Source organism: Choloepus didactylus, chromosome 11, assembly GCF_015220235.1.
Source record: "Choloepus didactylus isolate mChoDid1 chromosome 11, mChoDid1.pri, whole genome shotgun sequence".
NCBI lineage: Eukaryota > Metazoa > Chordata > Mammalia > Pilosa > Megalonychidae > Choloepus > Choloepus didactylus.
In genome coordinates, this window is record NC_051317.1 from 37,952,996 (window position 1) to 38,025,084 (window position 72,089).

Consider the following 72,089-nt stretch of genomic DNA (forward strand, 5'->3'; position numbering starts at 1 on the left):
ATATATAGACAATCCTTCTGTCTTCACTAGATTTATCTTCATCTAGGGATTTCACTGAGTCTGCAAGAATCTCGATTAGCAGAGAAAAAATAGTCACCAATCAAGGGAGGTGTGTCATTATGCTCATCTAAATCCTGGATAACCCCTACCATCATACCCTCAAAGAAAATATATCCACATCCATATTTGATTCAACCTCAGCACAATCTTACTTTTGAATTTATAGAACTACAGACAAAATTTTATTGTCAATCCTCTAAATAATTTTGAGTGTTCTCTTTGGTTAAACTGATGGAAACTTGTTAGAACTATAATGCTACGGATATGCTTTCATATATTCATATAGGTTATGTTATTTTCAGTATTATAAATAAACTAATTTTATTTTATTATACTCTTCACAAAGAGAAAAAGTATCCGTTTTGATTTGAAAAACCACTCCACTATAACATAAGCTAAAATAGGAGTTTTAGATGAGTACTTCAATAGAATTTGTGGATTATGTCTGTATTCATTTAGATTTTCAATTCACAAGGATTCCTCCAGCTTTATTCTAAACAGGAGGGTTGCAGGAAGAAAACTTCTATCAAAGGGTTCTTAAGGCACATGCACCTAAGAACAATTAATGCAGTTTATGCCTAATCAATATCTCAGAGATTTGTGCTTGTAAGAGAAGATAATAAAAATAAAATAATAATAATAACAGAGATGATTTCCACACACTATAAATATATCAATTAAAAATGTTCTTGGAGGCGGGGCAAGATGGCGGACTGGTGAGCTGTATGTTTTAGTTACTCCTCCAGGAAAGCAGGCAGAAAGCCAGGAACTGCGTGGACTGGACACCACAGAGCAATCTGACTTTGGGCATACTTCATACAACACTTATGAAAACGTGGAACTGCTGAGATCAGTGAAATCTGTAAGTTTTTGTGGCCAGGGGACCCACACCCCTCCCTGCCAGGCTCAGCCCTGTGGGAGGAGAGGCTGTCAGCTCCGGGAAGGAGAAGGGAGAACTGCAGTGGCAGCCCTTATCAGAAACTCATTCTACTGATCCAAACTCCAACCATAGATAGACTGAGACCAGACACCAGAGAATCTGTGAGCAGCCAGCCCAGCAGAGAGGAGACAGGCATAGAAAAAAAACAACATGAAAAACTCCAAAATAAAAGCGGAGGATTTTTGGAGTTCTGGTGAACATAGAAAGGGGAAGGGCAGAGCTCAGGCCCCGAGGCGCATATGCAAATCCCGAAGAAAAGCTGATCTCTCTGCCCTGTGGACCTTTCCTTAATGGCCCTGGTTGCTTTGTCTCTTAGCAATTCAATAACCAATTAGATCTCTGAGGAGGGCCCTTTTTTTTTTTTTTTTTTTAATCTTTTTTTCTTTTTCTAAAACAATTCCTCTAAGAAGCCCAATACAGAAAGCTTCAAAGACTTGCAATTTGGACAGGTCAACTCAAGTGCAGAACTAAGAGAGCTCTGAGACAAAAGGCAATAATCCAGTGGCTGAGAAAATTCACTAAACACCACAACTTCCCAAGAAAAGGGGGGTGTCCGCTCACAGCCATAATCCTGGTGGACAGGGAACACTCCTGCCTATCGCCAGCCCCATAGCCCAGAGCTGCCCCACACAACCCAGTGTGACGGAAGTGCTTCAAATAACAGGCACACACCACAAAACGGGGTGTGGACATTAGCCTTCCCTGCAACCTCAGCTGATTGTCCCAGAGTTGGGAAGGTGGAGCAGTGTGAATTAACAAAGCCCCATTCAGCCATCATTTCAGCAGACTGGGAGCCTCCCTACACAGACCAGCAGCCCAGAACTGCCCTGGGGGGACGGCACTCACCTGTGACATAGCACAGTCATCCCTCAACAGAGGACCCGGGGTGCACAGCCTGGAAGAGGGGCCAACTTGCAAGTCTCAGGAGCCATATGCCAATACCAAGGACTTGTGGGTCATTGACAGAGACAAACTGTGGCAGGACTGAACTGAAGGATTAGACTATTGGAGCAGCTTTAAAACTCTAGGATCACCAGGGAGATTTGATTGCTAGGGCCAACCCCCCTCCCTGACTGCCCAGAAACACGCCCCATATACAGGGCAGGCAACACCAACTACACACGCAAGCTTGGTACACCAATTGGACGCCACAAGACTCACTCCCCCACTCACCAAAAAGGCTAAGCAGGGGAGAACTGGCTTGTGGAGAACAGATGGCTCGTGGACGCCACCTGCTGGTTAGTTAGAGAAAGTGTACTCCACGAAGCTGTAGATCTGATAAATTAGAGATAAGGACTTCAATTGGTCTACAAATCCTAAAAGAACCCTATCAAGTTCAGCAAATGCCAAGAGGCCAAAAACAACAGAAAATTATAAAGCATATGAAAAAAACAGATGATATGGATAACCCAAGCCCAAGCACCCAAATCAAAAGATCCGAAGAGACACAGCACCTAGAGCAGCTACCCAAAGAACTAAAGATGAACAATGAGACCATAGTATGGGAGACTAAGGAAATCAAGAAGACCCTAGAAGAGCATAAAGAAGACATTGCAAGACTAAATAAAAAAATGGATGATTTTATGGAAATTAAAGATACTGTTGACCAAATTAAAAAGATTCTGGACACTCATAGTACAAGACTAGAGGAAGTTGAACAACGAATCAGTGACCTGGAAGATGACAGAATGGAAAATGAAAGCATAAAAGAAAGAATGGGGAAAAAAATTGAAAAAATCAAAATGGACCTCAGGGATATGATAGATAATATGAAACGTCCAAATATAAGACTCATTGGTGTCCCAGAAGGGGAAGAAAGGGGTAAAGGTCTAGGAAGAGTATTCAAAGAAATTGTTGGGGAAAACTTCCCAAATCTTCTAAACAACATAAATACACAAATCATAAATGCTCAGCGAACTCCAAATAGAATAAATCCAAATAAACCCACTCCAAGACATATACTGATCACACTGTCAAACACAGAAGAGAAGGAGCAAATTCTGAAAGCAGCAAGAGAAAAGCAATTCACCACATACAAAGGAAACAGCATAAGACTAAGTAGTGACTACTCAGCAGCCACCATGGAGGCAAGAAGGCAGTGGCACGATATATTAAAAATTCTGAGTGAGAAAAATTTCCAGCCAAGAATACTTTATCCAGCAAAGCTCTCCTTCAAATTTGAGGGAGAGCTTAAATTTTTCACAGACAAACAAATGCTGAGAGAATTTGCTAACAAGAGACCTGCCCTACTGGAGATACTAAAGGGAGCCCTACAGACAGAGAAACAAAGAAAGGACAGAGAGACTTGGAGAAAGGTTCAGTACTAAAGAGATTCGGTATCGGTACAATAAAGGATATTAATAGAGAGAGGGAAAAATATGACAAACATAAACCAAAGGATAAGATGGCTGATTCAAGAAATGCCTTCGCGGTTATAACGTTGAATGTAAATGGATTAAACTCCCCAATTAAAAGATATAGATTCGCAGAATGGATCAAAAAAAATGAACCATCAATATGTTGCATACAAGAGACTCATCTTAGACACAGGGACACAAAGAAACTGAAAGTGAAAGGATGGAAAAAAATATTTCATGCCAGCTACAGCCAAAAGAAAGCAGGTGTAGCAATATCAATCTCAGATAAAATAGACTTCAAATGCAGGGATGTTTTGAGAGACAAAGAAGGCCACTACATACTAATAAAAGGGGCAATTCAGCAAGAAGAAATAACAATCGTAAATGTCTATGCACCCAATCAAGGTGCCACAAAATACATGAGAGAAACACTGGCAAAAGTAAAGGAAGCAATTGATGTTTCCACAATAATTGTGGGAGACTTCAACACATCACTGTCTCCTATAGATAGATCAACCAGACAGAAGATCAATAAGGAAATTGAAAACCTAAACAATCTGATAAATGAATTAGATTTAACAGACATATACAGGACATTACATCCCAAATCACCAGGATACACATACTTTTCTAGTGCTCATGGAACTTTCTCCAGAATAGATCATATGCTGGGACATAAAACAAGCCTCAATAAATTTAAAAAGATGAAATTATTCAAAGCACATTCTCTGACCACAATGGAATACAATTAGAAGTCAATAACCATCAGAGACTTAGAAAATTCACAAATACCTGGAGGTTAAACAACACACTCCTAAACAATCAGTGGGTTAAAGAAGAAATAGCAAGAGAAATTGCTAAATATATAGAGACGAATGAAAATGAGAACACAACATACCAAAACCTATGGGATGCAGCAAAAGCAGTGCTAAGGGGGAAATTTATAGCACTAAACGCATATATTAAAAAGGAAGAAAGAGCCAAAATCAAAGAACTAATGGATCAACTGAAGAAGCTAGAAAATGAACAGCAAACCAATCCTAAACCAAGTAGAAGAAAAGAGATAACAAGGATTAAAGCAGAAATAAATGACATAGAGAACAAAAAAACAATAGAGAGGATAAATATCACCAAAAGTTGGTTCTTTGAGAAGATCAACAAGATTGACAAGCCCCTAGCTAGACTGACAAAATCAAAAAGAGAGAAGACCCATATCAACAAAATAATGAATGAAAAAGGTGACATAACTGCAGATCCTGAAGAAATTAAAAAAATTATAAGAGGATATTATGAACAACTGTATGGCAACAAACCGGATAATGTAGAAGAAATGGACAATTTCCTGGAAACATATGAACAACCTAGACTGACCAGAGAAGAAATAGAAGACCTCAACCAACCCATCACAAGCAAAGAGATCCAATCAGTCATCAAAAATCTTCCCACAAATAAATGCCCAGGGCCAGATAGCTTCACAGGGGAATTCTACCAAACTTTCCAGAAAGAACTGACACCAATCTTACTCAAACTCTTTCAAAACATTGAAGAAATTGGAACACTACCTAACTCATTTTATGAAGCTAACATCAATCTAATACCAAAACCAGGCAAAGATGCTACAAAAAAGGAAAACTACCGGCCAATCTCCCTAATGAATATAGATGCAAAAATCCTCAACAAATTACTTGCAAATTGAATCCAAAGACACATTAAAAAAATCATACACCATGACCAAGTGGGGTTCATTCCAGGCATGCAAGGATGGTTCAACATAAGAAAATCAATCAATGTATTACAACAGATTAACAAGTAAAAAGGGAAAAATCAATTGATCATCTCAATAGATGCTGAAAAAGCATTTGACAAATCCAACATCCGTTTTTGATAAAAACACTTCAAAAGGTAGGAATTGAAGGAAACTTCCTCAACATGATAAAGAGCATATATGAAAAACCCACAGCCAGCATAGTACTCAATGGTGAGAGACTGAAAGCCTTCCTTGTAAGATCAGGAACAAGACATGGATGCCCGCTGTCACCACTGTTGTTCAACATTGTGCTGGAAGTGCTAGCCAGGGCAATCTGGCAAGACAAAGAAATAAAAGACATCCAAATTGGAAAAGAAGAAGTAAAACTGTCATTGTTTGCAGATGATATGATTTTATATCTAGAAAACCCTGAGGAATCGACGATACAGCTACTAGAGCTAATAAACAAATTTAGCAAAGTAGCAGGATACAAGATTAATGCACATAAGTCAGTAATGTTTCTATATGCTAGAAGTGAACAAACTGAAGAGACACTCAAGAAAAAGATACCATTTTCAATAGCAACTAAAAAAATCAAGTACCTAGGAATAAACTTAACCAAAGATGTAAAAGACCTATACAAAGAAAACTACATAACTCTACTAAAAGAAATAGAAGGGGACCTTAAAAGATGGAAAAATATTCCATGTTCATGGATAGGAAGGCTAAATGTCATTAAGATGTCAATTCTACCCAAACTCATCTACAAATTTAATGCAATCCCAATCAAAATTCCAACAACCTACTTTGCAGACTTGGAAAAGCTAGTTATCAAATTTATTTGGAAAGGGAAGATGCCTCGAATTGCTAAAGACACTCTAAAAAAGAAAAACGAAGTGGGAGGACTTACACTCCCTGACTTTGAAGCTTATTATAAAGCCACAGTTGCCAAAACAGCATGGTACTGGCACAAAGATAGACATATAGATCAATGGAATCGAATTGAGAATTCAGAGATAGACCCTCAGATCTATGGCCGACTGATCTTTGATAAGGCCCCCAAAGTCACTGAACTGAGTCATAATGGTCTTTTCAACAAATGGGGCTGGGAGAGTTGGATATCCATATCCAAAAGAATGAAAGAGGACCCCTACCTCACCCCCTACACAAAAATTGACTCAAAATGGACCAAAGATCTCAATATAAAAGAAAGTACCATAAAACTCCTAGAAGATAATGTAGAAAACATCTTCAAGACCTTGTATTAGGCGGCCACTTCCTAGACTTTACACCCAAAGCACAAGCAACAAAAGAAAAAACAGATAAATGGTAACTCCTCAAGCTTAGAAGTTTCTGCACCTCAAAGGAATTTCTCAAAAAGGTAAAGAGGCAGCCAACTCAATGGGAAAAAATTTTGAGAAACCATGTATCTGACAAAAGACTGATATCTTGCATATATAAAGAAATCCTACAACTCAATGACAATAGTACAGACCGCCCAATTATAAAATGGGCAAAAGATATGAAAAGACAGTTCTCTGAAGAGGACATACAAATGGCCAAGAAACACATGAAAAAATGCTCAGCTTCACTAGCTATTAGAGAGATGCAAATTAAGACCACAATGAGATACCATCTAACACCGGTTAGAATGGCTGCCATTAAACAAACAGGAAACTACAAATGCTGGAGGGGATGTGGAGAAATTGGAACTCTTATTCATTGTTGGTGGGACTGTATAATGGTTCAGCCACTCTGGAAGTCAGTCTGGCAGTTCCTTAGAAAACTAGATATAGAGCTACCATTCGATCCAGCGATTGCACTTCTCGGTATATACCCGGAAGATCGGAAAGCAGTGACACGAACAGATATCTGCACGCCAATGTTCATAGCAGCATTATTCACAATTGCCAAGAGATGGAAACAACCCAAATGTCCTTCAACAGATGAGTGGATAAATAAAATGTGGTATATACACACAATGGAATACTACACGGCAGTAAGAAGGAACGACCTCGTGAAACATATGACAACATGGATGAACCTTGAAGACATAATGCTGAGCGAAATAAGCCAGGCACAAAAAGAGAAATATTATATGCTACCACTGATGTGAACTTTGAAAAATGTAAAACAAATGGTTTATAATGTAGAATGTAGGGGAACTAGCAGTAGAGAGCAATTAAGGAAGGGGGAACAATAATCCAAGAAGAACAGATAAGCTATTTAACGTTCTGGGGATGCCCAGGAATGACTATGGTCTGTTAATTTCTGTTGGATATAGTAGGAACAAGTTCACAGAAATGTTGCTATATTATGTAACTTTCTTGGGGTAAAGTAGGAACATGTTGGAAGTAAAGCAGTTATCTTAGGTTAGTTGTCTTTTTCTTACTCCCTTGTTATGGTCTCTTTGAAATGTTCTTTTATTGTATGTTTGTTTTCTTTTTAACTTTTTTTTCATACAGTTGATTTAAAAAAGAAGGGAAAGTTAAAAAAAAAAAAGAAAAACAAGGGAAAAAAAAAGATGTAGTGCTCCCTTGAGGAGCCTGTGGAGAATGCAAGGGTATTCGCCTACCCCACCTCCATGGTTGCTAACATGACCACAGACATAGGGGACTGGTGGTTTGATGGGTTGAGCCCTCTACCATAAGTTTTACCCTTGGGAAGATGGTTGCTGCAAAGGAGAGGCTAGGCCTCCCTATGGTTGTGCCTAAGAGCCTCCTCCCAAATGCCTCTTTTTTGCTCAGATGTGGCCCTCTCTCTCTGGCTAAGCCAACTTGAAAGGTGAAATCACTGCCCTCCCCTCTACGTGGGATCAGACACCCAGGGGAGTGAATCTCCCTGGCAACGTGGAATATGACTCCCGGGGAGGAATGTAGACCCGGCATCGTGGGACGGAGAACATCTTCTTGACCAAAAGGGGGATGTGAAAGGAAATGAAATAAGCTTCAGTGGCAGAGAGATTCCAAAAGGAGCCGAGAGGTCACTCTGGTGGGCACTCTTATGCACACTTTAGACAACCTTTTTCAGGTTCTAAAGAATTGGGGTAGCTGGTGGTGGATACCTGAAACTATCAAACTACAACCCAGAACCCATGAATCTCGAAGACAGTTGTATAAAAATGTAGCTTATGAGGGGTGACAATGGGATTGGGAAAATCATAAGGACCACACTCCACTTTGTCTAGTTTATGGATGGATGAGTAGAAAAACAGGGGAAGGAAACAAACAGACAAAGGTACCCAGTGTTCTTTTTTACTTCAATTGCTCTTTTTCACTCTAATTATTATTCTTGTTATTTTTGTGTGTGTGCTAATGAAGGCATCAGTGATTGATTTAGGTGATAAATGTACAACTATGTAATGGTACTGTAAACAATCGAAAGTACGATTTGTTTTGTATGACTGCGTGGTATGTGAATATATCTCAATAAAATGAAGATTAAAAAAAATGTTCTTACCATCAACTAGCAACATTCACATATTAAAAATCTTCACATTGTTTGCTGCAATCATTGACTCCAATTTTATGTTGTCATTAACTAAAATTTTATAATACAGGTGTTTAGAATGAATATGAATTTTAGATTCAACTTTTCTCCCTCCTTGCCTTACCCAAATAAAATAATTTTCTGTTGCATGCTGAGTTCAGAATATACATATTTTTCAAAAATAAATAAATAAAACAGCTAAACAGACTGCTGAAAGAGATAAGCAAATTCAAACAGGAAATAATAGGGATACAGAAATTGACAAACTATGTCTTTTTCACCATTTTTCATTCCAATTGAACCTCCAAAGAGAGTTATTTTTATCTTCTTAGATTTGACATTTGCAGTGTGCGTGCATGTGTGTTTGTGTTTGTGGTGCAAACTTACTCTTTCAGATTAAAATAAAAATGTGACATAGCTCGTTTGTTTACTCATAGAATAACTGAATTACCATATTTACCCTGTACTTTGATATCACTCAGATTTTTCCCTTTTTAAAAAAGACTGCTAAATTTTAAAATCTACACAAAATAATATACTTCTTGTTAATTTTTTCCCATGTAGATTTTATTAGTCAGTGTTCTCCAGAGAAACAGAAGTGACAGAAGATAGATAGATAGATAGATAGATAGATGGATAGATAGATAGATAGATAGATTTATATATATATATCTCATTATATTATGAAATTATTTTTATTATAGGAATTGGCTCACACAACCAGGGATGGCAAATCTGAATTCCATAGGGCAGGTTGTGAGTTGGTAACTCAAGGAAGGTGAAGTTAAATTCCCCGGAGAAGCTGGCTGACTGAAGTAGGGTAGAAATTCTTCTTTATGAGCGTTGAAATCATCAGTTTTCCTTTCAAGGCCTTCAACTAATTGGTTGAGCCTTTTCTCATTGCTGAAGGTAATGCCCTTTGTTTACTTTAGATGCAATGAGTCACAGATATAATCAACTGACCAGTGATTGAAATCCACAAAATATCCTCACAGTAACAATCATGCCAATGTTTACTTGACCAATGTACACCATGACCTAGCAAAATTGACGTGTAATTACTGCATAGGTAAAGTTACATGTAGATTTAGACTTTATTACATTAAGAGTTCAAAGAATTCTTTTAATATAAATTGTGGTTCTAACTTGAGTAGTTACTATGTGTTTCCATTTACTAAAAAAAAAAAAAATACTGTTATAAGGGTAAGGTTATGTAAGAAAAATCATAGTGTTGTGAAAGATCCCTGAAAGAGTGTATAGTGAGAGAAGTTTGGACTCAATGGAAGAAAAACGAGTTGAAAATGGCATTGCAGAGAAGTCAAATAATACCTTTAGAACACATTTGAGACATGGCCAGGGATATAAAAATAACCCTAATTTAGAATAGTGTAATGGAATACCAGGTAAGAGAGATATTTTGTTGTTGAAGTTTGTCATAATGAATACAAGACTTTTTCAGATATATGCATTTTTTCATTTCATCTGTGTTTTAATATCTGTTCACATGCAGTTTTTCTAATTATATCCAATTCATATCTTTTTAATACCTATAGGATGTGTAACTATTCAACTGCTAACTATTCAACTATTAAGAATTTTATAGTCATATATGTACTATTCTTTTATACCATTTCTTCCCCAATGCAATGCATGTTCCAAAGCAAGAAAGAATGTATTCTGAAGAGACAAAGCTAACCATCAGAACCGAACTCAAGTATGACATACATGTTGGAATTATCAGATAGGGAATTTAAATTAGCTAAGATTAATATGTTATGGGCTCTAGTGAAAAATACAAACAGCATGAAAAACAGATTGGTAATGTAAAAGAGGTATGCCGACTCTAATATGAAAATAAAATAAATAAAGTTAGAAATGAAAAGCTAATAACATTGAACAATGTCTTTGATGGGCTTATCAGTAGACGAGACATGGCCAAGAAAAGATACACTGAGCTTGAAGATAGGTCAGCAGAGACTTATCCAAGTGAAATATGAAGAGAATAGTTATCATCATCATCACCACCATCATCATCTTCATCACTACAGAATATCCAAGGAGTATGGGACAATTTCAAAAGTTGTAACATACATGCAGTTGGAATGCCAGGCAGACAAGAATGACAGAATTGAGCAGAGGCAATATTTGAACTAATCATGACTGAAAGTTTTCCAAAATTAATCATAAAGACCTAACCCTCAATTAAAGGAAGCCTAGAGAATGACAAGCAGGACAAATTCCAGAAAACAGAACAAAACCAACAACCTCTAGGTATATCATATTCATACTGTAGAAAAACAAATACAAAGAATATTTTGAAAGAAACCAAGGGACAAAAACTTTACTATAGTGGAGCAAAAATAAGAATTACAGCCGATTTCTCATCAGAGACTTGCAATCAAGAAGAGGAGGGAGAGAAATACATAAAATTTTGAAAGAAAAGAAACAATAAACTAGAATTTTACAGCCAGTGAATGATCCCTAAAAAGTGAAGGAGAAATATACACTCTTTCAGACAAACAAAAACTGTGGGAATTCATAGCCAGAAGAAATGTCCCAAAGAAATGTTTTGTTTTGTTTTTTTTAAATAAATTCTTCAAGCAGAAGGAAAATGATATAGGTCAGGAACTCACATAGGAATTGAGAATCCCAGACATATACAAATACATGCAACAAATATAATGTAGCCTCTAGAAATGTACTAAACAACAGCCTTTGTTTGGTGTCAATTTCTAAAATAATTTTGAGAAAAGTCATAGAATCATAGGTAGATTATGATCAAAATATAAAAAAATATAAATTACCAATTAATCTATACCTACCACAGGAAAACTGTCTAAATAAACATACTTAACAGTTAATAGAAAATTTAGTTGATGTGTTGTAATGGAAGAGCTCGCTGATTAATTTTAACAGCTCTATTGAATCATAATGGATATACAGTATCTATACATATTTAAAGTATGTGTATTAGATTTCTAGGGTGGCATAACAAAATACCTCCACAAACTGAGTGGCTTAAAACAACAGAAAATTATTCTCTCACAGTTCTGGAGGACAGATGACCACAATCAAGGTGTCAGTCGGGCCATGCTTCCTTGGAAAGCTTTCGGGAAGAGTCTGTCCTGGCCTCTTCTAAGCTTCTGGTAACTCCCAGAAACTCTTGGTGTTCCTTGGCTTTTTTGCTGCATCAGTCCAATCTTTATTTCTGTCTTCACATGACAGGTACTGCTGGGTGTGTATCTCTGTGTTCACTCCTCTTCTTATCAGGATGCTTGTCATTGGATTTAGAGCCCACAGTAATTCAGTACAGCCTCATTGAACTTCACTAATCACATTTTCAAAGGGCTTATTTCCAAATAAGCTCGCGTTCTGAGGTTTCAAAAAGGCATGAACCGGGGGTGGGTGTGGGGGTGAGGGGCTGAGGGGGTGGGGGAGTGGGGAGGGCATTATTCAACCCACCACAGTGTATAATATGCCACATTTTGACTTATGCATAGATCTGTGAACACTTCACCACAACCAGGACGATCAACATATCCATCTATACTGAATAAATTTTATTGTGAGCTGTAATCCCAAATTTCCATTTCTCCTTATATTTTGTCACTACTCCCAAGCCCAAGGCAACATCTGCTGTGCTTTTTCTCATTACAGATTAGTTTGCATATTCTATAATTATATAAAAATGCATAAATGCGATCATACCTATGTACTCTTTTTAATCTGATTTTTTCTCAGAGTAGTTTTGAGATCTATTCATATTGTCCCATGTCAATGGTTCATTCATTTTTATTGATGCTATGAATTCACCACAATTTGCTTATCCATTCACCTCCTAATCGACCTTTAAATGTTTAAATTTCAGGCTTTTACAAATGAAGTTTCTATGATGCTTCATGCACAAATCTTTATATGGGTAAATACTTTAATTTGTCTTGGGTAAATATGTAGGAGTCATAAGGAAGGTATGTGTTTAAGTTTCTAAAAAATTTCCAGATGGTTTCCCAAAGTGGTTAATCATTCATTTTATATTCCCCCCAGAAGTATATGTGAGTTTCGTTTCCTCCACATTCTCACTAATTTCTTGTTTGATACATCTAATTAGTGTGTCTTGGTTTTAATTTGAATTTCTATAATAATTAATGATGTTGAGTATGTTGAGTAGTTTTTTTTTTTTTTTTTTTTTTGTCATCTAAATAACTTCTCTGGTGATGTATTTGTTCAGTAATTTTTACAGCTTGGAAGAATTGTGTTTTTTTTCTTATTGAATTTTTGAGTGATTTATATATTCTGGAGAAAATTCATTATCAGATATAGGTTTTGCAAATATGTTTGTACAATATGTCCTTGTCTTTTCATTCTCTTAATCGTGTTTTCTGAAAATAAGAAATAATTAGTTCTGTCAACATCAAATGCATGTTTTTTTTTTTTTTTCTTTGTGGACCATGATTTTGGTGTAATAACTAAGAAATCTTGACCTTACAGAGGATCACAAAAATTTCCTTTATGTTTTTTCTAGAAATTTTAAAGTTTTAAAATTTACTTTGTTATGATGCATTTTGAGCTACTACATGTATATTGTATAAAGTCTGATTTGAGATTTGTATCTCTTCATATGGATTTCTGATTCTACCTGTATTTTTAAGATATTTTGATCGGGCATGTCATTCTTTACTTTTGAAAAATTGTGATCCAATGTCTTTTGGCTTGCAATTTTTTTTTTTTTAATAACAAGAAGCCCATGTTATTGTTTACTTTGTTCCTCTTTATATAATGTGCTTTTTTTTTGCTAGCCATTTTTAACATTATCTTTGTATCATTTTCTCTTTTGTCTAAAATAGTAATTATGATATGACTTGGAACATATTTTTTTACTGATTTTTTTTGCTCATAGTTTGTTGAGTATCTCACATCTGTGGGTTCCTAAATTCAATCAAATTTAGTAAAAAAATTGGTCTACATTCACCGTTCTTCGGAGACTGCTTGATGTCCCCTAGACAATTATCTCCAAACTTGTTACCCATGTTTTTCAATTTGAATAGTTTCTATTGCTGTATCTTTACATTTATAAATCTTTTCTTCTGAAATGTCAAACTACTTTCGATCCTGAAGAGTGAATTTTCCATTTCTATAAGTTCACTTTGGTTCTGTTTCTCCAGTTTACCTGCTCACTTATTCCTCTATTTTATTGATAATAATGGCATAATATACTTGCATTCTAATTCTATCATTTATGCCATTTTGAGTCAATTTTAAATAATAGATTTTTCTCTAATGATGGATTATATTTTCTCTGTCTCTGAATGCAGACATTATGGATTTTATCTTTTTTGATAATGCATAGATTTTATAAATATTCTTGAACTTTATTCTGGCTAATGGCTAAATTAATTGGAAATCTCTAGATCATTTTAAATCTTGTTATAAGGTAGGAAGAGATTACTATTTAGTTTTGGGTGAATTTTTCCCTATTATTCAGTCAAAAACATTCTTTATGGTTCATGATTTTGTTTTTCCTTTGAAAAAATATGTCAGGTCAATAATTAAAAGAAGTAAAATAATGCTAAATATTAACTTAGTCTTTCTATTTCATTCTTTTAAAAATAATTTCTGTTTTTTATCTTTTGTGATTTTATTTTAGAAGACAGTATTAGAATCTGTTCTGCAATTACACTGAGTTTTCTTAATAAAAACAGAAAAGAGTCTCTTATTATGAGGTATGTGATCTAGCTATAATCTTTTCTTAAACATTACATTTTATTAAATACCAAAACACTCTTTAAAAGAGTATTGCTAGTGTATATCTAGCTCTTCTACATGTATATTTTCATCAATTAACATGTAATCAAGTTTCACAATTTTTAAGTGTGTCTGAAAGACTAATATTACTATTAATTGTGAATTCTTTTCCTTTACAATATTCAAATCATCACAATTTGGTCTGAAGCATTGTAAAAGTTCTCATAATTCTACATTGGTTCACATAAATGGGTTACATTGTCCCTCAATATATTCTAAAGGGAAAAGTTTCCCAATGCTTTTTATAAAGCTGGTAGAAACACTTTATTACATCTTTTAAAGAAAAAACATGCAATCAGTAATGATGGTTACATTCAATTATTAATATAATGCGAAATTATAAAATAAATCATTATTAATGCAAATATTTGAGTAGCTTGATAGATCAAGAACTAGTTACATTTCTTCTATGCATGCAAATGAGATTCAATATTATAAGATCAATTCATCTAATTTGTAGTATTTGTTAAATTTAAGAGAAGTATTCAATTATATGAATGTAGTTTGAAAAGAAATTTGTAACAATCAATACACAATCAAATACCAATTAAAACAAAAAAAATTCTGATTAAGCCAGAAAATAAATGACATTTGCTATGCAATTACTACATCTGAAAGTCTGGCCTATTTAGTGATAAAATAGAAGAAATATTTTTGTTGGCAATCATCAGAAATGACCAAGTATCTGTTATCATAGAATTGCCTTTTTTTCTTGTAGGATTAACCAATTGATTTAGAAAAGCAGACATAATTAACAGTATGAAAATTTGTAAGGGAGAAACATTATAAATTGTAATTATTTGCTAGTAATTATTTATTTATAGAAAAACCATGATAATCAACTAATGATGCTAAAAATATTAAGAAAGTTCAGTAAACTCTGTATTTCAATCAAATTCTCTTCCCTTAATTAAAAATAGTTTAAGATGTAAGTGGAATTCCAAAAACAATGCTAAAGAGCAGCATACATATATATATATTTATATATATATATATGGCATATTACTCATATAATAACATTCTATAAAATTTATTGAACAAAAGAAGACTGGTTAAAATTGAGAGTCATAACAGATTTTGTCTAATCTAATACTTAAAATTGAGAATTAGCTGTAAAGCTGTAAATTAATTTATAAATTAATGCAATGCCAATTATATCCAACAGAATTTATATTTGAAGACATTTAAGATATTTTCTGAATTAGTCAAAAATGCATAAAAGTATGGTAATGAAAATTTAAAAATAAAATAACTAAAGACAGGGAAGCATATCCAACCATGTAATTAATGTAGTATGGTACAACAGATGAATTATTTAAAAACTGAGATAAACTTAAAATATTGGATAGAAATAGACTCAAATACATGTAGGAAATTAATACATGATGGATATTATATTCTACACATATATGTCTTGTTTATACACTCTTGTTTGGACATTATACTATTTCACCCCTCAAATCAGAGAGCCCATTTAGCTATTAAGCTTTACTAATAATCACAAAGGCAAAAGTAATTAAGCAGGACAGAGAAATCAGGAAAATATCAGAGACAGTTTCCTGGCAACCTAGCCTCTTGCATCCATGTGGACATGCATTCCACAGCCCAGGAACATGGATGAAATCACTGAGTAAGGACAAAATACTCTCATAGTAGGGAGCATACCAACATATGAAATATCTTCGTTTTTAAATCCAGATAGTTACACAGCTCACGTGACACTTTGGAGGAACTGATTCATTTGTAAGTTCATTTTTAAATCTGTTTCCAATAAAAAAATCATAAAATATGGACATGTACCCAAAAGCATTTGACAAAGACTGCTTTCCAGGCAAATACCATTAATATATTTACCAGGACATCTGTAATTAACTTGTTTACAAGAAGCTTAGATGAGTCAACTTTGTTGTCTTTCCCAGAAGCATCCGAAGCATCCACCAGTAACGAGAGAAAACAGTTGCAGGCAACCTGATCATGCATCCTTCTTCCCATCTTTCTGCTAGCTTTTTAGTATCACTTCCAATATATTTCTCAGATAGCTTTCCATTATTTTTCTTCCAGCATGTTATGCAATACTTTATACAATGTAATAATCATACCAATACTTGGACAATCATAAGGATTTTAAAACCCAATGGGAATAGGACTTTCCTCTACAGAACGTATTAATCAGAGCAAGTCTTTTGATATTCTTTTATCAACTCAAATTTTCCTTTCCTCCATCATACACTGCTATCCAAAACTTTCAAAATATATTGGTGGGTGAATTAAAAAGTATATTAATACTTTAAGTACAAATTCACTTCCATTTCTGCAAATAGTTTTTGTCAGTATTACATGAAGTGAGGTCTTCAACTGAACTTCCCAAAGTATTCTCTCAAACCAGGCATCAATTTTTGCATTTTAATTTAATTCAATCAATCAACTATCAAACCCTTTGTTACGTTAAAACACTGTTAGAGGAGGGTATATTATACATTGATCAAAATTATTACCATGTCCTTCTCCATTCCTTCAAAAGTGACCTTTTCCTATTTGCCACTTATTTTCAGGGCCTGCAGTAGTGATTACAACATATTCTTTAATAAATGTTGAATTTCATCTGATTTGGAGGCATAGCCATATCCCAGATATCATGGTATAGGTTTGTATAGACACAACTTTCACGTACTATCACAAAATATTTACCCTTTACCAAAATATGGATGGCACAGTGATGTTTCTTTATCCAACCATAATCTGTCACACAAGCAAGGATTTTTTTTTTTTTAAATTCATGGTAAATGGGGCATTAGAGAAGAATGATGCTGTTCCAGTTTGCTAAAGCTGCTATTATGTAAAATACCAGAAATGGATTGGCTTTTATAAAGGGGGTTTATTATTAGGTTACAAATTTACAGTTCTAAGGCCATAAAAGCATTCAAACTAAGGCATCAATAAGAGGATACCTTCACTGAAGAAAGGATGACATCCAGAAAACCTCTGTCAGCTGGGAAGGCATGTGGTTGGCATCTGCTGGTCCTTTTCTCCCAGGTTCTGGTTTCAAAATGGCTTTCTCCAAAATATTTCTGCGCTTCTGACTCTCTTGGCTTCTGTCTCTCAGTTCCCATGCACCCTTGCTTGTTCTCCCAGGGTGTTTCTTTCTAAGTGTGTGAGGGCCCTCTCAGCTTCTCTGGGGAAAACTTTGGGCTTCCTCTCTTAGCTTAGCATTGATATGTCCTCTATAAGCATCAGGGTCCATGTTGGCCCTGAGCTCCCTTAAGTACTCCAGTAAACTAATCAAGACCCACCTTGAATGAGTGGAGTCACACTCCATGGAAATAATCTAATCAGAGGTCCTACCCACAGTGGATGGGTCACATCTCCATAGAAACCTAATCAAAAGATCCCACCTATAATAATTCTACACCCACAAACTGGATTAAAAGAGCATGATTTTTTTCTGGGGTACATATTAGATTTAAGCCAGAACAGATGTTCTGTGACATCTTTGCATAATGTAAGTTTAACAAAGTTTTCCCATGAAACTTTTCCTTTACTTTTGTCTTCTAAAAGATTTCTATCCACTGATTCTTAAAGACATCATATTCTATGGTGGTTAAAATATCAAAAGGCTTTGCCTAGTTGAGGGCACATGCCAGTTCCAAAGTTGTTAATGGCAGTGATGTTTCATTACTGTTATTATTTTATTTTCCATTCAACTGGGGTTGTATTATTCTTAATGCCATTTTCTAACCAGTCAGTCTTCTGTAGGAGAGCTTCCTCCAGCATCTCTATTTAGATTAGCAATGAATTCATCATGATGACCAAGCATCACAAATGTTAGTTCAGCCTGACTTGATATCCTTCGTACCACCTGTGCTGCTTTGAATGTATTATGTTCCCCAGAAAAAGCCATATTCTTTGATGCAATCTTGTGGGACAGACATTTTAGTGCTGATCAGATTGGAATTCTTTCAGTGTTTCCATGGAGATGTGCCCCACCCAACTGTAGGTGATAACTCTGATTGGATAGTTTCCATGGAAGTGTGGCCCCACCCATTCAGCATGGACCTTGATCAGTTCACTGGAGCACTATATAAGATCAGACAGAAGGAGCCAGCTGCTACAGCCAAGAGGGACACTTTGAAGAAAGCACAGGAGCTGCAGATGAGAGACAGTTTGAAGATGGCCATTGAAAGCAGACTCTTGCTCCAGAAAAGCTCAGAGAGGACAAATACCCCAAGTGCAACTAAGAGTGACATTTTTGAGGAACTGTAGCCTAGAGAGGAACATCCTGGGAGAAAGCCATTTTGAAATCAGAACTTTGGAGCAGATGTCAGCCACGTGCCTTTTCAGCTAACAGAGGTTTTCTGGACACCATTGGCCATCCTCCAGTGAAGGTACCCAATTGCTGATGTGTTACCTTGGACAATTTATGGCCTTAAGACTGTAACTGTGCAACCAAATAAACCCCCTTTTATAAAAGCCAATCAATCTCTGGTGTTTTGCATTCTGGCAGCATCAGCAAACTAGAACACCACTCATAAATCACTGCAGAATATTTGTGGCAGCAAGGCCAATGTGAATGAAGCCATCATATATGTGGTTGTTGTATGGCTTGTGCACCCAATCCTCTGTACCCCAAAATGTGATGTGCTCCATGACACTGTCAACTAGATTTATTCTTTCAAATAAGCTCTCTCTGGGTGAGCCATTTGGCCTCCCATAAAGTTTCCATGCTTGTCTATGGATTGGAATTATCTGTTTTTTGGACTCCAAACTCACACCCAAATATATCTTCCTTGAATATGTCTGCATTTCATTTCCACTGCATTCAAATAAATCCCAGCCACATTTCCATTTGTCATACTAAAAGAAGCAGATTAACCTATAACACACTGGGCCGGTGGCCATGATGATTTCCATCACACATAGGCATCTTGCTTAACATTATGATTTATACCATCATGATTTATAACCACATAGAATGCAGAAATCTCTCCTGTGCAGTCTGCTCCTCCTTAAAATATCAACAGTAGTATGTCTCTCAGGTAATCTGAAAAATTACCAGAATGGAAATCATGGTTTATGTCTCAGTTTCCTAGGGCTGCCATAAAAAATGTATGACAAAACAGGTGGCTTAAAACAATACATATTTATTGTTTCATAGTACTGGAGACTAGAAGTCCAAAATTAAGCTATCAGCAGGGCCATGCTCCCTCAAACAGTGCTAGGAACTAATATGTACCTCTTCCCTGGTTTCTGAACTTACCAGCAGTCTTTGGTGGTCCTTGACCTGTTGATGAATCATTCCATTCTCTGTCTCCTCCATTTTCACATGATCTTCTCCTCAGTGTCTATCTGTGTGCAATTCTTCCCTTCTTATTAGGACACCAGTCGTATTGTGTTAGAGCCTGCTTTAATCCACTTTGGCATCATCTTATCCTATTACAGCTTCAAGGATACAATTTCAAATAGGATAATGAGATTATGAGCTAGCATTTAAACACATCTTTGGGGGGGGCACACTTCAACCCATAACCTTCCTCCTTCTGCCTCTTCAAACTCATGCCCTTCTCATATATGAGATACATTCACCCCATCCCAACGTCCTTCAAAATCTTAACCTATCATTGCATCAATTCTAAGTCCAAAATGGCACCTTCCAAGTCACCTAAGTTAGGTATGGGTGAGGCTCAGGATATGACACATCCTGAGACAAATTTTCTCTCCAAATGTGAACCTAAGAAACTGTAAAACAAATTAGCTGTGTTTAAGATAAAATGGTGGAACAGTCATATGATAGATATTCCCATTCTCGAAGGGAGAAATTGGAAGGAAAAAAGAGTCAATTGGTCTACAGCAAGTTCACAACACAGCAGGAGAAATTCCATTTTATTTCAAGGACCAAGAATAATCTCTCTGGCTTCATGCTCTGTTCTCCAGGCCCATGGGGCAGCAACCCCAAAATACCCAATCACAGGTTCCTCCACAGATTATTCCAGGATAACAGCATCACCATTCCCAGCTTCTGATGATGTGGTTGATTGGATCTGGGGGCCACAGGTCTAATCTCTTTAGCAAATGGCTGTCCAGCCCCACATCTGGCCCCATCTACAGAGCAAACTATATGGATAGGCTGAGTATTTCCCAAATCATAAAGTGTTAGTTCATTTTTGATTAAGTGTGTTTCTCAAGTTTTCTCTTTCTTCTTGCATTTTTCTGTGTGTAGCAAGACACACCAGGCCATGCCTTCCACATTTTGCTTGGAAATCTCCTCAGAGAAGCATCTAAGTTCATCACTTATAGTCCCTGCTTTCCACCCAACAGGGGAACCAAGTTCAAATAGGGAAAGAATGCTCTTTTCAACAAATGGTGCCTATAAAACTGGATAGCCACACCCAAAGGAATGGAGATGGATCCTACCTCACACTCTATACAAAAATTAAATCCTAATGGTTCAAAACCCTAAACATAAGAAATATAACTATAAGATTCTTAGAAGGAAACATAGTGGTAAAACAACACATATTTAAAACAATACATATTTAAGTCTTCATGGTGTAGAATTTGGCAGTGAATATAGATATAACATCAAAAGCATAAGAAATGAAAAATGTGATAAATGGGACTTCATAAAATTAATAATTCTGTCCATCAAAGGACAATTCAAAATATTGAAAAGGCAACCTAAAAATGAGAGAAAACAGATGCAAGACATGTACTAGATAAATATATACATATATACAGAATATATAAACAACTCTAAAATCCTCAATAACTAAAAGGCTAACAATTCAAATGGGCAAAGAACTTGAATAGACATTTTTCTGAAGATTTTCAAATAGCACATAAAAAGATTATCTTCATCTATCTTAGTTTCCTGGCTGTGATCAACAATACTATGAAATGTGTTGGCTTAAAAAATTGGAATTTGTTGGTTCATGGTTTTGAGACCAGGAGAAGTCCAAAGTCAAGGCAATAGCAAGATAGTGCTTTCTCTCTGAAGACTGTCATGTTTTGGGGATGGCTGCTGGGGATCCTTGGGCCTTTGGATTTTCTTTCACATGCTAATGCACGTGGTTGAATTCTTCCTTTCTCTTCTGGTTCTGTTGACTACCAGCTTCTGCTCCTTTATGTGTCTTTGCCTTCAGAAAGCTTCCAGTAATAGGATTAAGGCCCAGCCTCATCCAGGTGGGACACATCTTAACTAAAAACAGGACTTTAAAAAGATAAGGTCCTGTTTACAAATGGGTTTACACCTATACAAATGAATTGTGATTAATTACATTTTTTTTTCTTTCTGGGGCATATAATTCAACCTACCACAACATAATTAGTCATTTGGGAAATGCAAAATAAAACTACTATGAGATACCACTTCACACCCACTAGTATACTGTAACAAAAATTAATAGGAGTAAAAAGGAAAGTAACAAATGTCAGAGAGGATGAGGAGAAATCTGAACCGTCGTAAATTGCTGTTGGGATTTCACAATGGTGTTTCTGCTATGGAAAAGAGTTTGGCATGTGCATTACAATGTGACAGAAACACCAAGTTCTCAAGAATTGTCAGCAGCCAGCCCCAGAACCCTGCAGTCTTCATGGAGAAAGCACCGCCTTGCTGATGACTTCATTTGGGATATATACTCAAAAAAATTGATAACATGCATTCGAACAAAAACTTGTACACAAACGTTCATATACAACCAAATTCACAAATGGAAACAACCCAATATCCATAACTGATGAATATATAAACATATATATATATTTATATAAATATAAATATAACAATTTAATATATATATGGTATATTATTCAGCCATAAAAAGGAGTGAAGGACTGAAATGTGCTACTACATGGATAAATTTCAAAAACATTACACTAAGTTAAAAAAAGCAAGACACAAATGGTCACAAATTGTGTGATTCTGTTTGTAAGAAGTATCCATAATAGTTCAATCTGTAGAGACAGCAGGCAGATTAGGAGTTGCCAGGGTCTCAGGAAGATGGAGTGGGAAGGGAATTGGGAGTGACTACCCAGTGGGTATGGAATAGAGTCTTCTTCTGAGGTAGTGAAAATGTTTTTGAACGAGTTAGAAGTGATAGTGCCATATCACTGTGAATGTACTAAATGCCACTGAATTATACATTTTAATATGGATGATTTTATGTTAAGTGAATTTTGCCTTAATACAAAAATTAAGGAATTGCAATATTAATGTCAAATAAAATATAATGCAATAAAACATATGTATCTTTTTATTGATGATAGAAATATGTCAGTTATAAAACATACATGGCAAAAAATATATCATTAAAATGTATGAAATATTTTTTAGTAGATCAGTAAGTTGTGGGAGACAAACATGGCTTTTGACTTTTGTCCAGTTTTATAGGAAAACATAATAGTATTCTTAGTAAGTTGCAAATATAATTAGTAATGTTTAATATAATAACTACATACCAACTTTGTTTCATTTAAAAAAATGGTTGTTTTCAATGTATCTTAAATTAAGCCCCACATACATAAATACTTACAAATATGGACAACCTTAAGATTTATGAAGCAGAAATTTTATGGAGGCTATGTTCAGGGTACAAGAAAAAATGTACAGAAAAGATATTGCACAAGAAAACTTTTAGGACTGACAGTGGTATTTAGAAGGTAAAATATAATAATAAGAAGGGGGGTTAACAGATGGCCTGCACCAGAGCCTCCAAATCTAAGATGCCTGAAGCAATTTTGCAGCTAAACAAACATCTCAGAAATACCAATGTTCTAGTTTGCTAATGCTGCTGGGATGCAAAACACCAGAGATGGATTGGCTTTTATAAAAGGGGGGTTATTTGGTTATACAGTTACTGTCTTCAGGCCATAAAGTGTCCAAGATAACACAACAGTAATCAGCTACCTTCACTGGAGGCTGGCCAATGGTGTCCGGAAAACCTCTGTTAGCTGGGAAGGCACATGGCTGGTGTCTTCTCCAAAGTTCTGGTTTCAAAATGGCTTTCTCCCATGACGTTCCTCTCTAGGCTGCAGTTCCTCAAAAATGTCACTGTCAGTTGCAGTTGGGGTATTTGTCCTCTCTTAGCTTCTCCAGAGCAAGAGTCTGCTTTCAATGGCTGTCTTCAAACTGTCTCTCATCTACAGCTCCTGTGCTTTCTTCAAAGTGTCCCTCTTGGCTATAGTCCTCTTCAAAATGTCACTTTCAGCTCCACTGATCAACGCTCGCCCTGAATGGGTGGGGCCACGCCTCCATGGAAATATCTCATCAGAGTTATCACCCATAGTTGGGTGGGGAGCATTTCCACAGAAACAACCTAATCCAAACGTTACAACTTAATCCCCACTAATACGTCTGCCCCACAAGATTGCATCAAAAAATATGGCTTTTTCTGGGGGACATAATACATTCAAACCAGCACAACCAACTTACAGAATTTACTGTTTAAATTATAAATGAGGACTGATGGGATTCTGTTGTAAAGACTACACACCTAGGAATGCCTTAGCAGGGTGCACACAGATGGTTTGTTGTAAATAAATCAGCATTTAAGTAAGGTAGATACATGGCCACAATAGGCTTGTCTGGCCTGTAAGATTTGTGCTACTTTGAACCACACACCATTATTGCTCTTCAGACACTCCAAACCCAAGATTTGTGTGACAAATCTGTGCCTGCATGATACTGCTTTAGCATATGCTGTAACTCCTTTCTTTTTTCATTTAAAAATCATTATTGAGGTTTACTACTGGGTAAGACTTGTATTACACATGAATTCAATTGTCATTTGGCCTTTATGTTCATGCAACCAGGAAGATGAAAATCATAAAATTAATGAGCTAAATATCAAAAGGAAGAAGATTAAAGAAAACAATGGAAAATAAAAAAATATATTGGGAAAAGAAAACATGTGATCCTAATAAAAATAGAAATTAATAAACTAGGTACAAATATGCAATTAGATAGATACAATTGCTAACAATAATGTATATCAAAAATACAAAAGTTACTAGGTTGAAATGAATTGCACATATGATTAAGCTTTGGAAAGATAAAATAGAAAGCTCAGTCAGAATAGAAAGCACAGCTTAAAAATATTAGAAAGGAAAAGAGTTGATAATTACAGGTGCTTCAAATTTCAAAAAGAAATAAGAAAACACTGTGAATAACCATGAGAAAAATCTTACAATTTAACTGAAATGAACAACTTTCTAGAAACAAATTACCACAAAAACTTGATTAAAATATATGGATATTCCTAAAAGTATTAAACATAAGGAACTATTATTTATCATACCTCAAAAATAAATATTCAAGTAAAACTTTTAAGTAAATTATACCAAAATTCTGGAAAGAATGTTCTATAAGTTAATAAGTTATTTTGGGAGACTAAAATAACCACAACAGAAACAAATAAGGACACTGAAAGAAAGGAAATTATAGTCCACCTCCATACATACAAATGCCTTAAACAAAACATCAGCCAAATAAGCCAAAGTATTAAATTGTGATAATATATCATAATCAAGATGGATTTGTAGGATGGCTTATTATTAAACTACTAATGCAAATCACTGCATTAATAAATTAAAGGATAAACACTTATTATCTTAGCCAAAGCAATATAATTCAACATCTATTCTTGGTAAATAAATTTAATAAGCTAGGATGAAAAGTATAGTCCTTAAACTGATGAAGGAAAGCTACATAAATTTTATGGAAAAATTGTGTACATTGGTGAGTGGCTAAATTCATCACCTTTAAGAATTTGAACAAATGATGCCAGCAATTACAACTTCTATTTTAGTGGTGGTTCTAGACTTTATTATAGGTTGTGACTTGAGATAAAAGAGTATAAGTAAATTATATGTGAGAATTATGAAGGAATGATCAAATTATAGTTTTTACAGATGATTACATTTTATATATTCAAAGCCAAAAAATTCATAAATCAGTTAATTTTAATTTCATAATATTTAGAGATTTTGCTTGATACAGATCAATATTTAGAATATTGAATTTTTGAGTATCTTAGTTTCCTGGCTGCTTTCATAAATACCACAAAATGAGTTGGTTTAAACAATGGGAATTTATTGCTTCATTGTTTGGGACTAGAAGTACAAAATTGAGCCATCATTAAGGTGATTTTTCTCCCTGGAGACTGTGGCACGCTGGGGTTGGCTGCCAGTGATCTTCGAATCATTGACTGTTACATTGTGATGTCCTCTCCTTTCTCTTCTGGGTTCCACTGACTTTCAGCTTCTTACTTCTCATGGCTTTCTCTCTCTGTGGGCTTCTCTATAAGTCCTCCAGTAATAAGATCAGGACCTATCTTGATTCAGTTGGTCCACACTTTAACTGAAGTAACCCCATCAAAAGTCCTATTTACAATGGGTTCACAACCACAGGAATCAATTAAAATTAAGAACATGTCTTTCTGGGGTAGATAGTTGAATACCTAACACTGGATAAAAGCAAATGGAAAATGTAATTGAAAAAGATAGAAGATAAATTTTTTAATAATGGCTTAACATAATTACAATACATATTACATAAGATTCATATTGGTATAGATTGTAACTATTTATGAAGAGAAAATTAATAAATCATAAGCAAAGAAAAATTGTATTATATTTTAAAGAAAGACTCAACACTATAAAGATGTTAGTTCTTCCTGAAGTGGTCTAAAGAACTGACACAGCTTCTACCAAATATCCAAGAATATTACATGTAACTTAATGGATTTTCTAAAATTTTAATGAAGACCTAAAGACAAAGGAAACCATGACAGTTTTTAAAGAATAATAAATGCAGATGGCGGAGTTGTCTTGTAAGATAACAAAAGGTTCTGTAAAGATACAATGATAAAACACGGTGGCATTTTTACAGTTATGGGGGGAAATGTCTAGCTGAACAGAATAGAGAGCTAAGCTATAGACTCATGTATATATTGCACTTGTTATATGACACAGTGACCATTGCAAAGAAATGGGAAAGGACAGAATACTCAGTAAATAGTTCTAGGACAATTGATAAATTACATTATGTTGGGAGAGTGACATCACCAAAAACAATGTTGGGGGAGTGACATCACCAAATTGGTGGATTGCCATGCTCCAGATTGGCAAAATGAGATATTCCAGGTTCCCATTCCTCTATAGAAACTTTAAATGACAAACAATCGATGGCAGAACCACTGGTCTCAGAGCACTTTCATCATTCCAGTACTAGACTTGCTCAATGGGGAATTTTCCAAATATTCAAATTAGAATTTAAGCCAGTGTTTCTAGAACCCTTCCAAAAAATTTAGGAGGGAAGATTTACTAATTCATTCTGTGACCATAGCATCATCCTACTACCAAAGCCAAATAAGGATATCAAGAAAATTATATACCAATAACCTTTATGAATATTGATGTTAATTTTTTAACAAAATTCCAGTAAACTTAATCCAACAACATATTACCAGGATTACGAACCATGATCAAATGGAATTTATCCCAGGAATAATAGGACAGTTCAACATAAGAAAGTCACCAATCAATGAATATACCACATTAATAGAATGAAGGGCGGGGGATAATTGAGATGATCAATAGATGCAGAGAAGGCATTTGAAAGAATCCAGCTCCCCCTCTTGATAAAAACACTCAGAAAAATAACAATAGAAAGAAACTTCTTCAACATGATAAAAGGTATATATGAAAAACCCAAATGACATCATATTCAATGCAGAAAGACTGAAAGCTTTCTCCCTAGGATCGGGAAAAGAGGAGGTGCCTGCTTTCACCACTGCTATTAAACAGTGTACTGTAAGTTCTAACCAGAACAATTAAGCAAGTAAAAGTAATAACAGGTATCTAACTAGGAAAGGAAGAAATACAATTTTCCCTATTTAGAGATGACCTGCTCCTAAATATTGAAAATCCTGAAGAATCTACAAAAAAGCTACTAGAGCTAGTAAAAAAATGCAGCCAAGTGGAAGGGTACAAAACAACATGCAAAAATCTGTGGTGTTTCCATACACTAGTGATGAACAATATGAAAAGGAAATTAAGAAAACAATTCCATTTACAATGGCAAATGTAAGAATAAAATATCTAGGAATATACTTAAACAAGGATGTAAAGAACTTAGACACAGAAATCTACAAAGTATTGCTAAAAGAACTTGAAGACCTAAATAAACGGAAAGTCATTCCTTGTATATGGATTGGAAAATTAAATATTTTTAAGGTATCAATACTACCCAAAGCAATTTACAGATTCAACCCCATCCCAATCAAAATTCAAACAGTCTTCTTTACAAAAATGGAAAATCCAATCATCAAATTCATATGGAAAGTCAAGGGGCCTCAAATAAGAGAAAACAATTTAAAAATAGAACAAAGTTGGAGGACTTACATTTCCTGATTTCAAAACTTATCACAGAGTTATAGTAATAATAATAATAATAATAAAACAGTGTGGTAGCAGCACAAGGACAGACATGTAGACCAATGGAATGGAACTGAGAGTCCAGAAATATATTCACACATCTGTGGCCAATTGATTTTTGACAAGGGCAACAAGTCCACTCAATGGGGAAAGAATAGGCTCTTCAAAATATGCTGGTAGGAAAACTGTATATCCACCTTCAGAAGAAGGAAAGTAGAACTGTGCATGACACCATAAACCAAATTAACATAATATAAATGAACAACCCAAATATAAGTACTAAAACTATAAAACTCCTAAAGAAAACATAGGGAAGCATCTCCAGGACCTTGTATAAGATAATGAATTCTTATACTACACCAAAAGCATGATCAGAAAAAAAAATTGGACTTCATCGAAATGAAATAAAGAACTTTTGTGTATCAAAGCAAATTATCAAGAAAGTGAGAAGACATCCTACAAATTGGAAAAAAAATATTTGGAAACCATATATCTGATAAGAGTTTAATATCATGACTATATAAAGAACTCCCACAACTCAACAACAACAAAAAAAAGACAAAAAAATAAAAAAATAAAAAGTGGGCAAAGGACTTTTATAGACATTTCTTGAAATATACAGATTACCAATAATCACATGAAAAGACGATTAACATCATTAGACATTAGGGAAATGCAAATCAAAACTACAATGAGAAAGTACCTCACATTAAAATGGCTATTATTTTAAAAATGGGAAAAAGAAACTGCTGGTGGAGATGCAGAGAAACAGGAACCCTAATGTATTGCTGGTGGAAAACAGCTTGGCTGTTCCTCAAAAGTGTTAAACCGTGAAATAGCAGGTGACCTGGCAATTGCACTTCTAGGCATATACTCCAAAGGATTAAAAGAAGGGATTTGAACAGCTTTTTGTACACCAATGTTCACAGCAGCATTATTCACAATATCCAAAATGTGGAAGCAATCCAAATATTCATCAGCAGATGAGTTTATTAACAAAAAGATATATATTCATACAATATATTATTCAGCCCCAAAATGATTGAAGTTCTCATACATGCTACAGCATGGATGAACCTTGAAGACATCTTGTTGAATAAACATCAGGCATTAAAGTACAGCTATTGTATGATTCCACTCACGCAAATTCAGAGACAGAATGTAAAATACAAGTTAGTAGGGGTGAAGGAGGAGCAATAGAGGGTTAACGGGTACAAGATTTCTGTTTGGGATAATGGAAAAGTTTTTTTAGCAGATGTTGGTGAGGGTGTCCATAACATTGTAACTGTGATTAATCCCAGTTAATTGTATGCTTGGGAGTGGTTGAGATGGAGATTCTGTGTTGTACATATATTCCAGCAACTTTACAAAAAAAGAGAGCAAGACTAATGAGACAATGACAATTTAATGCAAAACATGATCCTGGACTGGATCTAATAATGGAGGTGAAATGCTCAAAATGACATTATTTGAAGAAGTGAAAAATTTGGAATATAGATTATATGCTTATTTCAATTTTTAATTTCTTTAAACAGATGACTGTACTTAATATAGTTGGCTACATAAGTGAATCTCTTTCCCCTTAGGAAATATACATGGAAATTTTAAGTGTTCAAGGAACATGAAACCTGATTTCAAATGTTTAGATATGAAACAGAAGAGAGAGAGATAACAAATGTGGCAAAATATTAAAAATTGGTAAATCTGGGTATCTGGTTGGGGGTATATTGGAGTTCTCTGCATTGCTTTGATTTTATTCTTACAACTGCAAATTTGAAATGATTTCAAAATATTTTTTAATAATGATACCCAATAACTTACTGGACAAAGCTCTCATTATTCATGGTTTGAAGGAAAAATTTAATTTTTAAATATATTTATTTTTGTAGAAAATATTCCAAACAAACTGAAATTTGACTTACACAAATGAAAGGAGGGAGGTATAATAAGTACAATGAAATGCATCCCTAACTACTTATCACCAGCACATTTCTCAGCATTGCTGACCTCTACCCACTAGATGTATGTAGCACCCTTCCAGTGGCAATCAGTAGTGTCTCCAGGTGTGTTACAATTGTCCCCTGGTGGGTAGAAGGTGAACTATTTCTGGGTTAGAACCAAAGTAGATTGCTAATGACAGATAACTAGATAGAGTAAAACATACATTTATATGAAAGTGAAACTTGTATTTTTGTTTAAAATTATGTTTGTAGGAATCTTTTTTTAAACTTTATCAAAAATTAAAAAAAAAACATTTCAAGCAAAACAAAACAAAGGGATAAGAAAAACAAATATCCTAAAATAACCACATTTCTTCCAATATGCTCCTACCATACCCCAATAAAATTAACAACCCATAGTCATTCCTGAGCATTCTCATATCATCAAGATTACCCTCAGTATCTTGTCTGTTCCTATTAGATTAGGAACCTATATTAATGGTTCTATGTTTATTTTTACTGTTGTACAATAGATCATTACATAAATAAATGATAACACATTCATTCACTTTTTTGTAAATGTGTATCAGCTTGTCTGCAGTTAATTTACTGTTCTTTTTACTATTATAACTAGTACTGCTGTCATTTACGTGTCTCCTGTTGCATAAGGACAAGTTATACAGTGCAGATACTTAGGGGTACCATTACTCAGTCAGAGAAAGCATTTTTTGACCATTCTAAAATATCAAATTCTTTTTAAAAATAATTGCGACAATTTATTTGCCACTGGCACTATATATGATAGATGTATGATACCCTAATGTGTGTATTTTTGTAGATAAAACAATAGTTAAATGATTAGATAGATGAAATAGATTAATGTTTCAACAAACACCTTGAATTCCACAAATGACCAAATGTTTGCACTTAGTTGACTTTATTATGTGCCCTTATCTCCCTATTTTAAAACTGGAGTAAAAGGAGTAGTAGTACTCAAAATATGGAAATTCTCAATGTTCTTTAGTTTTATAATTATTTTATATTCAGGATGCAGTAAAATTTGAGGTGTGACAATGGAAAACTATCTGTGACCCATCCCCCCAGAAAGCAGCAAAGGTTGATTAATCTCCCCAAGCTTTTGGGTTCAGAGAAATAACCAACCATAAAGGCCCACCCTACTCTCATATATGCTGAGATAAAACTCATCTCCATCTTTCAACAATGATTCACGTGAGACCAGCTTCCAACCATTCATGACTCCCATAGCCTTGCTGATTTCCTCCTCGTGTATCTGCTTCCGTAAAACCCCAGCTCCCCTCATTTGCTATCAGATGTCTCCATTAATGCTTTCCTCACTATTGCAATATTCTGAATGAAATCTTCATAGCCCAGTATTACAGGATTGTTGTGATAAATAAGCAAGACTATACTTTTAATTAAATACAGCATATATGCTTGACATATGTTAAAATGCAAGTGTATGACAATTATGTTATGGCTAAATAACTTTCACCAGTTAGAGATGAGAATAAGTTCATGTTTCATTTGAATTTAGTTAGATTATACTGTAAATTCTCCCAGTATTTTCTACTGTGGCAGGAAAAAAGAATTTGTGCTTTAAATGGCATTTGTAAAATTACATGTTGGGTAAGTTTTTATTTCCTAAGACCATTAGCCATTTGTTCAATTTTATTTTAGGTTTTAAGTGTATCCATAAGATGATTTCCCTGACACTCAATATTTTAACACTTTAATGTTACATTACATCACCCCCAATTTGTTTATATTATTTTTAGTTACCCATATTGTTTTTAAAATGTTAATATCTTTTGTGTTTACTTCCCTTTTTCACAGTTAGAAAGCACTTGTCTTTCCATAGAGCCCTTTCATTTGCCCATATATTTTTTCAGATTTGATGTTTGCATTTTAATGTTTAATCAATTTGGAATTTATCTTGTATGATGTGAGATGAGGATATCAAGTGACATGTTCATGAAGTAGCTTGCCAGTTGTCTTATGGGAATTTGTTTAACTATTCCTCCTCTATTAATTTTGAATGTCTCTGACTAAAGTATGTTTTATACAGAAATTTCCACATAAGCATTTTATTTTAATTTTGTGGTATCTAACAGCATTTATAATTATAACATTATGAAATTACTTTAAAAATTTACACTTATTTGGTGTGTGTGCATTTGTGCATAATGCATATAAATTACTCCAAATATACAGCACTGTGTGCTGCTTTCCTCTAGAGAAATGCTAAGGTCTGGTGATAGTTTTTAAAGCATTTAATCAGACGGGATATTGTCATAGGTTGAATTATATACCCCTCAAAAAACATACTTTCTTGTCTTTGCAGACCTGTATATGTGAATTCATTATAAATAGGAGCTCTTGAAGATGTTGCTTTAGTAAGGGTCTGGCCCAGCTGAATGAGGGTGGGCACTAATCAGGATTACACAGTGAAAGCAAACCACACTGGGGGACCTGGAAGCTGGAAGCCAACGGAACCTGGGAGAGAATGGAGAGGACATCATGTGAAATGAGGCAGGGACACAAATCAAAGGACCCCAAAGACTACTGGCAGCCAGTACCAGAATGTTACAGACATTGGAGAGAAAGCATTGTCATTCTGAAGACTTGATGTTGAACTAATCCTAATCTCAAAAGTGTGAGCCAATAAATTTCCATTGTATAAACCAGCCCATGGTGTGGTCTTTGTTACAGCAGCCTGGAAGACTGAGACAGGATTGAAATAAATATAAAAGAAACTAAAATGCCTGATTATTCATCTTTTATAATTTGGACTGCCTTAAACCTGCAGATACTACATACTCTCCCTCCTGCTGCTTTTCTTCCTCCTCCTACTCTTTCAGATCTATCTATTTAGGAAATGTAATTGCTGTAAGAGACACTAGAGTTTTGTAATAGATTTGTTCAGATATAATTCACATACCATACATTTCACTCATTTAAGTGTAAAATTCAATGATTTTTAGACTCGTGCAAGTATCAATAATAAAATGTTAGAACATTTACACCACTCAGAAAGAAACCCCAAACTCATTAGCTCTAACATCTCATGTCCACTGTCTGCTACTGGCGTCTACTAGCCTAATTTCTGTCTTTATAAATTTACCTAAAATGGACATTTCATATAAATGGAATTATATACAATATGAACTTTTGTGACTGGCTTCCTTCACCTAGCACAAAGTTTTCAAGTTCTGTCCATGTTGTAGCATGTATCAGTGTATCATTTTGTTTTATTGCTGAATAATATCTTATTGTTTGGATATCACACAATTAATTTATCCATTCATCAGTTGATTATCATTTGTTTTGTTCCCACTTTCTGGCTATTATGAATAATACTGCTATGAAGATCCATCTATATGTTTTTATGTAGATTAATATTTTCAATTCTCTTGGATATTGTTTCAGTTTGCTAAAGCTGCCAGAATGCAAGATACTAGAAATTGCCTGGTTTTTACAATGGGGATTTATTAACTTTGTAATAATTTACAGTACTTAGGCCATGAAAATGTCCAACTCAAGGCATCAATAGGATGATACCTAGCCCCTGAAGATAGGCTGCTGGCATCTGGGACATTTCTGTCACATGGGAAGGCACATGACTGTATCTGCTGGTTCCTCCTGGGTTTAATTGTTTCAGTTTCTGGCTTCGGTGACTTCCTCTCTGAACTTCTATGGCTTAAAGGACTTCTCTAAAGCTTCTCTGGGACTTTTCTCTATGAAAAGTCTCTTTGCTTCTTTGTCTCTAACTGTCTTTAATCCTATTATAAAGGACTCCAGTAAGGGGATTAAGATCCACCTTGAATGGGGTAGGTCACATCTCAATTGAAATAACCTAATCCAAAGGTCCCACCCACAATAGGTCTACATCCACAGGAATGGACTAAAAAACATGGCCTTTTCTTGGGGTACATAACAGCTTCACACTACCACAGATATGTGTATAGGAGAAGAATTATTGAGGCATGTGGTAACTTTAATTGTTCGAGGAACTGCCAAACAGGTTTCCAAAGTGGCTGTGCCATTTCACTTTCCATGTGAAAGGACTCCAATTAATCTACACCAAACCATCTCTTGTTATTGTCTGACTTGTTATTTATAGACATCCTAGTGGGCCTTAAGAGTGGAAATTCATTGTTTTGATTTGCATTTCCTTAAAGACCAGTGATTATTTTTTAAGCAATAACATTCAGATCTATGATTCATTTTAAGTTAATTTTTGTATAGGATGTAAGATAGCAGTGCAAATTTATTCCTTTGTATGTGGATACCCACTTACCATAGTATCATTTGTTGAAAAGACTGTTCTTTACCCCATTGAATTATCTGGGCACCTAATCACATCATTTGACCATAAATGTAAGGATTTATCTCTGAACTATCAATTCTATTCCACTGATACGGATTTTTTTTTCTTTGTCTATAGCTCACCATTTTCTTCACTGTAGTGTTGTAATAAACATTGAAATCAGGAAGTGTGAGCTTTCTACTTTTGTTCTTATTTTTCAAGAGTTTTTTTGTTTGTTTGTTTGTTTTTACCTCTCTTTGGGCTGAATGCATTTCCATACAAATTATGAATTTTATGATCAACTTTCCATTTTCTTTCAAAATGTTAGTTGTGATTTTGATAGAGATGACATTGAATGTATAGATCAATTTGTAGTGAATTGACATCTAAACAAGATGTCTTCTAATCCATTAACATGTGATTCTTTACATTTATTTAAGTCCTCTAAAATTTCTTTTAGGTGCTTTGTAGTTTTCAGAGTACACATCTTATAATTTTTGTTGTTTTTGTTGTTGAATGTATTCGTAAGTATTTTATTCTTCTTGATATTATTTTAAATGAATTGTTTTCCTCAATTTCACTTTTGGGTTGTTCACTGCTAGTATATAGAAATACAATTGATTTTTGTATATTGATCCTGTATCCTGCAACTTTGCTGAACTTGTTTATTAGTTCTAATTGTTTATTAGTTCTAATTAATGTAATCCTTGAGATTTTTATATAAAACCATGCAGTCTGCAATTGGATTAGGCAAACTTCTTCTTTTTTGATGCATGTATTTCTTTTGCTGCCTCATTGCCCTGGCTGAATTTACAGTACAATACTAAATAAAAGTGATGTGATCAGATATCTTTGTTTCATTTTTGATCTTAGGGGAAAATCATTCAGTGTTTCACTACTAAGTGTGATGTTAACTGTGGGTTTTTTGTAGATGTCCTTCTCATGCTTTGAGTGTTTTTTTTTTTTATTCATGAAAACATGCTGTATTTTATCAAATGATATTTCTGCATCTATTGAGTTGATCACTTGATTTTTGTCCTTTGTAATATGTATATTACCTTGTTTGATTTTTGTATGTTATATCAACTTGCATTCTGGAAATAAATTCCATTTGGTTCCAGTGAGAAACTTTTCTATACATTGCTCCAGTGAGAAACATTTATGTACATTTTGTTGATATGCTTATGTATATATTCATAATATCGCTTTATTTCTTAATTTGCCTGTTTGTGTCTTTTTATATGTTTGAATTCAATATATTTTCCTTTTAGTTCACATGTATTTGTATCATTTTTAAAGTTGTTCTGCCAGTCTCTGACTGCCTATTGATTGACGTGTTTAACCATTTGTATTCAATGTGATTACTGGTACAGCAGGATTTTTGTCTGTCAGTTTGCTATTTAGTTTTCTATTCATCTTAAGTCTTTGTTTCTCTATTCCTCAATTACTGCCTTATTTTGTGTTAAAATTATTTTCAACTGTGCCATTTTAGTTGCAGCATTATTTTTATATTGCGGATGTAAAAAATTAAACAAATAGATAAAAAAACAATATCTCACATTTCAGGTTGGAAGTATGAAATGGGTCTTACTGAGTTAAAATCAATGTACCACCAAGGCCGTGCTCCTTCTGGAATTCATCTGGGAAAATCCATTCTTTACATTTTCCTGATTTTAGAGAGTGTCCACTTTCCTTGCCTCAAGGTCCCTTTCTATGTTCAAGCCAGCAATTCTATCACTCAGACCTCTGCTTTCATTTTCTCATCTCCTTCTCTCACTCTCTCATGTATATCTTTCACTTACAAGGACCAATGCAATTACAGTGGGCTCACAAATAAAATCTAGGAAAATTTTCTTATTTCAAAATCCTTAATCATATCTGCAAAGTCACCTTTACAATGTAAGGTAACATATTCACAGGTTCTGGGAATTAGGATATGGGCATCTATGGGGCATTATTCTGTCCATCAAAATTCCATTGTTGTTCATTTATTGTATTTTATAGTTATTTTATTGTGGTTGCCCTCAGGATTTAAATTAGCATTTTAACTTATAACACTCTAATTCAGGCTAATACTATATTTATTTGAATAGTAACAGAAAATTTTCTGCAGTGCAACTCCATTCACTCCCCTCCTTTATGCTATTATTTCAGAAAAAATGCATTTTTATACATTGTAAGTCCATGGGCACGATTTTGTAATTGTTATAATTTTGCAAATTGTTTTTATGCAATTGCCTGTTAATTTAAACAGGAGAAATAAAGTGTTACAAACATACCTTTAGACAATCTTTTATATTATCTATGTAGTAACTTTTACCATTGCTACTTGTTTCTTCATGTGTATACAGGTTACTGTCTAGTATCCTTTTATTTCAGATTGAAAGACTCCCTCTAGTATCTCTGGTTTTCTTTGGCTCCTTGAACATATTTGAATAACTTATTTGAAATCCTGACATACATGCCCAATCAAGATGGCTGAGTGGGAAGCTTCAGGGCTCTGTCCTCCTACAGAAGCTTTGAACAACCAGAAATAACTAAAAGAAACATCTTTCTCAAAGCACCATCAAACAGTTAAAGAACTACAGTAACAGGATGAGCACCAAATCAAGAAAAAAGCTTCTTAAAATGGTAATATCGTGTGTCACCCTGGCTGAGCCCTCCTCCACTCCTCAGCAATTTAGTGCAGAGCTGGCAACACTTCCAAAGTGGATCCCTGGTCCCAGTTTGGAGGGAGCAGAGCAACCCTTATGTACATGGGGGCATGCATGTCTCACACAATCTGTCTGGTTGTGGCCTGAGAGACTTGCATCCCAGAATTGCCCTATATGTATAGGGTAGCTCAAAGAGCTTGCCTTCAGAACACTGTGGGAGAGCAATCAAGTGAATTTAAGGAAACTATTTCATAGGGAAGAAGGGACAGCCATACCAGTGTTAAAGGGGAATTCCTAGGAATACATGTGCACGACCAAGACAAGATGTATGTGCACAAAAGATCAGGACACGTCTATAATTTGCCCAGAGCCATTCTCTAAATTCATTGTATGGATAAGCTCTGAAGGAGAGCACTCACACAGGTCAATCTGCAAAGATGGGGAAAGGTTTTTTTTTTGTTTTTTTTTTTAATTACTCCCTATTCCTTCTTTTTTTTCTTTATTGTCAGCTTCTAGCACTCAAGAAAAGCTCTGTCATGACACTAGCTAGAAACAAGCTTAAGGAACAGATGCCCCAGAGTCCAAAGTCCAGTAATAACACATTAAAATACCAAAATGTCAAGGTTTAAGAAAATGATTGCAAAATGTGCAAAGAAAAAGGAAATGATAGCCCAGGCAATATAGAAAATAAAAGCAGTAGAAGTAAACAATGAGAAGGACCACTACTAAGACACACAAGATAAAAACTTTTAAGAAATGATCCTAAATATGCTGAAGTACTAAAGAAAAATATAGACAAAGAACAAAAGAAAATCAGGAAAATGATAGATGAATACAAAGAGAATATCAGCAGATAGATAGAAACTATGAAAAGGAAACAAACAGAACTGAAGACTATAGGAATATAACTTAAACATTCCCTAGAGGGGTTCAACAGTAGATTAGAGCTGGCAGAAGAAAGAGTCAGTGTACTTGAAGATAAGAAGATTGAAATCATCCAGTCTGATGAGCAGAAAGAAGAAAGAATGAAGAAAAGTGAACAGAGCCTGAAGAACCAATGGGAAATGAAACCATCAAGCAAACCAATAAATGAAGGAGAAGAAAAACAGAAAGGAACAGAAAATATTCAAAGAAATAATGGCCAAAAACTTCACAAATTTAATGAAAGACAGGAATACATACATCCAAAACACTCAATGAACTCAGAAAAGGATAAACCCAAATAGAAGCACACTGCAACATATTGTAATCAAACTATTGAATTTCAAAGCTAAAGATAATTCTGAAACCCACACAGAGAAGCAATGTATCACATACAAATACAAAGGGTCCCAATAATATTAAGTTATGATTTCTCATCAGAAAATTTGGAGGCCAGATGGCAGTGGGATGACATATTTAAAGTAGTGAAAGGAAAGAACTGTCAATCAAGAATTCTGCATCCAGCAAAATTATCTTTCAAAAATGAGGGAGAGATTAAAGACATTCACAAATAAAAGCTGAAGGAGTTCATTGCCACTAGACCTGCCCTACGAGAGATGCTAAAGATCATTCTGCTGGTTGAAAGGAAAGGACACTAGACAATAGATCAAGGCCACATAAAGAAATAAGCATCTCTGCCTCCATGTTATGAGCTACCCTATGGAGAGGCCCACCTGGAAGGAAGCAAGTGAAGCACTCAATCAACTACTTGTGTGGCATGGAGGCCCTTTGCCAATAGCCAAAGAGGAACTGAGTCCTGCCAACCACCACATGAGTGAACTTGGAAAGGGACCCTGGGAGAGACCCTGAAGCAGAGCACCCAGCTAAGCCACACAAGAATTCCTGACCACAGACACTGTGAAATGATAACTTCTTTGTTTTAAGCCAGTAAGATTTGGGGTCATTTGATATGCAGAAATAGGTAACGTGTGTATATATATATGAGAACTAATATTATATACTATATATATATATATATATATATATATATATATATATGGTATAAGAAAAGGATCTTACTTTACTTTCTTTCTGATGGATAGCCAATCATGCCAAGGCATTTATTAAATATCCCAATGTGGTAAAAACAATTAATACATGGAAAGTGTTTAGCACACAGCCTGGCACATTTTAATTCCTCAACTGCTCACTACTATTAACAGAAGAAAGCACTCTGGCCTAAGAACCAGAGATTCTGGGTTCATTTCTTGGTTGCAAATGACTGAAAAGTGATCCAGATTAGTGAAGGAATAAAAAATAAAAATCAAATATATTGGCTCCTAAGACCTCCTAGTCAGTTAAGTCATAGGATAAAAGGAAGAGCTTCAGAAGCCAGAGCCTCAGGAAGCAGCATCTAATTGCTTTCCCTCAATTTTCCTCTCCCCCCGCCTCCCGTTTGCCTTGTCCTCTATTAGTGCAAAAAGTTCCCCTCCATGTGACAAAAAATGGCTACACCCAATGAGGAATCCTTGCAAAAGAGGGCTCCTCCACTCTCTGCTTCCACAGATTAATCTCAAGGAAAGACTCTACTGGTCACATATCTAATCCTCGGGCTAATCACTGTAGTGAGGATGAGTTACTGTATTTCTCCAAACCTAGGTCATAAGCTTGGCAGTTCAGGGCACAGGGTCTGTTCCTTCTTGTGAGAAGTCACAAGGAAAAAGCAACCATGAACCACCATGCTGGTCCTGTCCCACTGCGTACTGTCTGATGTTAGGTCCCATAGCCTCTCTGCCCCTCAGGTTTCCATGACGAAATGGAGACAGTAATTCCCAACTTATCTTACCTGATAATTTCACTGTTATGAGGACCAAAGGACATAAGATGGGTAAAAGTAACATATATATGTATATATACACATATATATGATTATTTTTATAATCTAATCTAATATTAGTTAACATCTTAGCTAATATTTACCAGGCCAAACTGCTTTAACCAAGTTGATGAGATAATGTTCCAGTTTGCTAAAGCTGCCATTACGCAAAATACCGGAAACAGATTGACTTTCATAAAGGGGATTTATTAAGTTATAAATTTATAATTATAAAGCCATAAAGTGCCCAACTAAGGCATCAAGAAGAGGACACCTTCACCGAAGAAAGGCTGATGGCATCCAGAACACCTCAGCTGGGAAGGCAAGTGTCTGGCATCTGCTGGTCCTTAGCTTTAGGTTGCGTTTCAAAATGTCTTTCTCCAAAGTTTCTCTTTGCTTCTCTCAGCTCTCTGCTTGGTTCTCCCAGGGTGTTTCTCTCTAAGCATCTCGGAGTCCTCTCTTAGCTTCTCTTGGGCAAACTCTGAACTTCATCTCTCAGCTTAGCATCTCCAAATGTCTTTCTGTCTGCATCTTCAAGCATCTCCAAGCATCTGGATCTGTGTTGGCTCTTAGCTTCTCTAGGGAGCAAAGTGTAGATTACATCTCTTAGTTTCTCTCCAAAATGTCTCTCTCAGCTTCTCCAAGCTCCTTCTCTCTGTGGTGTCTCTTAAAAAACTCCAGTGATTTAATTAAGACTCACTCAGAATGGGTAGGGTCACACCTCCATGGAAATGATCTTATCAAAAAGTCTTACCTACAGTTGGATGGGTCACATCTCCATGGAAACAGCCTACTCAAGCTTCCTACCTTAATCAGAAGACTAATAAATCTGCCTCCACAATGTTGCATTAAAGAATATGGCTTTTGTTCAAACTAGCAAGAAAAGAATTCATTCAATGTGGTGAATCGTAACTATTTTCAAAACATTCAAAAATCTTCAACTAAAATGTCATACACTTAAAAAGGGTGTGGAATCTCATTGCATTCAATGCAGGTTGGGAACTTATTTCAGAAACTAAGATATTATCAAAAGCATTATCCCTAGATAAACCCTGATCAGAAATATGGTTATGCCCTCCTATCACCTTCACTCTCCCATTGGTTGACATATAGATTTACATCTTTTTGTTCTCTGTGACTTTTTTAATAAATTAAAAATTGAGGTGGAGAATTAAGAGATTTTCTTTGTTTGTGTGTGTGTAATGGTTTGGAGGTTTTATTGACCCCAGAAAGGATCATGTTCTTAAAGCTAATCTCCTGTGGGTGTAGACCTATTGAGGGTGGGACTTTTTGATTAGGTTAGTTCCGTTGAGGTGTGCTCCAGGTGGGTCTTAATCCTCTTACTGAAGTCCTTATAAGAGGAGGAAATTTGGAGAGAAAAACAGAAAACAGAGAGAAAGTCCCAGAAGACAGGGCAAAAGACACAGAAGCTCAGAAAAAAAGCCAGAGTTGGAGCAGCCAGAAGGTGAAAGCAATGAAACCCAGGAGAGAAGGACCAGCAGATGCTGCCATGTATATGCCTTGCCATGTGGTAGAGGAGTCTGGGATTGACAGATTGCCTGGTGATGGCTTGATCTGGACATTTTTATGGCATCAGAACTGCGCATTTGTAAACTAATTAGCCCCTATTGTTAAAAGCCAGCCCATTTCTGCTATATTGCATTTTGGCAGTGTTAGCAAACTGAAAATGTTTTTTTTTTTTTTTTTTTTTTTAATTTTGCCATACAGTGTACCTAAAATTCCCCAATCCAACAGTGTTAAATATTTATTTTGTGCTTTATTGAGGGTCTTACCAAATTCACTTAAGGGTAAAACTTTATTTCTTAAACTGATTTTTTTTCCCTGATAAACAATTCATTATAGTAATTGGCAATTAAAGGTGATTACAAATGAGTCTTTCTTTTTAAATTGTATTTCCAGACTTTTAAGTTTTTAAGTAAAGACATTTTCATTTGTTTGTTTAAAGTTTAATGAATTAGTTGAAAGACATATAGGGGAATACGTGTCACCCAGGCATTAAAAAAATGTAGTAAATTAAACCTTGTGAGAAAGACCAAGTAATATGTTGAAACAATGACTGATTGCCATTATACTTATTTAGACTTTGAAAAGTCATTTGGATAAATGTTTGGCTTTTAAAAAATGACCAACACTAAATTACTTCCTCATCTTTTGAGCTATGTATTTTGAAAGATGAATTATTTTAAATTAATTTGGTGGTTTTTAATTTATCACAGGCCAATCACCATCTGATGATTTCTGGACAGCTAAGAAACTTAACTGCTTTGTGAATAACTTAAAGAAGATTACTTTTCTGGTATGCACTCAATAAAGAATATATGTTTGTTCTTATATTTATTCTATTATATTTTAATATTTTTTCTTCTTTAAATTTTTCTAGGACCCGTATGCTTATTACCTTACTTACAATTTTTAGACCCTAAATTTGTAGTTAGAAAATTTTTGTTCCCTTTCTGGATTTTTAGAACAGCAAATGTCTAATACAGTGGCCAGTAACAGTAGGTGGCTACTTACATTTAAATTAAAATTCTTTAAATTAATTGAAATTTAAAAAATAATTCCTCTGTTGCACTAACCACACTTCAAATGTCCAATAGTCACATCTGGCTACTGCAATTGTAGCAGCACTGATTAATACACATCTATAAACATTTCCATCATTGCAGAGAGTTCTAAAGGTCAGTGATTTTCTGGAAAATGTCCTCACTCTAAATATGGATACATTTTTTCTGACCTAAATGTGTAGAATCAGACCTAGTTAAATAGACACTTTCATCATATATAAGGCTTTTGTATTAATTTGACATATCTAATAAAACAGCTTAGAGTCCATTGCAAAATAGATAAGTCATTAATAAGCAATGATCAATTAATATATATTGATACACTTATTTGCAGAAATTCTGATCCAGATTGAAAATTATTTGAAATTTTGTTATATACAAAATGAGTAATGTGTTTGCCTTTCTGCTTCTGATTGAAAGCTGATTTCTATAGCAATCTCTTTGTAATCCAACTAATTATTTTTATCAGCATTTGTCTAGTAATGTCTAAGTTCCAGATACAGGGAGTACAAAAATAAAAAAGGACTTTGTCCTGAAATTGATTCTTCTGAGTCTCTATGAAAAATAATGTTAAGGTAATCTGAGATTTCAGGGAACTGGAAAAAAAAGGGGGGGGGCACATTTTGAATAGATTTCCATTGCTGTAGACATTCAGTCTTAGTTGGATATAACAGTGGGGCCGAAGGGAAACTAACACAGAGCTATACAAATAGTATGTACATATTACTTGTACATAATGTAATTCAGAGATGCGCCCCAATCCTAGAGATACTGGATAGCAAGGCTCAGTGATAACAATATATACCTGAATAACTAACTCAAACCTGTGATCACTTCATATGATCTTGAAAAATGTGGCAACTAGACTGATACTCGGGCTTTTTTCCACTGCGGTACATGGGAAGTGAGCTCTTTACGTATTTCTCATTGCAGATCTTAACGTCAGCTTTTCAAGATAGACTATGCTGCCCAAAGCTCTTAGAAGTTATGTTCCATTTTGAGGTCGGATGAGCAGTGTTATCCTCATGCATACAGCTTAATCGACCGTGAAAAACAGCTGCGGTTGACTGTTAATGAGTCTCTCCGGAAATGGGGTGGGTGACAGCAGCGTAGTGGACGGGAAATGCATTATGGCAGTAGATTGAGTAAAAGACAAGACACTGCCAGCCAGGAAGCTGAGAGTTAAACAGCAGCAATGGGAGCCTGCCTGCGTATTGTATCGAATCTAAAGACAGTGATTAAGAATGTTTTGCTGTTTGTATTTTATGTATCTTGTACAGATCCATAAGAAAATTAGTTTGTTCCAGCTAAGTGGGAATTACTGTCAAGTACATCCGGTAGCATCTACCACAATGACAGAAATAAATGTTTTATTCTGAAATTTCTTAGATAATAAACTTGCTGGTGTTTAATAGCCTTCCATTCAGATGTCTGATGGTTGAAGTCAAGCTGAAAATATACACTCTAGGTAGAAGCTGAACATAATGTCATTTCCCAAAATATAATTTAAAAATTAAATATGAAAATTTCCCATAAGTACTGGGCATAACAGGAAACACAATTTCATAGTATCATAAACTATTTGCACAATGAAAAGCTATGGCTTGGATACTAAAATGCTCATATTTTAGCACTCAAATAATACTTATGAGTGTAACCTGATGGATCTTTTTGATGCCATATTAAGCAATTCCTTACTGGAATGAATCTAGACAACAATATATGCACTAAATCATATTTTATATGTAGATAGTAATTATTGCTAGATTGCTTATGACGTATTTTGTATTTTAAGGTTATTTTGGTTAACCGTTTCCAATTTCTCTGCAACAGAAAAAAATATGTAGATATATATTAAAACAAGGATTTTGGTATATATATTCCTAAATGTATATTTACATACCAGTTAATGCGTTTAATTAGTCTTGAATATATGGACTACATTAGGTAACATTTCATCTTACTCCAATTGAAAAGAAAGATAAGCACAATTTTAAGTAAATTGTAAAAGTGCTTTTCATATCCATAAAAGTGAAGATCAGTAACTCTATGAAAATACATTCCTGGTATGACTCCCAAACAATGACTGAGAGCAGGTTTGAGAGAAAACCCTGAACAACACAGAGTAGAGTGTAAAATTGTATATATATTTTTAGAGGATTGATACAACCTGCAGTAACCCTTAAATTTTATCAGTTCAGACTGGAATATTCACCAGTGGATTGAGATAAGATTCTTTCTAAAATAAGGTCACAACTCATGATTCTGAGATGTAACTGCACATGTCCTGAAAAAAAAACTCAGGAATATAGATAAGAAAGAAGTGCCTAGTCAAGCAAGGCATCCAAAAACATCATTTTACTTTGAAGAAACTGTTTAACACATCAATGTGGCTAAAAATAATGGACTTTCTATATAATACAAATGTTTAGTTTATTAATATGAGTTATTTTCATTAAAATGTCTTAATATTAATTGATAAGCTATTCCCAAAATATGAATAAATAAATTCTAGTTGTGTGACATTAACATAATACTTAAACCATTCTTGTATTAAAAAATTGGATTCAGTATAGCCCACACTTCAAAATATTTTATTGACACTTTAACACAAAGGAAATAATATTTTATACTATGCTGTCATCTTATTTTACTAATAAGTTTTATGTAATTTCTAAAGAACTACAATCTAAGGATACATGTATCATATATAGGATCTATGACTCCATAAAAGATATTTGAACACACATATAAGGGTATGCATGCCACATCACAGAAAGCCAATACAACCTTGAAAGACATTTTTGGCAAGATGGCAACCTCAGTAAGAAGACACTAAAAGCCTTCTGCAAATGTAAACATAAAATGAAAACAAAGAGTTACGTGCCTGTCACTGGTTGAATTTCTCAAGAAGCAGACTCTAAGACTCAATTTAATGCCCAAGTGGTATAGGAGGGTGAGTTCTCAGGACTAACACCTGTGCCTCAGAGAAGCAACATGAGGGAGAAGTTGGCCTGCAAGGCCACCTACATGAAGGCTTCAGCCACCCTCAGTGAGCTCTGAAGTGAAAATGATCCTTCAGCATTGTCCAAGAAGTGGTTAGGGCACTGAGATTTTGTCCTGAGTCACCAAGTCATTGGTTGTAGGCTGCACTAGGAAGGGAGCACAACACTGGGTGAGGCAATTGTTTTATCCAAAACAATTCCTGAAGAGAATGACAATTCAGAGATGTCATCTGCTACCTTTCCAGCCATTTGGGATAACAGGGTAAAGTTCAACTTCCACCATCAGCCTAAAAGCCTCATTTTATATGATTCAACAGTCCATGATCTGCAGTTTTCTAGCAGAATTTCTTAAGCCAGGTAGTTTCATCTCCATGAAAATGAAAGATAATAAAGATTGCTTCATATATATATATAGATAGATATAGATATAGATATATATCAGTTTCATTGAAATATACTCACATACCGTACAATCATCCACAGCGTACAATTGTTCACAGTACAATTATATAGTTGCACATTCATCACCACAATCAATTTGTGAACATTGTCCTTACTCCAAAGAAAAAAACAAGAATAAACATAAAAGTAAAAAAGAACACCCAGAACATTCGATACCCCCAATCCCACCTTATTTTTCATTTAATTTTTGTCCCCATTTTTCTACTCATCTGTCCCTACACTGGATAAAGGAGTGTGAGTGTGAGCCACATGGTTTTCACAAACACACCATCATACCATGCAAGCTGCATGGTTATACAATCTTCTTCAAGAATCAAGGCTACTGGGTTACAGTTTGACAGTTTCAGGTATTTCCTTCTGGCTATTCCAATACATTAAAACCTAAAGAGGGATATCTATATAGTGCATAAGAATGCCCACCAGAGTGACCTCTCAACTCCGTTTGAAATCTCTCAGCCCCCAAAACTTTATTTGTTTCACTTCTCTTCCCTCTTTTAGTCAAGAAGATTTTCTCAATCCCACGATACTGGGTCCAGGCTCATCCCTTGGAGTCAGGTCCCACGTTGCCAGGGAGATTTACACTCCTGGGAGTCATGTCCCAGTGAGGGAGGGCAGTGAGTTTACCTGAAGAGTTGGCTTAGAGAGAGAGAGGCCACATCTGAACAACAAAGAGGTTCTCTGGAGGACAGGCTTAGGCACAATTATAAGTAGGCTTAGCCTCTCCTTTGCAGTAACAAGCTTCATAGGGGTAAGCCCCAATATAGAGGACACATCCTACCAAATTGTTAGTCCTCAATGTTTGTGAGAATATCAGTAATAACCCAGGTGGGGAAGTATAATTTTTCCGCATTTTTCCCCAGTTCCTCGGGAGGGTCCTGCAAATATATTTTTATTCTCTGCCCAAATTACTTTGGGATGTATTGGGATTTCACACTAACCTGTACAAACCTACCAGATCTCACTCCTTATTCAAAGTTTCATGTAATTATTGTGTTTGAATATATTGACCGTACAAGTTAAATTATTTAGTATGCTACAGAAAATATAGACCCTGCACCAAATAAACATCTCTTCCCTTGGTCTCACACAGAAGTTAAAGTTGTAAAACACAGTCAATATTATCCTTTACTCTTTGCCCTGATTTGCCTTAGTCCTAACCATATCTGCTTCATTCATATCTCTAATTAAAGTCTGAACTCTTTTTCAGCTTTTTAAACTGTTGTTGTATGGTGTAATACTGACATTCATAGCTGCCAAACTCTAGCTCCAAGTTTCAGGTGTCATACAGATACCCAAAGTTCTATAGACCAGCCAGGATATATGAAAAGAGCTTAGCATCTCAGAATTGAGAGAGAACCATTACAACTCAGGAATAGACTTGATTGTTGTAAGAGCTTACAATCTAGGGACATTTACAATAAATGTTTGCCTGAAAACCTGTGCTCTAAGATACAATTCTCAGAGTTTACACATTATGGTTAGTCTATTTTAGTGAAGCGTTATAATGTTTATCTTTTCATTTCTGGTGTACTTCACTCAAAATGCTGTCCTCAAGTCCCATTCATCTAGTTACATGCCTCACAACTTCACTCCTTCTTGCAGCTGCTCAGTATTCCATTGTATGTATACACCACATTTCATCATTGTGTTCATCAGTCGATGTACCCTTAGGACAACTCTACCCATTGCAAATTGTGAATACTGCTGCCATAAACACCAGTGTGCAAATGTCCATTCATGTCCCTGCTCTCAGATCTTCCAAGTGTATATCCACTAATGAGGTTGCAGGATCTTCTGGCACTACATACTTAGCTACTTGTGGAACCACCACACTGTCCTCCAAATAGGCTACACCATTCTACTTCTCCACAAGCAGTGAATTGATATATTTCTCTCTCCATGTTTTCTCCAGAACTTGTGTCCCTCTGTTTATTTTTTTCCATGCCATTTTATAGAGATATATTCAGATACCATACAGTCATCCATGGTGTACAACCAGTTTTTCACAGTACCATCATATAGCTGTGCATTCGTCACCACAATCAGCACTTGAACATATTCATTATTCCAAAAATAAAAAAAGTAAAAACAAAAAGAAAAATAAAAAAGATACAAGAAAAAATAAAAATATAATATGATACAATACAGTAATGTCAGACAAAAACACCATCACCAAGAATTCCATACCCTCCGTCATATCTCCCTCTCAGAGGCATTTAGCATTGGTATATTACCTCTGTTACAATCAAAGGAAACTTTTTCATTGTTACTATTAATCATAGACTCTAGTTTGCATTGATTATACTTCTTCCCAAATACCATCTCTTTTTTCAACACTTCACAATATTGACATTCATTTGTTCTCCCTCATGTAAAAACATTCTTATATTTGTACATTTAATCACACTCATTGACCACTCTAGGCTTCACTAATTATACAGGCCCAGTCTTTATCATCTATCTTTCCTGCTGGCATCATACATGCCCCCAGCCATCCTCCTTCAAATTTACTCACAGACATCTTAAAATATTGTGTACTTACAACACTGTGCTACCATCACACAGTATTGTGCTATCCATTTCTGGATGTACGCAATCAGTCCTGTTGAACATGTATAGAATGTTCAAGGAGTATAGATCCTTCAGCATCAAATGCCCAATCTCTACCCTCTTTCTATTTCTTGATAATCTGTTTTCTCAGCATTAACTCTCAAAGTTTGTTCACTAATGTTAGCTCATGTTAGTGAGACCATACAGTATTTATCTTTTGTTTCTGGTGAACTTTGCTCAACATCATATTTTCAAGGTTCATCCACATTGTTAAATATTCCGTGACTTTGTTCTGTCTTACAGCTGCCTAATATTCCATTGTATGTGTATACCACAGCTTGTTTATTAATCTGTTGATGGACATTTGGCTTGTTTCCATTTCTTGGCAATTGTGGATAATGCCGCTATAAAAATCAGTTTACAAATGCCTGTTTATGTCTTAGCTTTCAGTTCCTCTGAGTACATAGCTAATAATGGAATTACTGGATCATATGGCAATTCTGTACTTAGATTCCTGAAGAACCACTACACTGTCTTCCAGAGTAGCTGCACTATTCTACATTCCCACCAACAGTAAATAAGTTTTCCTCTTTCTCCACATCCTCTCCAGCACTTATACTTTTCTGTTTTTTGTTTTTTGTTTTTTTTGATAATGGCCATTCATGTAGGTATGAGATGACATCTCATTGTGGTTTTGATTTGCATTTCCCTGATAGCCAGTGAAGTCAAGCATTTATATCTCTTGGAGCCATTTGTATTTCCTCTTCAGAAAAGTGTCTGTCCATGTCTTTTACCCATTTTTTAATTGGCTTGTTTGTCTTTCTGGTGTTGAGTTGTAGGGTTTCTTTATATATTCTGAATATTAACCCCTTATCTGATATATGGTTTTCAAATATTGTCTCTCATTGCATAGGCTGCCTTTTTATTTTTTTGACAAAGTCCTTTGATGTAAGGAAGTGTTTAGTTTTGAGGAGATCCCATTTATCTATTTCTTCTTTGATTGCTCATGCTTTGGGTGTAAGGTCTAGGAAATTGCCTCCTATCACAACATCTTTAAGGTATTTCCCTACATTTTCTTCTAAAAATGTGATGGTCTTAGCTCTAATATTTAGGTCTTTGATCCATTTCAAGTTAATTTTTGTATAAGGTATGAGACAGGAGTCCTCTTTCATTCTTTTGGGAATGGATATCCAGTTCTCCAAACACAATTTATTGAAGAGTCTACTCTGTCCCAGTTGTGTTGGCTTGACAACCTTATCAAAAGTCAATTGCCCATAGATGAGAAGGTCTATTTCTGAACCCTCAATTCGATTCCACTGGTCAGTATTTATGCCAGTACCATGCTATTTTGACTAACGTAGCTTTGTAGTATGCTTTAAAGTCAGGTAGTGTGAGACCTTCCACTTCATTACTCTTTCTCAAGATATTTTTGGCTTTTTGGGGCACCCTGACCTTTCAAATAAATTTGGTTATTGGTTTTTCTATTTCTGCAAAGTAAGTTATTGGAATTTTAATTGGTATTGCATTGAATCTATAAATCAGTTTAGGTAGAATTGATATCTTATGTATATTTAGACTTCCAATCCATGAACACAGTATGTTCTTCCACTCTTCTTTGGTCCTGTTTGATTTCTTTTAGCAGTTTCATGTAGTTTCCTGTATAAAGGTCTTTTGCGGTCTTGGTTAAATCTATTTCTAAATACTTGATTCCTTTGGTTGCTATTGTAAATGGAACTTTTTCTTGATCTCCCCCTCCTGTTGTTCATTACTCGTGTATATGAACACTACTGATATTTGCATGTTGATCTTGTACCCTGCCACTTTGCTGTATTCATTGATTAGCTCTCATACCTTTGCTGTATATTTTTCTGTATTTTCTACATATAGGATATTGTCATCTGCAAACTGAAATTTTACTTCTTTCTCTCCAATTTGGATGACTTTTGTTTATTTTTCTTTCCTGATTGCTCTGCATAGAACTTCCAACCCAATGTTGAATAACAATGGTGACAATGGGCATCCCTATCTTGTTCCTGATCCTAGAGGGAAAGCTTTCAGTCTTTTCCCATTGAGTATGTTAGCTGTGGGTTTTTCATATATTGCCTTTATCATATTGAGAAAGTTCTCTTCTATTCTTATCCTTTTGAGTGTTTTCATCAAGAAAGGATGTTGAATTTTGTCAAATGCTTTTTCTGCATTGAAAAATCAGAATCAAGTGGTTTTTCCAATTTGGCTTATTGATGTGGTGTATTACATTAATTGATCTCCTTGTGTTGAACCAGTCTTGCATACATGGAATAAATCTCACTTGATCATGTTGTATAATTCTTTTAATGTGATGCTGGATTCAGTTCATGAATATTTTGTTGAGGATTTTTGCATCTCTATTCATTAAAGAGATTGATCTAAAATTTTCTTTTTTTGTAGTATCTTTGTCTGACTTTGGTATTAGGGTGATGTTGGCTTCATAGAATGAGTTAGGTAACATTCTCTTTTCTTCAATTTTTTTAATATTTGGGGCAGGATTGGTATTAATTTTTTCTTGAATGCTTGGTAGAATTCACATGTGAAGCCATCTGGTCCTGGGCTTTTCTTTTTGGGGAGCTTTTTGATGAATGACTCAGTCACTTTACTTGTGATTGGTTTGTGAGGTTATCTATTTCTTTTTGAGTCAATGTTGGTTGTTCATGCTTTTCTAGGAAGTTTTCCATTTCATCTAGGTTGTCAAGTTTATTAGCATATAGTTACTCATGGTATCCTCTCACTATCTCCTTTGTTTCTGTGGGGTCAGTTGCTATGTCCCTTTTCCCATTTCTGATTGTATTTATTAGCATCCACTCACATTTTTTGTTGTTGTTGTTAACCTAGCTGAAGGTCCATTGATTCTATTGATTTTCACAAAGGACAAACTTCTGGTTTTGTTGATTCTCTCTATTGTTTTCCTGTTCTCATTTTCATTTATTTCTGCTCTAATCTTTGTTATTTCTTTTTCTCTGTTTGCCTTGAGGTTAGTTTGCTGCACTTTCTCTAGTTCCTCCAGGTAAACAGTTAATTCCTCAAATTTTGCTCTTTCTTCTCTTTTAATGTAGGCATTTAGGGCAAAAATTTTCCCTACCTAAACCACTTTTGCTGCATCCCTTAAGTTTTGATATGTTGTGTTTTCATTTTAATTTTCCTTGCAGTATTTAGTGATTTCTCTTGTAATTTTTTCCTTTACCCACTGGTTGTTTAAAATGGTGTTGTTTAGCTTCCATATATTTGTGAATTTTTTGACCTTCTATTAGTTATTGATTTTCAGCTTCATTCCATTATGATCCAAGAGAGTGTTTTATATAATATCTATATTTTTTAACTTGTTGAGTCTTGGTTTGTGTCCCAATATGTGGTCTATCCTAGAGAATGATCTATAAGCACTTAATAAGAATGTGTATCCTGCTGTTGTAGGGTGTACTGTTCTATAAATATCTGTCAAGTCTACATCATTTGTCATAAAATTCAACAACTTTGTTTCCTTACTGATCTTCACTTCTCCCTTCAGTGTTTTCAGTGTTTGCCTCATGTATTTTGGGGCACTCTGGCTTGGTGCATAAATATTTATGATTGCTTTCTGATTCTTGCCCTGCTTCTATGTAACCATCTTGTGAGAGATTCTCCCCACATATGATCTATCCCAATCAGATTTCTCCAGTCCAGACTGGCAGGTCCCCGGTCTCAGGAGGAAAGTGTAAACTGTAAGAATTTATCCTGAGCATGAGTCTCAGCAGGTTGTCAAACCTTCCCGTGAAATTCTAGACACTGTGCTTTTCCTATCCTGTCCAGCTAGTGGTGCTTGTCAGCCCACAGCTTCTCACTGGCGTAAAGAGTTGTGGTGCCTTTAATCCTCAGCTGGCTCAGTCCCTGCCAGGGGTATGGCTGGCTCAAGTTGTTTCTGTTATCCACCTCCTGGGGTCTGAGTTCTTTGCATAAGGGCCACCACTTGAGCTGGGCCCTGCCCCACTTGTCCTGGGAAAGTTATGTCCTTTAGGGGATTATCTCCCCTACTAGATTTATTGTTTTGTCTCTCAGACCTATCTTAGCTCTGTCCTTGCCTGGCTTCAGCTGCCAACTGCAAATATCTGAGGCTTTCAGGTATGAGCTACTTAGAATAATTAAAAAAAAAAAAAAAAAAGAAATCCCTTTTCAAGGGCTTTCCCCAGCCCCCAAGTTTTGTCAGTCCCAGTATGGACTATTTAAAGATATGCCCTTTATGGTATTATCTCTTTCAGCTGACTACTTACTCTCAGACAACATTAATTCTGCCTTTGCTCAAGGCAGTGCTAAAGCCTGAGCATTTTGGCAGCCCTGGTGGGGTGCTATAAAGTGAAAAAATAGGGTCAGAGAGAAAGAAAAGAAGGGGGGAAATCTTTTCAGAGCCAGACCCTCACTCCTTGGGTTTACAAATTAAAGCCAGATTTGTTACCCATTTTTATGTGCCCCTTTTCTTAGAGCCCAATCCATTTCCAGTATTCTGCACACCTCCAACTCCAAAAGTCTCTGTTTTCTTTTGCTGTTATTGTTAGTCCCACCTCCTCCCTGCAGGACTGAATCCTTCTGGTTCCTTTCATGACTTCTCTTGGTTTATCTGAGCTTGGAGCTTTTATTCAGCAGTCAGAATTTGTTAATTCAGCAATTGAGGACTGTTTGAGTCCCCTTCCTTGTTCTCATCACAGATTGTTTCTTTTTCCCTTGGGAAACAAGCTCCAGGACAGTCTGCCATGGCTGTGCAGGAAGGGTGCCAGCCCCTGGACAGGGGAAACTTCACTGTGATCTCAGCCATTCCACCTGTTTCCAGACTGATGTTTGATATTTGTCCAGTCACAGAAGTCCCTGAAAACACAGTTTCATACAGTTCCCGGCTATCTACCAAATGCTCTAGAGGAATAACTAAATTTCACACCTCACCACTCTGCCATCTTACTAATTAATCATCATGTTTCACCACATTCCAGTGTTCAGAGATTATTTTTTGCTCTAGAAAAGTAACAGTTTCCTGGAGGACTCTCTTTTAAGGCAGTTGATGGTGTTATCAGTCCTATAATTGCAGAGTGCCAAGATAGTCCAGAGACCCAGGTGCCTCCCTGGTGGGTGTTGTGGAGACAAAGCCTGATCTTCATTGGAGAAGCAGGAAACCCTGGGGTGTTTCCTGGGTGTTCTGAGTCATCATGGGCCTGAAAAGGTGGGTTCAGGTGCCCATTGGAGGGCACAGCCCTTCCTGTCCCTATGGCTGAGTCCCTGAGACTGGGCTGAGATTCCTCAATGCTAGTGACCCAGTTGGGTGAAGTGGACTCCTCACCCCAGTCAATAAGGAAGGCTTCTGGAAGGAAGGATCTGCAGAAGGAACAGGAGTGCCAGTGTCTCCCCATATATTTTTTTAATGCAAAGAACTAACAAAAATTAATTTTAAAATGTTACTTTTATTTATATATAAATATCTTGATACTACATATGCATATCTTCACACTATCAAATATATGTGCATTTTAGTTATCAGACACCCCCCATTCACAAAATTTGATTTGGTTTTCAGCTTCCCATTATCAAATAAAGTAAATATTACATAGTTAACTACATATATTTTTCTAGAAGCAAATAACAGGCAAAAATAAATGAATTATTCATATCCTGGAAATTCAATAATTTTGTTGTGTCTCCTAAACTTATCAATAAATAAAATCACTTACTTAGTAATTTATGTTTATTTTTATGATACTATGATATAATTATATGATTGTTTGATATTATGCTAATGATTATTTGACATTTATGGTAATAATATTCTGCATGACCTTGAGGAAAATCAATAAGTTAAAATATCTTTGTGAAAAGATTTCAATATGCCTGACATTATGATAAATTTTCTAAATGATGCAAATATAGCATTATTCTATCTTTTGAAGACATTATAATCCAACTGGAAAAACAAGGCATAATTGGGTAGTTCATAATATAGACTACTCTGAATGTTGTATTGGTGGAAGAAAAACAACTTCTCTAAGTTGCTTGCAGTGTATGAACTGTATGGAGACTATTAAATCAAAGAAATGGCTTAATTCTCTGAATGAGAAATATCAGGAATATAAGGGAATTTAAGGTTAGTGTGTATATGTTAATTGTATTAGACACTATATTAAAATAAAATCAAGTAAAAAGTGCCTGTCTTCCAATAATAGCACCTGATTTTTATTTTGATTCATTTACAGCATGGTTTCTTTTTCAGTATAGAAAGTTATTCCATCAATACTCTTTAGTATTTTTAATTCTTATATATTTTTACAATGATTTAAAATTTTACTTTTCAAGTTTTGTAAAATATCACCATGTATTTTAATTGGAATACTTTAAGTTAATTTTTGAAAATTGATCATTTTGAAAAATAATTACTTTTGTCATCCAGGAAAATGAAAATCCCTCCAATTATTTATGCTTCTTGTTATTTTCTTCACAAAGATTTCCTGTTATTTCTACCCTATTATATAGCTGCCTCACTACTTCTTTAATTAAAATTGTGTTGATTTGTCTTTGTCCTTTATAGCTTTTAGCTTATCTTTGATTCTTTTTACTATTTGACAATTTCTTTGCTCTATAGTCTCATTTTTCTTCTATTTCTGTTATTTTATCATCTTGTTTAAAATCAGGTTTTAATTAATTAACTTGAAAGTACAAAAAAATGTAAGAAATTTCTTTCCTTGCTTGTGAGCTATTGATATGTTTTATGACATATTCCTGTTTGGGTGTTGGTGTATGGGAGAGGCACTATACAGATTTCCCTATGAGTAGCTTGGGGAAGAATTTATAGAGTGTGTGCAAATAATTGTTTTTTCCCCCCTGCAATTCTAAGCCTAATGAGTCTTCTTTGAAAAATGAGGATTAGATATTATTTATCAACTTTTCTGTAACTTCAGGTCGTGAGGGAAAAGATGGAGCACTACTTCTTAATTGATGTATTTTAATAATAGGCTTTATATTTTGGATCGGTTTTAGGTTTATAGAATATTTGCACAAAAAGTAGAGGGAACACCCATATACCTCCTCTCCCTGGCCCCCAGACACAGTTTCCATTATTATTAACATCTTCCATTAATATGATACTTTTGCTACAGTTGATGATCCAATATTGATGTTATTATTATCTAAAGTCCACAGTTTAGATTAGAGTTCATTCTTTGTATCACACAGTTCTATTGATTTAGACAAATGCATAATTTCTGTATCCACCATTACTGTTACCTGAAGAATAGTTTCACTGACCCAAAAATGTCCTGTGCTCCATTATTCAGCCCTCACCCCTTCTCCTGATCTCAGAGCAACCACTAATCTTCATACTCTTTTTATAATTTTGCCTTTTCCACAATGCCATATAGTTGGAATCATAGAGTATGTAACCTCTGCAGGCTGACTTCTTTCACGTAGTCAAATGTATTTAAGGTCCTTCCATGTTTTTGTTCAGTGCTTGACAGTTCATTTTTTTATTTGCTGAAAAATACTGAACTGTATGGATGTGCTGCAATTTATTTATGCATTCACATATTGAAGAACATATTGGCTATTTCTAATTTTTGGCAATTATGAACAAAGCTGCTATAAACATTCATGTGCAGGTTTTTGTGTGGAGATGAGTTTTTTTTGGGTAAGTAATTAGAAGTGTAATTGCTAGATCATATGGTGCACATATATTTAGCTTTGTAAGAAGCTGCCAGCATGTATTACGTAGTGGTTGTATCATTTTGCATTCCCATGGGCCATGAATAAGAGTTCCTATTGCTTCATATACTTGTTGACATTTCATTTTGTCCAGTTTTTGGATTTAGCCATTCTAATAAGTTTGAAGTTATAATTCATTGTTTAAGTTTGCAATTTCCTAATCATATGACACTAAGCATCTTTCTATATGCTTATTTACCATCTGTATGCCTTCTCTAGTGAAGTGTAAATATCTTTTACCCATTTTGTAAGTGGGTTGTTTCCTTATTGTTGTTTGCTTATTGTGAAGTTTTCAAGACTTTTTTTTTATTTTGTAAGTTCATTGCCAGATATACTTTTTCAAATATTTTTTTACCAGTCTGTGGCTTCTATTTTAATTCTCTTAACAGAGTCTTTCACAGAGTAGGAATATTTATTTTATTTTAATGAAGTTCAATTTATTATTATTTTTTTCTTTAGCAGATTGTCCTTTTGGTGTTGTGTCTAAAAAGTCATTGTCATCTATGGTCACCTAGATTTTCTCCTATATTATCTTCTAGAAGTTTAATTGTTTTGAATTTTACATTTAGATCTATGATACATTTTTATGTATGAGGATGTCCTGTTGTTCCAACAGTATTTGTTGAATAATCTTTCCTTTCTTCATTGAATGCCCTTCATTCACTTGTCAAAGACCAGTTGACTGTTTGTGCAGTTTTTTTTTTCTTCAGGTTTTCTATTCTATTCATTGATATATTTGTCCATTATTTTATTAGTTTCACAGTGTTCTGATCATTGTAGCTTAAAAGTAAGTCAGTATTATTCCTCTGACTTTGTCCTTATACAGCATTTTCTTTGCTGCCCTGAGATTTCTGCCTTTCTGTATAAACCTTAGAATTTAGTTTATAAAAATCTAAAAATAACTTCTTAAGATTTTGAAAATGATTGCATTCAATCTATTGATCAAGTTGGTAAGAACTGCATCATAACTATATTGAGTCTTTCTATCCATGAACATTGAATAGGTACCTATTTATTTATATCTTCTTCAGTTTCTTTCATCAGAGTTTCATGGTTTATCTCATACAGATCCTGTGGACTTTTTATTAGATTTATAGCTATGTATATACTTTTTGTTTGATATTGTAAATAGTGTGTTTTAATTTCAAATTCTGATTGTTTACTTTCTGGTATATATGTGACAATTGACTTTTCTATATTAACCTTGTATCCTGCAATATGCTATAATTGCTTATTAGATCCAGGAGATTTTTGTTGTTGCTTTCGGTTCTTTGGAATTTTCTACATAGGTCATCATATAATTTGCCAATAAAGATAGTTTTATTTTTCCCTTCCTAACTGCATATACTTTGTTTCTATTTCTTTTCTTGTTGTATTGTATTAGTTAGGACTTCAGTACAATGTGAGACAGGAGAAGGGAAAGATGGCATCCTTGTCCTATTCCATATTATAGGAGATAGCATCTAGCTTTGCACCATTAAATATGATGTTTGTAAGGTGTTTTTTGTAGCTATTCTTTATCAAGTTAAGGAAGTTCCCCAATGTTCCTAATTTTGAGAGTTTTATTTTTTTGTCATGAATGGGTATTGGATTTTGTAAGTGGCTTTTCTTCATTTATTGATATGATCATATGCTTTTTTTTCCCCATTTTGTCCTGTTTATGTGATGAATTAGGTTAATTAATTTGTGAATTTTGAACCAGCCCTGCATGCCTGGAATAAATCCCAGTATGTCATGTTGTATAATATTTTTACACATTGTTGAATTCAGCTTGCAAACATTTTATTGGGTGTTTTTGCATCAATGTCCATTAGAGATATTGTTCTATAATTTTCCTTTCTTGTAATGTCTTTTCTGGTTTTGGTATTACTGTAATGCTAACCTCATAAAAGGAATTAGAAAAAATTCCCTAAACTTCTATTTTTTGGATTGATTTGTAGAGAATTGGTATCATTTCTTCTTTAAATGTTTGATAGAATTCACCAGTAAAACCATCTGTGCAAAGTGCTTTTAATTTTACAGGTTTATTAATAATTTACTAAATTTATTTAGATATAGGCCTGTTTGTGTTATCTATTTCTCTTTCTGTAGTTTGCATCTTTTGGAGAATTGTCCCATTTAATGTAAGTTATAGAATTTGTGGCCATATACTTGTTCATAATATTCCTTTATTATCCTTTTTATGTACATAGGATCCGTTATGATAGCTACTCTTTCATTTCTCATATTAGTAACTTGTGTCTTCTCCCCCCTTTTCCCCATGTTAGCTTGGCTAAATTTTTGTCAAATTTGTTGATCTCTTAAAACAAACAGATTTTGGTTTTGTTGATTTCTTTATTATTTTCCTGTTTTCAATTTCATTTATTTCTGCACCAATATTTATTATTTCTTTTCTTCTGCTTCCTGTGACTTTCAATTGCCCTTCTTTATTGAGTATCCTAATATAGAAACTGAGATGTTTGATTCTATATGTTTCTCCTATTCTAATACATGTATTCAATTCTATACATTTCCCATTATGCATTCCAAAGATTTTGATAGGTTGTATTTTCATTTTCCTACAGTTCATTTACCAAAAATCCCAAACTTATCTTTAGATTTCTTCTTTGCCCAGATGTTATTTAGGAGTGTGTTTTATTTCCAGATATTTGGACATTTTCCAGCTGTCTTGCTGTTACTGATTTTTAAATTAATTCCATTGTGGTCTAAGACAATACGTTTTATAATATCTATTCTTGTAAACTTGTTAATGTGTGTTCTAATGTGTGTTCTAATGTGATGAATGTTCCATATGAGTTTGAGAAGAAATGTTTATTCTGCTGTCGTTAGGTGACGTATACTATAAACATCAATTAGATCAAGTAGACTGATGGTGTTGCAAAACAAATCAAGACCCAGTTTAACACTATCCTTTCTGATTTTGTGCCTACTGAGTCTGTCAATTACAGACAGTGGGGTGTTGAAGAGTCCACAATAATAATGGATTTGTCTATTTCTCCTTGCAGTTCTATTAGTTTTTGCTGCAAATATTTTGAATCACTGTTAGGCACATAATATTCAGGTCTGTTTTCTTCTTGCAAAATTGATCCCTTTACATTATGTTATGCCCGTCTTTATCCCTGATAACTTTCCTTGCTCTCAAATCTGCTTTGTCCAAAATTAATATTGCAACTCCAACTTTCTATCCATTAGTGTTAGTCTGGTATATCTTTCTCCATCTATTAACTTTCAACCTATATATGTATTTTTATTTAAAGTGGGTTTCTCATAAACAACATAAAGTTGAGTCTTGATTTGTTTTGCTTTGCACTTTTTTTTATTTTAATTGTCTCTGTCTTTAAATTTTGTACTTAGACTATTCATATTTAAAGTGATACCTAATATATTGATAACAATTTTTTTAGTCCTTAACCCTGCTTTTGTTTCTTTTTGGTCTTCCATTCTCTTTTTTTTTTGTTTTTTAATGGTTTTAATTGAGCATTTCATTTTCTGCATTTTCTCTCCTTTATTAATATATCCATTATACTTCTTTTAAAAAAATAATAGTTTCTATAGAGTTTGAAAAATATTTACAACCAATATGTCAACTTTAAAATAATACCAGTTAACAGCTAATGCAGGTAAATTATAACAGAGCCTTTTCAATTCATCCTTCCTATTCCTTATGACTTTGTTGGCATTCATTTCACTTCTACAAAAACTATAGTCATGTATAGTTTCATATCTGTTGTTAATTTTGAAAAATTCTCAGCCATTATTACTTCAAATATTTATTCTGTTTCTTTCTTTTATTATGGTATCACATTAAGCTTACAATGCACCTTTTGTAATTGTCCCACAATTCTTGGATATGTTTTCCTTTTTTTTTTTTTTCATTTTTTCTCCTTGCTTTTCAGTATTCAAAGTTTCTATAGACATATCTTCAGACTCACTAATTTTTTCCCTGTTATGTCCAGTCTGTTGATGAGCCCATCAAAAGAATTCTTCATTTCACTTAATTTTTTTTTGATTTCTAGAATTTTCTTTTGATTCTTTCTTATTTTTCCACCTATTTGCTTATAGTATCAATCTGTTCCTTTTCCTTTCCACTTTTTCCATATGAGCCCAGAGCACATTAATTTAACATTCTCAGAGAATTCCAAATCTCTAGTGTTGGCCCTGGAGAACAAGAGAAACTCAAGATTGACCATTAGGTGCTTGACTATGGTCCAACAAAAGGGAAAGCTACACCAATACAACATCTTCCTCTGAGGAAACAGTTTCTACAGACATCAGCACAATTTATTCCTCTGATGCCCCTCTGACATGTACATGCACCTGGTAAGGGGAAGTGATAGGACTTGTAATCAGTGAGCCTATGAAGTGAAGGACATGGCAGAAAGTCTCTATATCCCCACTTTGGAGGTCATCCATATCAAGCTGCAAATGCCTCATTTTTGCTGATCAAATATGCTTCTGTACACTTCCTCTGTATGAGTTAATGTTTCTGCCAAATTTTGATAATGTATTTATAAAAAGGGGGGAACACTTTAAGACTAGAAAGACTAGTATATGTTTAAGACTAGAAATACTATTTTGCATAACAGCAATTCTGAAACATTTTCTTGAGCACATGTGGGTGATATCAGCAATATGAACATGTTATCTCTGGCTATTTATAATCAATTTCTCCACAATCATTCATACTGTAGAGAAGATTCCAGAAGTCCTTTATTTCTTCATTAGTCACAATAATTTTCTTTAAAAAAAAAATTGCATGTTTCAGAGGAGGAAAGATTGCAGAATAGAGAGGAGTGGAATCTAGTTAGTCCCCTGGAGCAACTAGTGAACAACTAGGAACAACTAGTAAATAATCTGGAATAACTTCTGGGGGACAACCATTACTGTCCACACATCATACACCAACCTTGACTGGGAGGAATGTCTGAGATGGCAGCATAGAATCTGTAAGTAAAAACTGTGGAAACTTGCTGGGAGCCCCCTCCCTCCAGGGAAGGCTGAGCTGCAAAACTTCACTGTGGTAGAAAGTAGCACTCTCTGAGCAAGCAAATATAGCTCAGCCCAGTTCCAGCTGGGGCTTTAATTAACAAATGTGGACTGCTGAGTACTAGCTACAAACATAGATAAACCTCTAACAAGCAGACAGAGGGTTTTAGACACAACTGACCTTAAATAGACAGAAAACTCCTATGCCCCAGGAAAGAGAGCCCAGAAGACCAGTTGATTTCTCTGACTGATGGGTGAAACTGGGGGGTTGTGGACTGGTTTTGAAAGGGGGCTTTCTTGTCCTTTTTCTCTCTCTCAACCTGAGTGGCTCAGTGGAGAGAGCCTCAGCCATTTTCAGTTTGCAGTGCTCTGACCCAGACGGAGGTGGAGATAACAGAGTCAGAGGGACAAAGAAGCAATTCAAATGCAGAAGATAACTCCTTAGAAAGTGTATCTTCCAAAAGAGGAAGGAGGGCAGCTCTAGTGCTGGCCTTCCCTTCAGAACTCAGACCCCAGAGCCTGGAGGAAAAGAGCTAAAGGAGAAACTAAAGAGGACACACTTCCTTACACCAGTCAGGTGTGGCAGGCTGACAGGCGCCACCTGCTGGGCAGGTTAGGAAAAGCAGAGTAGCTAGAGTCCTCACAGGAAAATCTGTCATTTTTCTAAAATACACCCTCAGGGAAACTCAAAACTGGGTATAATCCCATTCTGAGACCTGAACCCATTCTGGTCTTGGAAAATCTGATTGGGGTAACCAAGGAAACCAGATGCTTAGACAACAGAAAACTACAAATTATGCTAGGAAAAACAAAGATATGGCCCAAAGGAAAAACTTACACCTCAATTAAGATAGAGTTGAGATATTGTTTCATGTTAATGAAACAATCAATTAAAGATTTTAAAGAAATATGCTCAATCAACTCAAAAACCAAATCAATGAATTCAGGGAAGATATGGCAAAAGAGATGAAGGATATAAAGAAAACATTGAGCAAACAAGGTGAAATTGAAAGTTTGAAGAAACAGCTGGCAGAACTAGGGAAATAAAGGCATAACACAAGAAATGAAAATCACAATGGAGACATTCAACAGCAGATCTCAAGATGCAGAAGAAAACCCTCAGGAACTGGAGAACAAGACACTTGAAATCCTGCACATAAAAGAACAGATAGAGAAAAGAATGGAAAAATATGAGCAACATCTCAGGGAATTGAATGACAGCATGAAGCACATGAATGTATCTGTCATGGGTGTTCCAGAAGCAGAAGAGAAGGGAAAAGGGGAAGAAAAATAATAAAGGAAATAATCAATGAAAATTTCCCATCTCATATGAAAGACATAAAATTACAGATCCAAGAAGCACAGCATACCCCAAACAGAATAGATCTGAATAGACCTATATGCCAAGTCACTTAATAATCAGATTATCAAACATCAAAGACAAAGAGAGAATCCTGAAAGCAGCAAGAGAAAAACGATCCATCACATACAAATGAAGTTTGATAAGACTATGTGCAGATTTCTCAGTAGAAACCATGGAGTCAAGAAGGAAGTGGTGTGAAATATTTAAGATACTGAAAGAGAAAAATTGCCAACCAAGAATCCTATATCTAGCAAAGCTGTCCTTCAAATATGAGGGAGAGTTTAAAATATTCTCTAACAAACAGACAATAAGAGAGTTTGTGAACAAGATACCTGCACTACAGGAAATACTAAAGGGAGCACTACAGACACAAAGAAAAAGACAGGAGTGAGAGTTCTGTCACACAATTTTAGGTGATGGTGGCACAACAATGTAAGTATACTAAACAAAGATGACTGTGAGTATGGTTGAAAGAGGAAGGTTAGAAGCATGTGGGACACCAGAAGGAAAGAGGAAAGATAAAGACTGGGACTGTATAATTCACCAAAACCTAAAGTGTTCAACAACTGTGATAAAATACGCAAATATGTTTTTACATGAGGTAGAAAAAAATGAATGCCAACGTTGCGAGGTGTTAAAAATACAGTGCTATTGAGAGGAAAACAATCAATTCAAACTAGAGACTATAGTTAACAGAATACTGTATTATGCTTCTTTTAATGTAACAAAAGTAATATACCCAAAGCTAAATGCCTTTAAGAGGGGGACATAAGGGAGGGATATGGGACTCTTGGCATTAGTGATGTCTGATTCTTTTATTCTACTTTAATTTAATTCTATCTTTCCTTTTGTTGCTTTACAGCTGTCATTTTTTTATTGTTATTATTTTTCTTTTTCTTTTGTCTCTCTGCCTTCTTTGGCTCCTCCTCCTTCTTTGTGGAATAAATGGAGATGTCCTTATATAGATAGTGGTGATGGTGGTGAATACATAAATTCATGACTATACAGGGAACCATTGATTGTTTACTTAGGACAGAATGTGTGGTGGGTGAACAAAACCATCTTAAAAAAAATGGGTTGAAGAAACCTTGAGGGCACTATATTGAGTGAACTAAGTCAGAAAAATAAGGACACCTATTTCATGGTCTCACTGATATGAACTAATTATAATATGTAAGCTCACAAACATGAAATATAAGTTACCAGGATATAGAATGAGGCTAAAGAATGGGGAGGGGTTGTTTATTATGAGCAGAATGTTCAACTAGGTTGAACCTAAGTGTTTGGACAGGGACAGAGGTGATGGTAGCACATTTATTGTGAGAATAACTAACAGTGCTGGATGGTGTGTGAATGTGGTATAAAGGGGAAGCTTAGAGTCACATATGTTACCAGAAGGAAAATTGGAGTTTAAAAGTTGGGAATGTACAAAACAGTGAATCTTATGGTGGACAATGTCCATGATTAACTGTACAAATAGTAGAAATCTCTTTCATGAACTAGAAAAAATGTATGACACTATAAACAGAAGTTAATAATAGAGGGGTATATAGGGAAACATACACCTATTGCAAACTATGTACTATAGTTAGTAGTATTTTAACATTCTTTCTTATACATTAACAATTGCACTATACCAATGCTATTAGTCAATAAACGGGGGAGTAGTTAGAGACATGGGAGGAGTTGAGTTTTCTTTTTTTTGTCTTTATCTCTTTCCTTAAGTAATAAAAATGTTCTAAAAATTGAAAAAAATTAATTGTGATGATAGATGCACAGCTATATGGTGGTACCATGGGCAATTGATTGTACACTTTGGATCTTTGGATAATTGTATGATCTGTGAACAATCTCAATAAAATTAAATAAAAAAAATTGCATGTTTCCAAGATGAAATGGTGGTCTCTGTTTGTGAGGCAAAAAGAGTGATAGAATATGCAGACTACATATTCAGCCTTCCCTTTCAGGCAAACTTAATGTTTAAGGCTAGAAATACTATTTTGCGTAGTATTTGATGTTAGTGTTTCTGTGCCAACTTAAGCCAACCATCCTCCATTCATCCATAACCTACTGAAAATTTCCTCAGCACTCTACCGGACCTAGTGACCCCTAGTTTAAATGAGACTCAAGTGTGATAGAATGGATTTGACATACAGCTGCTTGTTGTCAGCATGAAAATCATCTTGTGTATCCAGGAAATAGGGCACAATCCAAAGGCAGTAACTGCACATGGAATTTTGGGGCCCTATGCTTATGTCTCTACAGTACAAATAAATGGCACTGATTAGAAGGAAAAAGTAAAAGCAATGAACAACATAAAATGTGGCATTAAACTTCTGTTAGTCTGACAACTTTCTTTTCATCCAGAAAACCTGTAGCAGACTAGGAAGAATCAGTGACCAAAGTCTTAGAAATAATAAATAGTGATGAGGAAACAGGAAACACACAATCTCCAAAGGGTACTAATAGCAGAAGTTCTCAGATGAAGAGACAAATTCATTACGTACTTAATTTATTTATATTGCATTTGAGATGCAAAACTAGAAGTCTGCCAACCTAATTAAGGGCTATTTAGCATGTGGTGCTGTCACCCTCAGAAGACAGCCTGAAGAAAGTACCTGATGCTTAAAATATATTTTTTATATTTTGCCCTACTTCAAAAGGCACATGAAGGGAGAGTTTAGAAGACAGATATTGCTTTCAGGAATTTTAAATATTTCCATAGAGAGAAAGTGTAATGGGTGGGAAAATAATTATACTAACATCTGTCTCATAAGACTTATTAAAGAGTTGAGAATCTCTTTATATCAAACTATTCTGAAAGCCCCTTTGAGAGGGGTCATAAATGTTTTCTGAAAAGGGACAAAGAATAATATTTTAAATTATATAGTGGTATAGTAATATTTTAAGCTATGGTTTCAATTGTAACTACTTACTTCTGCCATTTTAGTACAAAAGTAGACCTGGACAATACATAAACAAATGAGTATGGCTATGTTCCAATAAACTTTATTTCAAAAAACAAAACATATTATGCTGGATTTGTTCCGTGGGCTCTAGTTTGCCAATCTCTAGTTTAGAAAATTAAGTTATGGGAGTGTGAGTTATAGGAAGAGTATGAAAATGAAATAATAACTGAATTTCTTACACATGTAAGATCAGAACTTCATGGATGTAGAAGAGAGGAGCAGAAGAAGTGAGGAGTGACACAGGTTGCAATGCCTGGCCTTTAGGCAGGAAGCTTGGGCCTGTGATTAAAGATGGCAATAGGAGATATCTACAGATATGGTGACTACAGTAATTTTCAGACCAGGGTTTATCTATTATCCAAATTTATACTATGTGCACAGCTGCAGTGTAAGTCCCTCTGCCTCATGAGCTTTCAGTAAAGTTTGCTTTACAGTATAGCACCCTATAAGAGAAAATAAAAAATGTTAGCCTATGTTTGTTTACTTGTCTACATTGAGACTAGTAGGGAACAGAGTTTGACTTCAATGCTTGTGCTGGTATGTATGAAAGAGATAGGATCGTATTTGGATATGTAGTGAGAATAATTTCCTTGAGTTTTATGGACACCAGTGATCTTGAGAACTTAAGTCCCTAAAAATGTGCAGGAATCCTGGGGAGGACAGCAGACAGTTTGCATGAGCTGAGATCTGCGTATAAGAGAATCTCAATTCTAACTAAGTTTATATCATTAGAATCTTGCAACAACTATGCATGTATCAGTTCTATTTATAAAAATGGTCTCATGTATGTCCACTAGATTTTAAGAAAGCATGCATTTTATTACATTTATTTGATGGAAAGTATTTTTGAACTGTGCATGGAAATTGAAAGCAATGTTGGCTGAATCTGGTCCATGAATTGGTTGAATCAGAATTCTTGGAGTATTTTTTTTCCTGTTACGAGTAGTCACAACTATTGAGATTCAGATTTAGTTGCTCTGGGTGGAGTCCATAGTTTATAGCTTGTAAAAATCTACACTGAGTTTTCTGATATGCCACCAGATTTGGACATCAATACTGGAGGTTGAACATGAAATGAATAAAAGTGCAGATTATATACTGCTGTCAAAAGTAATATTTTTTTGCATTATATTGGAAGTGTCCTGTTCACATCAACTGTGCACATCCATTATCTGGTTGAACTCCAAGTAAGAAGTAGCCTATTTCATGTTAAGGGGGATTCCAAATGTTGTTGTATTTCCACAGCATTTACACATTTACACACTACTTTCTCCATACTACCACAGGATTTACCCTTGGGAAGACTGTTGCTGCAAAGGAGAGGCTAGGCCTCCCTATAATTGTGCCTAAGAGCCTCCTCCCTGGTGCCTCTTTGTTGCTCAGATGTGGCCCTCTCTCTCGAGCTAAACCAACTTGGCAGGTGAAATCTCTGCCCTCCCCACTACGTGGGATCAGACACCCAGGGGAGTGAATCTCCCTGGCAACATGGAATATGACTCCTGGGGAGGAATGTAGACCCGGCATCGTGGGATGGAGAACATCTTCTTGACCAAAAGGGGGATGTGAAAGGAAATGAAATAAGCTTCAGTGGCAGAGAGATTCCAAAAGGAGCCGAGAGGTCACTCTGGTGGGCACTTTTATGCACAATTTAGACAACCCTTTTTAGGTTCTAAAGAATTGGGGTAGCTGGTGGCAGATACCTAAAACTATCAAACTACAACCCAGAACCCATGAATCTTGAAGACAATTGTATAAAAATGTAGCTTATGAGGGGTGACAATGAGATTGGGAAAGCCATATGGACCATACTCCCCTTTGTCTAGTTTATGGATGGATGAGTAGAAAAATAGGGGAAGGAAACAAACAAACAAACAGACAAAGGTACCCAGTGTTCTTTTTTACTTTAATTGCTCTTTTTCACTTTAATTATTATTTTTGTTATTTTTGTGTGTGTGCTAATGAAGGTGTCAGGGATTGATTTAGATGATGAATGTACAACTATGTAATGGTACTGTGAACAATCGAATGTACGATTTGTTTTGTATGACTGCGTGGTATGTGAATATACCTCAATAAAATGAAGATTTAAAAAAAAAAAAAAAGAAGAAGAAGAAGAACCATATGCAGCCCCTTTCCCCATACTGTCAACACACCATTTTCAATATGAACAAGTTAGGGTTGTGACTGCCTAGACACCCCTGAAGTTGGGGAAAGGGATTAAATTATAGGAAGTGGTAGAAAGAGACAAGATAGGATTTAACAAAGCATTATGAATACTGAAACTTTACATAAAAATAAATATATTTTTAGATGCTATAGTATTGAATAGCTAGGAGGAAATAACTAAAATTTTGGGACTGTAACAATAACATTCTTTGAAATTTGATCTATAGCTATTCAGTGAATTCTTCTTTGAATGTTTTTATGTTTCTCTATATACCCTATATTCCAGAAAAAGGAAAGAACTGAAACTGTGGAATTGTAATGCATACAAATTTTTAAAATTGCCTATATGCCTGCCTTTTGAACTGTACATCAAAAGTTTACATCTTTCTGTATATATGTTATATTTTACAATAATGGAAATAACTGAAATTCTGGGACTGTAACCCATAATATTCTTTGAAATTTGCTCTCTAAATACTTGTTAAATTATACTTTAAGTTATTATTGTTATGTATATATGTTAAAGTTAACAATTAAAAATGAATTAAGGCAAACAAAAACAAATACAATGCAATACAAATAGCATTTATAATTACCGATATAGTTACTTTTACCAGAGGTTTTTATTTCTTTATGCCACTTTGAAACACTGTCTATTGTCCTTTTCTTTCAACATTGCTTGTAGGGAAGGTTGGGGGGTAATGAACTCCCTCTACTTTTATTTATCTGAGAATGTTTTGGTCTTTCCCTCATTTTTGAAGGGGAGTCTTGACAGATATAGGGTTCTTGGTTGTCGATTGTTTTCATTCAGCATTTTGAAGATTTTGTGCCACTGTCTTCTTGTCTCCATGGTTTCAAATGAGAAATTAGCACTTAATTTTATTGGGATTCCCTTGTAGATAACTTGTTGCTTTTGTTTTGCAGCTTTCAGAACTCTCTTTGCCTTGGCATGGGAAAATTTGATTACTATGTGTCTGAGCATGGTTCTCTTTGAGTTTATCCTGTTCAGGGTTCATTTGGGTTTCTTGGATGTGCAATATTGGCACAGTATTAATTTATTCAATAATTATTTATTGTACATATAATATGTTTTAATGCCTTTCATTAAAATTGGGAACTTGTCTGCCATTAAAAAAAAAAAAATCTACACCGAGTTTTCTGATATGCCACCAGATTTGGACATCAATACTGGAGGTTGAACATGAAATGAATAAAAGTGCAGATTATATACTGCTGTCAAAAGTAATATTTTTTTTATATTATATTGGAAGTGTCCTATTCACATCAACTGCGCACATCTGTTATCTGGTTGGACTCCAAGTAAGAAGTAGCCTATTTCATGTTAAGGGGGATTCCAAATGTTGTTGTATTTCCACAGCATGTAACATTCATGGGAGCAGAGAGAATGCAGGTCTCAAAAGAATAACAACACATATTAGAAAGACAGAGAACTGGTAAGGTCACTAATTAGAAAGCCAAAATTTTAGATCATACTGGAAAGTTTTTAATATAATTGAATTGATTGTTATACTCTCTTATGCCTACATACATAGATCAGAGCAATCAATTGAGAGAGACTTGGATGAGATAGCATAGGCCTAAAAAGATTAATTAAAAACAATCCAGTCTAAATGCCATACTTCATGTTTGTTGTTGGAAAAAAGCATGTATGGAAAGGTCCATTATGTCAACTATGCCTGAATGCTTTGTAGAATATAAATGGACATTTAGAGTAAAATCTGTTTGAACCTGTGGGTGTAGATTTTCATGAATTAAAAGGAGATATTTTATTGAAATCCTTCACATATTATCTCCACTTAACATATTATATCCTATAATAATGCTATCAATATTGGCACAGTATTAATTTATTCAATAATTATTTATTGTACATATAATATGTTTGAAAGCATATATTTGGCATTGAGGGTGCATTAGAGACCAAAACAGACTAACTACCTGATCTCTCAGAACTTTCAATTTGGGGGAAAAGATTGAAAATAAGCTTATTCAAATGAGTTTTTAATATATCAAGTGGTGAAGAATCCTGTAAAGAAAAATATAACATGATGATGAGGTAGAAAATGGTGGGGTAGGAAGATGTATGGGGTAAACTGTGTCCCCCAAAGAGGTAAGTTCAAGTCCTGACCCCTGACCCTGTGACTATGACTTTATTTAGAAACAGGATCTTTGAAGATGAGGACAAACTGGATGTCCTCATCTTCAAAGTCATAATCCAATATGTCATAATCCAAGCCAAAGTCATAATCCAATATCATAATCCAAAGTCATAATCCAATATGATTTGTGCCCTTAAAAGGAGAGGAGATTTGAGCACACTAAGTAGGCGACAGAGAGAAGAGGACCACACAATGGAGGCAGAGATTCAGTTATGCAGTGAATTGCTGGCAAGTCACCACCAGAACATTACAGATTTCAGAGGAAACACATCCCTGTTGACACTGTGACCTCAGTCTTCTAGCCTCCAAAGCTGTGAGAAGACAAATGAAGTGCTATTGTTAAAAACCATCCAGTTTGTGTACTTTGTTATGGCAGTCCCAGCAAACTAAGAAGATGTTTTACATGGGAGAGGATGGGGGAAGGACAGAGAAGTTCTCCATGATGATGTGATAGTTGAGCAGAGAACTGGATGGAGTGAAGGGTGGTTCATGGGATACCTTCAGGCGGGTACCACAGCGTTTTCAAAGGCCCTGAGGCAGATATGTGCTGGTGGGCCTGAGGAGGAGTAAGGGGGCTAGGGGGCTTTAATTCTATACAAATAATTAGTAGATGAATTAATAAATGAGTGAAAAGGTGTCTTAGTTTCCAAGCTGCTATAACAAATGCCACACATTTGATCGGCTTAAGCAATGTGAATTTATAGGCTCATGGTTTTGGAGATGGAAGACTTGCTTCTTCCCACAGTCAGCTGGCAGGCTGGCATTCTTGGGTTTCTTGGCTTTCTCTTCACATAGTAATGTCCTTTTTCTGCTCTGGATTCCTGCTGATTTCTAACTTTTGGCTCCTCCTCATGAAGTTTCCATGTCCAATTTCCTTTGCTTATAAGGAGTTTAACCATGTTCCTTTAAGTACCAGCCTAATTTAGTTTGAGCACACCTTAACTAAAAAAAAACAAATTCAAAGGTCTTTTTTACAAATAGGTTCACAACCACAGGGGCAGGGGGTAGGTTCAATCCCCAACAAGAGGTGAGGGTGGATTTGATAAGTATATAGGGTGGAAGAAACTACAAGATCTTGAAATGCATGTGCAAAAGTTCAATGGTAGAAAGCTTGTCCAGCATCTGTTGGAATTATTTGCACAAACCCATTACTTGTACCCTATGCTATAGATACTAAAGAGCTGTCAAAGGCTTTTAAACTTGGAAGTGAGATGGAGAAAAATAGTACTTAAAGAAGATCTATTTTGCAGTATTTTAAAGTGTACGGTGAAATGCAAAGGGACAGAAGGGGGATTAGTAATGAATGGAGTATATTCATATGATAGATTAGTACAATATGTGTGAAAATAAAGGTAAGAATGAAAGACATTATGAAGGAGCAATTGACAGTACATGGTAATTAACTTTTGGGCAAGGAAGAAAAGAAATCATATATGACTCTAAGAGTTTCAGAATGAGTGACATAGTATAACAGTATTGGGGAAGGCAGAAGAGGAAATTAGTAGGCTAATTTTGATGGTATTGCTTGTATCTTGAAATAATCAGCATATTGTGGGATGATTCTAATTTGAGTTTTCATGGCTATAGAAATTCTAGGAAGTTACATATTTTGGTGAATTAGTTTAGGTAACGAAAGCGGAGGCTTCAAGAGAAGAGTATTTGAATTCAACATGCCCAAATATAAAGGATGGTATCTTGGGGAAATATCACCTTTAAGAAAATGCATGATTAAAAATAATGAACATTAAATATCAGCTTATTTGAAATATTTAAAATAAAATTTATATATCAATTTTAAATGCACACATAATACATATTTAAATATTTATGTAAATATATATTTATAAACATTCAATATTCTCTAAAGCTGCTCTTATCTAAATAAATTTATTTTAATTCCTGGTCTTGCCATTATGATGGATTTTTAAGTTTCTAAACAAAATATTTACAATTAGAAAACAACTTTTGATTTCATGTGCATTACTTTTAAAGTATATTTGTGCATTTTGCATTCATACTTAAATGAAAAATTTTTAAATGTATGATGTGCAAAGCAACTTGCTACATGTTAATAATAGAAATATGAGTATTGCAAAGTTATACTTTGGAATGTAATATCTAATTAATAACAATGGTAATAATACTTATGACCATAGGATAATTAACATTAAGAAGCTTATTATGTGCCAGACATTCTTGAAGGAAGTTTACATGTTTGAAGTCATTTAAATAAACAGCACTCTATTAAATCCATACTATTGTTTTTTATAGTTCACCAATGAGGAAAGTGAAGTACTTAAAGTCAAAGAGCTAGCCACTGACAGAAGAGCCAGTGGAGACCTTTCTTCCCTAAATGTCAACATTTCTGATTTTTAAATATTAGACATACCAGGGGTCATCCACATTCAATATTGCCTAACAGTTCTATGCAAAGAAATCTGGATCTCATGTTGTTGAAGTCATTTAAGTGCAAGGTAATGAACTCTTGGATAAAGAATTTTTTTTCTATTCTGTTGGTAGATGCCAGCTTTTCTTGATTTTT